We start from the raw sequence: 72,089 nt of genomic DNA on the forward strand, positions 1-72,089 counted from the left end.
GGCAACAATAATTAGTAGTAGTAACCAATAGTAGTAATAGTAATAACTAATAACAATATTCAATAGTAGTAACAATAATCAATAACTAGTGACTGTAATTGGCTTTGATAACAATAATCAATAATAGTAAAAATAATTGATAGTAGTAACAATTATTAATAATTAGTAAAATTAATCAATAGTAGTAATAGTTACCAATAACCAGTAATAATAACCAATAGTAGTAACAGTAACCAATAATAATAACAATTATCAATAACTAATAACAATAATCAATAGTAGTAATAGTAATTGATAGTAGTAACAGTTACCAATAATCAGTAACAATAATCAATAGTAGTAACAATAACCAAAAGTAGTAATAGTAGCCAATAACCAGTAGCAATAACCAATAGTAGTAACAATAACCAATAATCAGTAATAATACCCCCTTCAAAATTACGAAACTTTACTACTCAATTTTTTCCAATCCAACTATTGGATTGAGCTCCAAATTTTTGAGCACCAAGTTAATAACCTTAACTTCTACCACACAAAAAATCAATTATAGATTCATTATAAAATTCTAGATATTATGTGTTTAATAGCAAGTTTGGTAACATATCACCTTTACAAACATCTATACACTAATTCCACCATATCTCACTAATTCAAAATTCAAATACCACAAAACTTATGTATAAAGTTTAATAACATAAAAATATATATTTTTAGAAAGTTTAAACCAAATTCTTGTCAAATTACACAAGAAATAGCTCAAAATACAACCACTAGCAATTCGAGTCACTTTCTACTCCTTAGATTCTAAGTGCTGACTTCAACTTCCAATATCTCTTTTTTTTTGACTTAAAATTCATCAAGCAATACATAATAAGTATAGCAAAGAAAGTGTTCTCTTTGATTCTAGTCACCAATCCTCTGTTGCTTTTGTATACATGCATTATATCTAAAAGAGTGATAGTAAGTACCAATCAATACCTCAACTTTGAGTGCCTATATCTCCTTCATATAAATTCTAAATGATCCAAGAATTTCACCAAAACCATAACCAAAACCTTGAACTTACTGTCCCTAGCCTTCAATGTTCGACTGCCTCCAAATTTGACTATAGATGATCATTTTAGCAATTAAAGGTCTGATTTTGATCCTAACTCACAAATGGTTGATCCTTGGGTATCAATCTAATCTATTCTAAGGATTTTTTTTAGTTTAATCTTATCCTCAACTTAATCTTAGTATCAACTATACTAATTATTTATCTCTTTTAACTTGATTTTATCAATTTATAACCTTTCTAAGGTAATAAAAAGATTTTTACATCCTAGAAGGTAAAAATACTAATTAAATTTTATCTACTTGCTATTAAGATAAAAAAAATATGCTAAGAGGCTTTTATAAAAGTTTTATTAAAATATGTTGAACTCTTGTTGAACTAATATAATAGAGTATTAATAAAAAATCACTTTTACTCATTTTTTCACCATATATTCATTTCACAGCATGACAACATGAATTACAATTACAAATATAGAATCATAGAAACTTAAACTTAGAAGATCCATAATATAATCCATAAAAATAAAAGATCATAGTATTTTTAGTTAAAGCAATAGTTTGAAAAGTATATAGAATTGATGATAAAATTTTTTTGAATTTGAACAAAAGGCATATGATTATATGAAGCCTTTTATAGCCTTCTACATTTGTGGCTACTAAAAATCTCTAGATATAAGATTCAAAGTCTTATTGGGTTTAAAATGTCCTGCTGCTAAAAAGTCATGACATGATTGACAAACACATAAACGTATTTCTACTTTTGGAACATATAAATGAACTTTGAAATAGAATAGGTTGTTTTTAAATTCAAACTTGAAAGTATCATCAAACTTAAAAGAAGTATTCATAATATCATGAATAAGAAGATCATAGGACATACTTGATTGAATTTGTTTGACAAGTGTTGAATCAATAATCAATGTTGATTTTATTGCTCAAAAATAAAATTGTCCTAGCTTCAAACAATCATTTTTTATTAATCAAAATTTATAATTTTTTTTTTTTTGTACAAAATAAGAATATTTAAAAATTATATTTAATAAATTTTATTATTTATTAAGTCATTATGTGATCTTAAAATCAAATCTTAATAAAAACATGTTTCAACAAGCTTAGCAATGATTCAAAATATACACCAACATGAAATACTTGAAGTTCTTGTGATCTATATATACAATGACTAGATTAGAAGTACCTTCAAGAAAATGATGCTATTCTTGAAAAGAATCTATAATTACAAGAAGTTTTTTTTATTGTAGATTTTATAATTGACCTTTGCTATTAAAATTTTTTTAGAATGAAAAGCTATTAGAATAAATTTATCATGTGCTTTCATTTATAATAATATTGCATAGAAGGTAAAATCTAATTTACGAGTTTCTATAAAAAAATGCCTTAGAAAAGTTGACATGATATAATCTTGGTGCAAAAATAAATTCCTTCTTCAATGCATCAAATAATACTTTGATTTCTTTATTCCACTCAAGTTTGACTTTATAAGTCAAATGTATAAGTAGAGTTGTAACTTGTAAAAAAATTCTTTATGAAGATCTAATAGTAATTGACTAAGTCTAAAAAGTATTGTAAATTTCTTATTATTCTTAAAATCTTTCAATCTATGATAGTTTGGATCTTCTTTGGATCTATTATTAGTCCTTCATTAAAAATGATGTAACTTAGAAAGTTAATTTGAATAATAGAAATACATACTTTTTCATCTTAGTATATAATCCTTTATCACTAAGTTTTTGTAATACACAATGACTATGAAGTTCATATTCTTTTGTATTTTTAAAGTAGATTAGAATATCATCTAAATAACAAAAAACAAATTTATCAAAAAAACTCATGAAAAATATCATTCATTACATATTAAAAAGTGGTTGTTAAAATAAATGGAGGATAAGTTAGAAGGTAAAATATATTATCTTAGATAAGTTGCTACTGGTAAAAGGGCAACAAAAGAATGAAGGAAAGTTAGCAAGGTGGTCGCTAGGATTATATGTGGTAGCTAGGATTATAAGTAGCGGCTAAGATTATAGGTAATAGCTAGGATTTAAAGTGGCTACTAGGTTAAGACGAATCTAGGATTTAGTTGAATGAAAGTAAGATGAACAATAGCCAAAATGGATGTAACCTCTACCTATAAGTAAAGGGTGTTGGAAGTGAGAGACATCTCATTCTAGACTTCTTTGGTGTCTAACCTTGCTGTTTTCTACTTACTTGTGTCTTGCTTATTATGTTTTTTTAATAGGTTATGGGCCCACATACACTTTGTTGTGTTATTCAAGTAAGTTGAAGTTATTTGTTGGTTGTTGTTCTTGTGTGGAATAGATCTTATGGTGTTTGCTGATGTTAGAGATTGTATGATATAATCTTGTGTTTTGACTTGTGGAGGTTTTGATTTGGGCCTTATAGATCTCTAATTTCAGTTTGAAGGTTCTTAACTTCTAGGATTAAGTGATTAAGACCTTATACAAAGACCTTAATAGTATCTTTGGTGTTGTAGTTAGAAAATGAGTTTTATGAGTCGAAGAACTAGATGGTGAGGTTGATTGGAGTTCACATACTTGTTAGAAGCTTCAAAAGTTGATTTGAGAGTGTTTGGAGTGAAGAAACATTCATTTGTTCATAAGAGGGCATTTTGAGATTTTGCTAATACACAATTGTTTTGGTGATTTTAAGCACATAGAGACTCCTTTTCTTGATAATTTTTGATAGACCTCTTCTAAGACATGGCTTGAAGTGAAGGTGAAGGTTTGAGAGTGATTGAGAAGTTTAGAAGTAACAATTTCTATCATTGGAAGGTCAAAATGGAACTTTTGTTTGCATCTTTGGACCTTTGAGACATTGTAGATGAAAGTGAAGAGCCTCCAAGTATGCATGTTGATGCTAAAGAGAAGAAAGACTTCACAAGATGTGAAAAGAAGACTTTTGGCATGATTGCCATTAATTTGGATGAAGCCAATTTTTTTCACATCATCTCTTGCAAAGGACCAGCAGAAGCATGGAAGACTCTTTGCAACATATATGAGAACAAGAACTTGTCCAATATCATCCTCACAAGGAGGAAATTCTATACTTGCAAGATGGAAGAAGGTGAAGACCTCATGATTCATGTCAATAAAGTAAAGGCCCTTGCTAATCAACTTACAATTGTTGAAAAGCCTTTAGAAGAGAGTGATATTGTCATGACCTTGCTTATGAGCCTTTCCAAGTCCGACAACTACCTCATTATGACATTGAAATCCATTAAGCTAAAAGAACTCACAATGGATTATGTGACAGTAAGACTTGCCCGTGAAGTAACCAAGAGAAAAAAAAGAGTCCCAAAGTGAGGATTCGGCTCTCTTTTTAAGACAAGGCAAGAGAAGTCATCCTAATCAACATGGCAATGTGAGAACTTGCTTTATTTGTGAAAAATCAGGTCACTTTGCTCGAAATTGCTACAAAGCTAAGAAAGGAGATAGAGAAAGTGCAAACAATGCTTGTGATGAATATGGAGGTGATGATTATGCATTTATGGCAAGTGAAGGCACTTCCATGGCTGCCATGTCTAAGTTGATCATTGATTCTGGTGCCACCAAGCACATGACTCCATACAAGTATTCATTTGATACTTATGAAGAGATTTCAATAGCAAATATCCTCATGGGAGACAATGGCATAGTACAAGCTATTGGAATGGGCTCCATTGTTATAGAGATTGTTGTGAAAGGCCAAACCAAGAGGATCAGATTGAAGGACGTCTTACATATGCCAAGGTTGAAGAAAAACCTCCTCTCAATGAGTAAACTTGTTTTACATAGTTGTAAAGTATAATTTGATAAGAATGGGTGTTTTGTAAAGATATTGAAAAGAGATCATATTGCAAAGGGCTTTAGAAATGGCAACCTCTACTTCATCAAGTGTAAAAAGGTGAATGAAATTATAGTGGCGGCATTTGCTGAATTTCCTCAAGATCAAGACAAGTTTGGCATTTGGCATCGACGCCTTGGTCATTTGAATACTAAGAGCATGAAGGAGTTCTAATCTATAGTAAGTGGCTTAGATCGTAGTCATGTAAGCCACAATGCTATGACACTTGCTTGTGAAGATTGTATTCAAGGCAAACAACAAAAGGCCTCATTTCCAAGTGGAGTTGCAACACGTGCAACCAAGTTATTGGAGATTGTCCATTCTGATGTTTGTGGACCTATGAGGATGCCATCAATAGGAGGTGTAAGGTATTTTGTTACATTCATTGATGATATTTCAACGAAGGTTTGGATTTTCATCCTCAAAACAAAGAGTGAGTGTTTCACATGGTTTAAGGAGTTTATGGCACTTGTAAAGAAGCAATGTGAATGCAAAATTAAGATATTATGTACGGACAATGGAAGTGAGTATATGTCAAAGCAATTCAATAATTTCTTAAAGATGCATGGTATTGCAAGATAAACATCCACTCCTTACATTCCACAACAAAATGGAGTTGCTAAAAGAGCAAATCAGACCATTGTGGAGATGGCAAGGAGTATGTTTCATGCACAACACCTTGGACATGAGTTTTGGGCGGAAGCAGTGGTGTATGCAGTGTATACAAGAAATAGGTGTCGTACAAGTGCAATTATATCAATGATGTTGGAAGAAGCTTGGAGTGGGAGAAAACCTTGTATTTCTTACATGAGGACCTTTGGATGCATACCATATGCAAAGATATCAGATTCTATGAGATCAAAATTTAATATAAAAGGTACAAAATGTGTACTTGTTGGATATTATGAAGGTACAAAGGTTTATAAGCTCATGTAATTGGAGACTAAAAAGATCATCAAAAGTCGTGATGTTGAGTTTTTGGAGCATAAGAGTACTTGTGAGCACTTGGAGATGTATCTAAGTAGGAGTAAGGGTGTGTTTGTAGATACATCTTCAAATTCAACAAAGAAAGAAGAAGACAAAGACAATGATGGTTGTAAAAGTGGAAATGAAGATGAAGAGGCAAAGAAGGTGGACAAGAAGGCCTCTACAATTGCTAAGACCAACAATGAAGAGCATGAAGATGTTGATAATGATGGTCATGAGAATTATGAACCTTTGAGTGAAAAAAGACTATCTTCAAAAGAAAAGAAGGTTAGAGGTGTCCATGGAGTACAACAAGTTGAGTCTTCTTCAAATGAAAGGAGATATCCTTTGAGACATAGAAAAAAACATGGTGAATAGTGGAAGGACCACATTTTTTCTCAAGTAAGTAAAGAACATGCCAATGTTGCACTTTTTGATGATTTGTTGAGTTTATGTCATGCAATGAAATCCAGAGATGCTATGAAGAAGGAGAATGCTATAGAAGAAGAGTATAAATCACTCATGGAAAATAGAACATGGAAATTGACTCAAATTCTACCAAATTGAGCTTCAATTGGTTGTAAGTGGGTGTTTAAAATAAAGAGGGATGCAATGGCCAATGTTAAAAGGTATAAGACAAGATTAATTGCCAAAGACTACTCACAAGTTGTTAGTATTGATTTCAATGAGACATTTGTTCCCGTGGCAAAATTCACCACCATTAGAACCATTGTGGCAATTGGTGCAGCAATAGACTTAGAGATACACTAAATGGATGTGAAGATAGCTTTCTTGAATGAAGAATTGGAAGAAGACATCTATGTGGATCAACCTTAAGGATTTGTTGAAGAAGGCAAACAACACCTTGTGTGTAAGTTGAAGAAATCCTTATATGGGCTCAAGCAATCATCAAGGTTATGGTACCAACGTATCAACATCTTCTTTGTGAACAAGGGATTTGTGAAGAATGAGGCTGATCATTCCATATATGTGATGCAATCAAAAAGCCTTCTTGTTGATTGTTATGCTTTATGTTGATGATTTGATCATTTTGACCAATACTTTGAAAAAGATGGATTGATTGAAGGCAAAGCTATCAAAAGAATTTGAAATGAGTGATTTGGAAGAGCTCCACTATTGCTTAGAAGTGGAGTTTGTAAGAGACCGAGCTAAGAAGATCATTATATTGAGCCAAAAGAAGTACATTGAAGAAGTGTTGAAACGGTTCAACATGGAGGAGTGCAAGTCCATTGGAACACCATTGGAGGCAAATTTGAAGTTGATGAAGCTTATGGATGAGGAATTTGCTGAAATTGAAGAAGAAATGAAAGATGTTCCATATAAGACAGTAGTAGGCTCACTTATGTATGCAATGGTTGATACAAGGGTGGATCTTGCATATGCCGTGAGTGTTGTGAGTCAACACAAGTCAAAGGCCGGACCGATTCATTGAACAACCATTAAGAAGATCTTGAGGTATTTAAAAGGTACTTTGAACTTCAAATTGTGCCTTGGAGGTGATAGTATTACATTGTATGGATATTGTGATGCGGATTGGATTGGAGATGCAAATGATAGAAGATCAATAATGGGATATGTATTCTTTGTTGGAGTGGGAGCAATTTCATGGAATTACAAGAGACAACCAATAATTACAAGGTCTACAACGGAGGTGGAATACATGGCAGCAAGTCATGGTGGAATGGAAGCAATATGGCTAAGACAAGTTTTAGAAGACATTGGACATGTGTAATTCGAAGTAACTTGAATGAAATGTGACAATCAAGGATGCCTTATTTTTTCTAAGAATCCAAAGCATCATTTAAGGACAAAACATATTGTCATTCAACATTACTTCATATAGGAGAAAATTGAGATGGGTATAATTGACATGAAGTATTGTGCAACAAAAGACATGCTTTCTAATTTATTCACAAAAACATTGGTAAAAGATAGATATTACAAATTGACAAAAAGATTAGGTTTATTAGCCTTTGATCAATAGCAAAGTGGGAATGTTAAAGTAAATGGAAGATAAGTTAGAAGATAAAAGATATTATCTTAGATAAGTTGCTCATGGTCAAAGGGCAGCAAAAGAATGAAAGAAAGTTACCAAGGTGGTGGCTAAGGTTATAAGTGGCAGCTAGGATTATAGATGGTGGCTAGGATTATAGGTGGCGGCTAGGATTTAAAGTGGTAGCTAGGTTAAGAAGAATCTAGGGTTTAATTGAATGAAAGTAAGATGAATGCTAGCCAAAATGAATGTAACCTCTACCTATAAGTAAAGGGTGTTGGAAGTGAGAGGCATCTCATTCCACACTTTTTTTGTCTCTAACCTTGCTGTTTTCTAGTTATTTGTGTCTTGCTTATTGTTTTTCTTTAATAGTAGTTGATATGTTTGTGAGTCCAAAAGGCATGATATTATATTCAAAATTTCTATACCTAATTCAAGAAGTAATCTTTCATTCATCTTTTTTTTTATACAAACTAAGTTGTATTTTTCTTGTAGATTTATGTATATATAGATATTTTCTTGATTGAATTGATCAAAAATTTTTAAAATCAAAGCTATGAAATATCTATTTTTGATGGTGATCTTATTAAGTCTTCAATAGTCTATGTTCATTTACAAAGATCTGTCTTTTTTCTTTACAAATAAGATAGGAGCTTCTACTAGAGATTTTAAATGGCATATGAAGTTTTTAGCCAAATTATTTTCAATATGTCCTTTTAGTGAAACCAATTTATTTTGTAATATGCTATAAATTGATTTGAATGGTAGTTTAGCTCTTTTTTGTAAATCAATTGAATAATCATAAAATCAAAGCTTCAAATGAATATGTATATTTTTCTTTTTAAAAATATCTTAAAAATCTTAATATTAGCTAGAAATACCACTTGACATCTTTCCACCATTAGAAATGGATGTGGCATATATAACAAAAGATAGCCCTTCTTTTGTTGCATACATCAAAGCTCTTGCATCCACTAATAACAATTTAGATGTATTAGACTTATATATTTTTATTTTATTAATGGAATTTTAGATTAAACTACAAGAAAAATTAAGGTTACAAGAAATCCAATATGTTTGAGGATTATACTTTTTTAACCATAATAATTCTAAAATAATTAAATTAGATGGAGATCTTATCATATTAAATATTATTATGCTATTATAATCTTTAATTGCTACATATAAAGGAACAATCTCAAAGGTAATATCTTTAAAAGACAACAAATGACCATCTTTGATTTCTACATATATAGATTTAATTTTCTTCACTAATAGTATTTCTTGTTTTCTGACAAAATCTTTGTTTATAAAAGAAGTTGAGGCTCTTGAATCTAATGAAGAAAGACTTTATGATTTTTATATCCTAATCATACATCTATTATGAAACAAGGTAAAGGATCTTAAGAAAGAATAAGACCTTTATTAGATATTGCATATGATTCCAATGACATGGTTCCTATTATAGTTGGAAAAATTTGTTTTTTGACATATTGTCTTCTTTGGCAACTGTGCTCTTTATTTTATAAATGCATTGATTTTATGGACAATGTTGAGCAATTTATTGAGCTTCTTCACAATATAAGTAAAAACCTTCTTGATGAGGTCATGTCTTTTTTTGCCTAGTAAGAGGTTTAAAATGTATTGTATGAATTTGCATTAATTTTGACCTTAATGAATAAGTTTCTAAAAGCTTAAGAATCGTCGCCATTACTTAACTTATTCCTCTCTAGCCAAATATTTTTTCTTAATACATTTTAAATAATTTATTGTTGCATGTAATGGCATAAGTAATAAATTTTTTTAAAGAATCTATTTTTGATATGGTTAATAAAAAAAATCTTTAATATTATCCTTCAATTCATATCAAAATAGATTGATAAGGACTTTGTTATCTTAATCTACATTGCAAGTAAGGTTTTGCAATTTAGGAGCATATATGGTGGTTGATTGTAATCCTTATAGTAAAGATAAGAGCTTAGTATCTACTACTCTTTTTCAATCACTTTTTCCAAATAGGGCCAAAAATACTTCTAAGAATGAATTAAAATCATAGAATAGTTGTGAATCCTTTTCCATCAAAGGTGCAAACTAAGAGAGAGCACTTCTAAAAAAAAGTACGTCTATGAATCCAACCTGAGTAAATCCATTAGAGTATTAGAAATGATACAACCTTAAATAGAGTTCTATTTGTTGTCAAAATCTTCAAAATTTTAATCTTCTTCTATAAAATTTCTTGAGCATATTAATCCTTACCTCTTTTGTACTTGTAGAAGTGAGATTTTTTTAAATATGGTTATAAGGTTAATCTACTTGCTTCCTTCAACTGCACTATTTCTTAGCATAGACTTTGGATTTTTTCCATAAGTATAGGAATAGTACTTTTGTGGTTGGCATTGGTGATGTATGAAATTTCTATCCTAAGAATATTGACAAATTCATGAAGATGTGCAATAATTGTAGCTTATTCTCACTTCTACAAAAAATAGCATTTATATTTTTTTTTCTATTTTAAATAACTTAATAGAGCCATTAGTCAAATTAAAAGAGGTTAATCTATAATCTTTAAATTCATATGAAAATTTTCACAAAGAAGGATGATTTGCTCTTTTTAAGAAAAAATTAGTATTAAAAAACTTAATTATTTGTTTAAAAATAGAAAACCTATAATCTTTAATATATAATAATAGAAGTGAGATAATTCACTCAATTCTAAAATAAAAAAAAATAATAATAAGTTAGCAATTTCTTCAAATTTTCAAAGACATGAATCTTGAAGAATTGAAAGATTAAGACACTCTTATTATTGAAGAAAAGAAGTCTAAAAGCTACAAACACTTAGCCTTAGCAAGGATTGTGGTCTAAGAGAAGTGTGGAGAAAGATGATTCTTACTTCCAACACTCTTTAGTTATAGGTGGTGGTTTGCTCACCAACGAGGCAACTTCCATCCTTTTGATAATACATCTATTTCTACCTCATCCAACTAAATCCTTGATGCCACCACAATAACTTACTTTAACTCTTTGCTGCCTTTTAACTATTAGCAACATGCTATGCTTAAACTCTATGTGGTTGTAACTAAGCAAGTACTTGCTGATCTTCAACACTTGTGTCATTAAAGAAAACTTGAAAGTCACTCAAAGATGATATAATATTAAACTAGAATAGTTATTAGTAAAGATAAGAAGACTAGAAAGTCTTAAAATAAGACTAAGAACTAAAAAGACATTGATAAGAATGAAAAAATCTTCACTCTTGCCTCCATATATACTCTCTAACTAGAAACTACATGGTGATGTTTTATAGGACCTCCAACATATATTGGCTTTAGAAGACATATGTCTTAATTTTTAAAATAAGTTTTTTATATATATCCTACATAGTTAGCTTGTTCTCTAAGCTACCAACACATGTGACTTTGTGATTAATTTATTAACCAAATTTTTAATCTATCAATCAATTACAAACATGTATAAAGTCAAAATCATGTCTATGAAGCTTTTAGGAAGCTTTTGTAGAAGATATTAAGAAGTTAATCTAGTTTTACCTTCTTCTATCTACTCATATAGGTAATTATTAGAATAAATATATATTTTTGTGACACAATGTCAAAAAAATTATTTTGTTAGTATAGTATCACAAAAATATGTTTCGATTTGAAATTTTGCAATAAAGAATAGAAAATAAAAAAATAATAGAAACAATAAGGACTTTTTAGGATTGCATGCATAAATACATAATATCTTTAAAAATTCATCTAAGATTTAATTAGAATTAAGTGATAAAATTGGGATTATTTAAAGACATATAGAATTTTGTAAAGGTATAGTTTATAGATCCTTGCTACAATATAAAGTTTTAAATGTATTCTATGATGATTTAATAGTCTGAACTTAAGATAATCGAATTATTTTTATATAAGATTTTAATATATGTTGCCTAAAACCATTATAATATCATCTAACATTTTTTGCATTATAATATCATCTAACATTTTTTTTTTTTTTTTTTTTTTAAACTTTTGATACAAATAATTTATTTATATTCTATCTTTAAATAATAATTTTTAAAAATATAAAAAAATAATATTTTTTTGGCTAAAAAAAAGTTATGGATTTTTTACATGGTTTTTTATTTGTTCATTTTGTTTAATTGTTGGATTTTATTGAATGCCAAAAAACCTCATATCATAAATCACAAATTTGAATTTAATATTTTTTTTATAGAGACATATAAAATTTTAGCAACGTTTCTAAATTTTATATAGTAATATTTCTTAATATTATAAGTTTATTTTTTATTATTATAAAAATTTAATTAAAAAAAAAAAAAAAAAAAAAAAAAAAAAAAAAACAATACATCAAATGCATTCTTATCAAATAGATTCAATAATAGGTAGTATTATTTATTAATTAGATAGCTTATGCATCAATATTTTAATTGGTATTCATATTATGTGTATCTATATATATATATATATATATATACATATATGCAAATTATTCTTAATAAAATTTGTTGATTGTATTGCTAGAATTATTTTGTTAGAAAAATTTTATAACAAGAATAAATTTTTAAATGTTGTAGAATAATATTTTAGATTTGTTTTGAAAAAGATATAAAACTTTATATTTTTAATAATACTCCTATTTTTAGAAAGATACAAAAGAAATAAATAAAAATTTCTTATTTCAAAAAACTATTCATATGTCTTATAATCTTTGCTAAATGTATCGATTTTTTTAATTTTATTATTATCCCTAAAGTGGTTTGTAGGCCTTCAAAGCCAAAAATAACAAGTTATACTAAAATTTAATATTTACTTGTAGGATATTTTAGTAAATATTGTTAAAAATAGTTAAATTTGCTATCAAACATAATATTTTTTTTCTATCAAGTTTGCTAAGTAGTAAGTATTTGCTGCAAAGTTATAAATTCAAATACATCAAGTTTTTAGATTTAGTCATAAAATTAATTTTTTTAAAAAGAATTTTTGAAAATTTTAAAAATTAAATTAAATAAATATAAATATAAAAAACTATTGTTAAGATCGAAAAAAGCTTGTAAATTAGAAGAAAGAAAAAAAAAAAAAAAAAAAAAAAAAAAAAAAAACCAAGATTTAAGAAAAAATAATATATTACTAAATATAGTATTACTAAATATAATATTATTCTTATTCTAATATATATATATATATATATATATATATATTACTTACAAGGTTAGAAGCTTGTGGTCCAATTTTATAATAGCTTTCTAACTAGACTATTAGTAAAAGCTTTAAAATATGTCTTGATAATCAAACAATTGAAAGAAGGTTTTTAATAAGACTTGACTTTTAATTTTTTTTTAAATAATTTTAGGAATTTATTATAAAAATTACATACGAATTTTTAAAAAAATACATAACACTCACTATTACCATACAAAATTAATACTAAACAGTCCTGCTTATTATTGTAATAGCATATGCATCATTATTAAGGTGCATCATTATTTATGTTGCTATTATATTTTATTATCTATAATACAATAAGTATATACTATAGTTTCTATATATAATTTTAGATTATTAATGAATTTATAACTAAATGACCACAAATATTTTGTGAATTGGATCATGAAAATATTGTTTTCAATTCTCTATATCCAGAATTTACATGAGGTATATTTTTAGTTTAATTTATTTTTACAATCAGTAGTTCAGATTTGGTTGTACCATATACACAGCACATTTTATCCTTAATTGTTGTTATACTACATTGATTGTTGTTTTTGTGAAAAAATGATAATTAGATTGTGGTCATTAGATTGATAATGATTCCGGATGATGAATTCATTATCAAAGTAATGCTGTTCATATTGAATTTTTCGAATCTATTATATACAGTGATCTTGACTTAGAATTTTCAAAATTAGATTGTTAAATTTTTTCTACGTTTGTATCTAACAAATTTCATTTTTTAAACAATTATGATGTTTAATTCATTCCTCTTATGCATACGTCTGTTATAATATATGGAAGTTAGGTATATAACTAATTCTTGTTTTCATGCCTTTTTTTTACCAATCCATTTTTAACAACAGAATCAAAATATAATATAAATATACTTTCGACATTTTAATAAATTATTTTTATTTTTATTTTTCCCGACGGCAGTTGTCACTTTTACAAATTTAGTGTGCAAGTCGCGAACCACGGACTAAATGGGATTTACCTGCAAAACAGAGCGCACAATATTCGTTGTATCATGTGCACAGACAATTGTTTCAAAGTTCAAGTGCTGAATGCTACCTTTACTATCAAGCACCCACAGACTTCCTTAAAGAGTACACAATGGCATAATCAGCAAGAAGAGAGGAGATAGAATGCGAACTTTAAAAGAGTAAAGCACACCCTCTTACCAATTACGATCCTGTAAATCAGAAATAAAACTTGAAGCAAAGGACGAAAACTTCGTCGCAGTTTCTCCCGCCATGTTTTTCAACGCTGAAATATCCTGTGAGGCCTGGACAACCATGACATGATTAAGTCTTCTGCTGACTGCGTTACAAAAGGGTCAACAATGAGCTCCAGTCTGCCCCTCAATAAGCAAGAGTTCAGATCAATGCCTCAAATAGTTGCCTGAAATTGAGGTCGAAACAGTCAGTGCTAGATCCTCCAAAAAGGATCATCGCAACCGTCATGGACTGTTGAACCGTTAACTTTTTGGACCATTAAAATCTGTAACATTCTCATTAACTACAGATTGCAGAACTTTTGAGTGAGCACTGGTAAAAGAACAAAAATACTTCCGAACACTCAACCAGTTCTGACATCCAGTTCACAAACATAAAATTATTCATTACCTGATATGTGAGCTTAGACATGAGCTCACTTGCAGTCGCATCAATAGAACTATCAGGTGAACCAACTTCTTCACGGTCAAAATAGGCAGCACTAGATATAGCGGACGAGTTCTGCAAATAGAAACGACCACCAAATTATCATATCACGCTCCCCTTCTGCTCGAACATGTAACACCCACACCAATCAGAAGACTTCAATTCAGTCTTGCGTCAACTACGACCACTGCTGACAAAGGCATGCTAACAATGAACAGTGAATGAAAACTTATAGCGAATTTCTGTAGACAACCAGAATTTGCCGTGTCACTGTTTTTATTATGATCGTCAAAGTATTGTGCAGAAGAAATAGATTTAGCATTGGCAAATTTCTTCTGTACTTCATGGCGGTCATCAAGCTGCAATCAAGAGCCTACGTTTATGAAATAGAGAATTAAAGAGAGAGATCTTCGTGAGCATGCCGACGCGCGACGAAACTATTTGTGGATATTTTATTTTCTGAAAAAGGAGAAATATGATTTGTATTTGTAATTTTCATGGAAGTAATAATGAAAAAAAGGGGATCTTATGTGTGAAATTCAGTTGATTGATCACATCAAAATTCAGCACAACTAATTCATAACTGCACTTGCTTACAGAATCAGATTGAGTAATTTACCCATGCCTTAGTACGTCCACTGTCGAAAGAGGATTTCATTGAAGATCCTCCACACTCTGAGAAGAAATCAGCATTTGTTGAGGGGGCAGCTACATGGCTAGAGTTCGAGTTTTTGTGATCAGAGTTATTGCATGCTTGATTATCATCCATGTACAAAAATCGCGATGACAGTGGGGCTGGCTTCAAAGTTTCTGCAGGCAAAGGTGCTGGTGCTGTTGTTTGTACCTCAGCCGGCTTTTGATCATAAATATCTTCATTGGGCTGCACACGTATAAAGAAAAGTACAAGAGCTCATTTGTAGTCGCAAAACACGGCAAATGAACTATGTTCATGCTTCAAGCTTCAGAACTACATGTACCTTAGTAATAAGTTTCTTCACTCCAAGACTTCCAGATTTGACTGCACCAATTCTCTTAGCTCCAATTGATGAAGATAGCTTCCTTGTTGGAATGCTACTTAGTCGTGTATTAATAACTGGGGTAGGTGAGGAAGAAATGGAAGGAGCAGACTTAGGTCCAGACGAAGGAGCAAGTGTCGGGCTCGAAATCTCTTTTGGGTGTCGTATGCTAAAGTGATTCTCCAATTTGGTGAACGAAGCCTCATCTGGCGACTTCTGAGGAATGCTGCAAGTCGCAGAATCAACACTCTTGGCCACTTCTTTGGCCAGGAGCTGGCGGTAGAGGTCTGCTACCCTGGAGGTGTACTTTGCTTCGACACGTCCTCCTTCTATCCAACCGTGCTGTTTGAAGAACGCGTGTGCCCGGCCATTGCCACTCAAGCTCATCAACTTCAATTGGTCTTGGTTCCAGCTGTCCAAAGTAGTGGATCTGGTTCATTCCCATCACCATCCAGATAAAAAGGTAAGCTGCCGCAAGCGTCTAAAACATACAATGTTTAAAACACAGTCAAGATCCTCTCATGATAACACCAGATATTCACCTGACAAAGCTGATGTGCACACCGAGACTACGATGTGTTGCTGAGCAGTCCAGGCATATAAGTATTCCAAAAGTTACAGACGCCCAGGTTGGATTCTTGGAATTGCAATCAAAACACATCTGCATCCAACCAGTTTCTTGTAAAGCAGGAGGGACATCTAATCACATTCCACAACCAAACCCTGCCTCAAATACCTGCATCGGTAAGCCACAAACGAAATGCCTTCATCTTCATATTCAAATTCGAAAACTTTCGAACGCTAAAACACTATTAAAAATATAAATGCCACATAGCATACTCAAGGAGATTATGAAGGAAGGATATCAATACATACGCACTGAATTTAGTGCTAGCTATAGAAATTCCTGAATGCTGATCGCTACAATATTCACGTCATTTAAGATCGGTATCAGCTGATTCATATGGGGCCATTGGGTTTAGATTTACAATCAGTCAACCATCGTAAATCCTCGGTCGTGTACTGTGCGATGAAAACCTTCTACCTTGCTATGTGCGGAGAGGCACATTGATGCCAGTAGGAAAAAATTGTACAGTGCCGAAAAAGTGGAATGAAAAATGTTGATTAAATCGTGATAATTTGTCATAACAATCAAATACTAAGCCTTTAGAGCTAAATCGGAGAATGAAAGAACTAAAGAAAGCATAAATTTTAATTTTAAATCATACCACACTCGAGTGAATTGAAAGATGAAAATATCAACACAAGTTGGAGTGCCAAAGTTACGCGTGTGAGCAACATAAATGCTGCAAACCAAGACCATCTAGCGTGCGCCTCGGGTTGGATGTGAATTGCGCAAAAATTAACTACTGTAAAATGACAAACGACATAAGTTCAAAACACAGCAAAAGTCAAGTGTAAGCTAAGAACCAGCGTCTTACCTTGTTTTCCGACCTGGTCTTGATTTTCCGAAACAACACATCGCGATCCAACACGTCCTCGGACCCCATGTCGACGCGCAATCCGCCGCAAATCAGCTCCCCGTCGATCAGTCCCCGCCAGAAAAGCTCAATGCCCTACCTCACACAATACTCCCCGGCTCCTCCTAAAACGAAGGCAAAACTTGTACCTCAGTATCCGTCATGTGGCACGGATATGTCAAGAGTCGATTTAGTCATTGCACTGTACACCTCAAAGGTTCCAAGACTTCCAGTTAAAGAAATCAAAATCAAAATACAGCTCGCCCGCTACCAACAGGCTTCCAAGCACCCGAGATCCAATCAAGATCCACAATTATCTGGTTTTGTTCACAAGAAACTCCACGAAAGCTGAATACAATATGGAAAATGCAAACCTCATAGCGGCTTCCGGAACTCAATAGAACGAATGCAAGCAGAGATCCAACCTGCACATTGATGATTAAAACATGGACATCGACATTGAAGGCTTCGCAGGCTGTGTGTGTGTGTGTTGCCGACGCACGCACGCAGGAAGAAAGTGTGAAGCAGAGAGGGCGAGGGGGAGTGAGAAAGGGAGAGAGAGCCATGAATGAGTGAGTGAGTGAGTGGAGGCCCCAAAGGCTGGCTGGCTGGCTGGTAGCGGGGGTGGGCTCCCCCTCCCTCATTCACGTGTGAATGCCTTGCCCCCGCCGCCCTCCCTGCCCTGTCTCATGGAACTGAGTGCGTCGGTCCCTCCCTCCGTCCCTCATTATTGAGAGAGCAGGCTTTATGATTCCCTATTCTAATGCCAATTGCATGGCTCGGTATCTCCCCTCACCTCCCCTCCCCTCCATTACCGGGTCCTCCTCTTCATGAGTGCCCCCCCCCCCCCTCCCATAAAAGCAATCCCACAATATTGCAACTGGAAAAGGGTAAGATAAGCAAATTAGTCGCTAAGAGGTTACCAAACAACATATATATATATATATATATATAGATAATAAAAAATAAAATCAAGGGTAGCCAAATGTGGTATTAGAGCTATTAAATGTTCTATTATGAGAAACTTTTATGAGGGTGTTGGTTGTAAAAATCAACAAGTAGTTCAATAAAGCAATATGAAGCATCACAAAAATGACAGTAAAGCCTGAGATACATTGAGATAGGACCTTACAACAAAAAAGAAGTAATACAGACCATTGATAAAAATATGCATAAAAAATAGTTTCAAAACAACTACTCAAGAAAATAAATCACTTGTCAAATGCTTAAATTGAAGAAAAAGAGGCAACATTCTACATGAAAAATATAGAAAATACCTCCATTTTTTTAATAAAAATAATGATTAGTTATTAGAAATAAGAAAAGAAGTTAATTTTTTCTATATTCTTCACTAAATATTTAAAAAATAAAAATAATTCAAATATTTAAACTATATATATATATATATATATATAAGAATGTTAAAGCAACCCAGGCTTTCACTAAATCAATCATCCCCATCCCCCCATTCCCAACCCCTCGTCCCCTGTCCGGACCTCCCCGTCCCCGTTCCCGGCGCCCATCCCCAAGGCCCCCCCCCGGCGCAGCCTCGGATTTCATGTTCAATTTTTTAGGCGGAAATTGTCCTGTGAGGTGATTGTGTGAGAGGTCCAACTAATCCAGCTGCGAAAGGCTGCCAATCTCATCGGCTATTTCTCCCGTGAAAGGATTTCCTTGCAGATCAAGGAACGATAACCCGGAAAGGTTGCCAATCGTTGTGGGAGTGTCGCCGCTGAATTGATTGTAGCTCAAGTTGAGTTTCTGCATTTGATGTCACACGTAGCTTTCCGACAAGGGATCATGAATGGTTCCCGAGAAGCAATTCAGCTACAAACTGAGCCCTACAACAAAAATAAGGTTTGACAGGGCGACAAGTATCACTCCACCCAACTGAGTCAAACTCAAATTAAGGATGGACAACCCTGTCAAATTCCTGAGCGTCTCTGGAATTGCGCTTGTGAGGTGGTTGTTCATCATGTTCAGCAATCATCTTCCTAACTGAAGGAGAAACACTCCCGCAGAGCTGGTTGTTTGAGAGAAGAATCTGAATCAGCGACTTCGAACCCCACAACTCCTCGAGGATGGTGCCAGACAGGTTGTCCCCCCCCCCCCCCCCCCCCCAGTGACAGAATCATAAGCTTCGGTGAGTCCGGAAGTGGCCCACTGAGCTCGTTGAAGGTAACATCAAGAATCTTGAGCTCGGTATAGCTTACTAGAGACGCCGGAATGGAGCCATTGATCTCGACGTTGGGATCAATGAGAGAGAGACCAAGGAGATTAGAGAGAGATTGGAATCTTCATTTTGGCGGGAATCACAACCTCCGCATGATAATGGTTACAAACATCCGCAGAGACTCCAATTACAAAGTAAAAACCCAATAAGACACTCAAATCGCTAATAGTAGTCGTGGATCTATTAGCCCATAGAATGCCTCCCCCTAAAAGATTGAAATTGCATCTATATCTCTCACAATCTACATACGTTGAACCCAACTTTCGACTGTCAAATAATGCGAGAACAACAGACAAATTCTCACCTAATGAAGAATCATGGGTTTGTTGGCAAAATCCACCAGGGATTTACGCACACTCAAAGTGAGTGGCCTCAGTCTGGTACCAAAACCACTAACCAACATCGTTGTGGTGACGGAGGGTAATCAGCTTATATAAGTCTCCTAAAAATGCCACAAGGTTATAGTCTTATTGTCTTTCCTAAATCCAAGTTGTTACACACCATATGGGTATTACAAATATACCAATAGAAGTAAAGATAAGAAAAATTATGTAGATGTAAGTAGAATTAAGTAAATTTAATAATGTCTTACAAAGAAGTTTTTTCAGAAATTTCATAGATTTAGAATTGATTTTTCAAGTATTTGTAGGTAATTGATAGGTTAAAAAATTTGCTAATAAGTTGGCTATATATTGCACATATTGACCACTTACCTTACAAGTTGGCCATATATTGCATATATTGGATATTTATTGTATAAGTTGGCCGTGTAGCATATATATTGGAAACTTGCCTTAAAAATTAGATACATATCTTATAAGTTAGATACATGTCAAATAACCTATAAAATGTTGCCATGAAGTTTCTAAGTTAGATAGTATATATAAAGGTAAGAATGACACCTCTTTCACTCTTGTCAATGCATTTCTTATATTCTTATCTCAGCTCAAAAATATCTAATATCTTTTTATTTAATAATAGCTATTATAATTTTTTATCTTATATCTATCTTTGATTTGTTTATTTTTTTTAGTATTAAAAGAACATGTTATTTTGTTATGGTTTTGTTATAATTTAGGTCTTTAATAGTTTGATAAGAGTACTAATTAATTATTTTTGTTTTTTTTTTTAAAAGTGAATAGATTATTTTATTTATTATTATTTTGATTAAAAGTTTTTTTTAAGGAGATGGAAAGAAAAATTATAGATATTGTACTTGATAGAAGTAAAAATAGATTTATAACTATTGCATATCTTGATGATGTCGTGTTGTAACAAGACTATATGGTGAAAGATGATAATATGGATCTTATTATAGAAGAGCCAAATTAAAAGAAAAAGTAAAAAAATATGGATAAAAGATAGGAAGGTAGTAAAACTTTTAGTAGTAATGCTGGCCTTTTAGAAAAAATAGCTTCTACTTACTTTGTAGGACCAAAAATAAGGCAAAATAAGGTAGATGAGAAAAATAAATGATATAAACATCTTTAGAAGGAAGTTAAGAGTAAATTCTAGTAAAAATTACTTAAAAAAACTAGATATTGGTACCCAAGGAGGGCAGGTTATCAACTTGGGTCAAAATCAGACCCGAGGCACAAAACCGAGTACCTACGGCAAATCGAAGACTCTTTGGTAAATTGGAGAGTGGGATTTGATAGAAGATTGAATAGGGTTTCTATAAGCATTGGTTTTGGGTGATTTGGATCTGTATTCGCTTTGTAAGAGCTTTACAAAGTCAAGATTTGTTTTAGATGACTTGGGTTTTATGAAATACAATAGGGTTTACATTTTGAGTGATTTCAAGAGTTTTGTAATAGATCTACAAGTGAAATTTTGTGAGTTCATGGTTGTAGTTGTATTTAATATATGTTGTGAATTTAAGCTCGATCTAACGGTTGAATTGAGAATTATTGAGGTTTTAGTGGATCAAGGTCTCAATAAGTAGAATTTTAGGTCTAGTAAGGGTTTTTAAGATTTCTTGCAATCTACTAGTTGGATTGGAATGAAATTTGTGTGAGAGGATATAAGACTTGCTTTTCTATGTATTTGAGAATTTTGAAATCAATCAAACGATGAAAAGGAGAGATATTGGCTTTGGGAGATTGACATCAAGGTTGGAGAAGGAGGCCTGCCAATACCTGAGCACATTTTTGAGGTTATCGTCTATTTAGTAATTCCGATCCTTTTCAAATTTTTTGTGCTTGTTTTTAACTTATTTTTTAAGAAGTGTGCAAAGTTTGAATTAAGATCAACAGTTTATTCATTAGTTATTGAGGTTTAAATCTATTATAGGAATTATTAGGGTTTGATTAGGGATTGGTTTAGGGTTTAGAGTTTGATTAGGATTTGATTTAGGATTTAGGATTTGATTTAGAATTTGGTTAGGATTTGATTTAGGATTAGAATTTGGTTAAGGTTTGATTTAGGATTTAGGGTTTGGTTTAGGGTTTGGTTTAGGGTTTGGTTGGGATTTGGTTTAGATTTCAGGATTTGGTTTAGGTTTAGGATTTGATTTAGGATTAGGATTTGATTAGGATTTTGTTTAGGATTTGAGGTTTGGTTTCAAGTTTGGTTAGGATTTCATTTAGGGTTTGGTTAGGGTTTGGTTTATGGTTTGGTTAGGATTTGATTTAAGATTTGGTTGGGATTTGGTTTAAGGTTTGTTTAGGATTTAGAGTTTGATTTAGGATTTAGGATTTTATTAGGGTTTAAGATTTAATTAGTTTTGTCTTAAAGTTTGAATGAAGTCCAATAGGATTTTAACTAGAATTAAATTAAGATTGAATTGAGATATATTTGAGAGATATTTGTGATCATTCTAATATTTCTTTAAGATTTCTTATTATTTCTTTGAAATTTCTTTGAGGTTTTTTTGAATTTGATTAAAGCTTGCTTAGCATTATTATGGTCTAATTAGAGCTTAGTTAGTATTCTATTATAGTTAGGATTTTGTTGTTGCAATTTCCATTCTATCTTCCATAGACAGGTGCTCGGAGCATTTTCAAGCAAGACTTCATGTATTACGACAACGCGCTTGTCAACATTGATAGATATAGATTTGATTTTAGACATGTTTGAACTTGATTGATAGATCAGAAACTTAACCGACAAATTGAATACATATTGTACAAATTGATGATTTGTGGTACAAGTTAGTTATGTGGTGCACATGAATGAAACTTGATGTGCAAATTAAATATATGTCTCATAAGTTAGACACATGTCAGAGATCCTATAGAACATTTTCATATAGCTCTTAATTAAATAAAATATATTGAAACAAGAGTGAAGCATTTTTTATTCTTATCAATGCATTTCTTGTTCCTAGACTAATTTCAAAAGTCTTTAGTCTTCTTTTTTTAGAATAGCTATTTTTATCTTAATAGTATATTATTTTTAAGTAATTGTCTATTCTTTTTAAGTGACATAAGAATATATTGATTCTTTGATTCTTTAAAATTCATGTCCTTGATAGTTTGATAAGATTGTTAATTTATTTTTCTTGTTTTATTTTAAAAATAAATAAATTATTCTATTTTTTTATGTTTTAAAGATTAAAAACTATCTATCTTTAAATTAATATTTTTTTTCTTCTAACATAAATTATTTTTTTAAAGAAAGTTGACTATCTTTGTTTATAAATTTTTTTATTTAATATTAAAGATTGTAGATTATCTTTTTTTAATTTGACTTATAAATTTATTAAAAGCATTTATTAGAATGATGGAAGAAAAATTTATAGATGCTATACTTTGTAAAACTGAGAATAGATTTGTAACTATTGCGGATCTTCATAAGCTAGTCAATACTTTTAATCTTGCTTATTTTCAACATCAATCATCAAAGTATTATTTTTATATCTAAAAAAAATAAATAATAAAATTTAAAGTTTATACAAAAAATTGTAGAATTGAGAGTCACAAGTAGATCAAGCTCACAATTGAATTTGAAAAGTCTTACTACTACAAATATGAAAGAGATAAGAATAAATATACCAAATATATTTAAAAAAATAAGATCAAACTTTTGAAGATTACCACAACAAGTAAAGTTCTATCCAAGATTGCATCCTTCTTAATACCTTGAAGGATTTACTCAAGTTGAATTCATTGGTGCACTTCCATTTGGAGGTACTTTTTTTTGATTTGCATTCTTGATAGAAAAAGATTTACAACTATTCTATGATTTAAATTCATTCTTAGAAGTGTTTTTGGCCACATTTAGAAAAAATGATTACAAAAGAATAGTAGAGACTAAAATCTTATCTTTACAATAAAAATCACATTTTGTTATTATATATGATGTTAAATTCCAAAAACTTGCTTACAATGTAGATTAAAATAACAAAGTTCTTATTAATCAATTTTGATATGGATTGAAAGATAATGTGAATGACTTATTATTAAATATATTAAAAATAGATTCATTAAAATAATTTATTGGTTAAGCCATTACATGTAACAATTAATTTTTTAAAAGAAGCCAAGAACTAATATTTGGTTGAGAAGATAGAAGTCAAGTCATGGAAACAATTCCTAAGTTTTCATAAACTTATTAATTAAAGCCAAAACCTAAGTAAATTGATTTGATAGGTTATAAACCTCTTATTAAGCATAAATAGACTTGAAGTTGTCAAAAAAGATTGTGTTTATATTATAGAAAATCTAAGCATAATACTTAATATTATCTTAAGAAGTAATGCAATTACAAAATGATGAGAGTAATTGCCAAAGACATAAATGTATCAAAAAACAAGTTTGTTGAGCTAAAATAGGAATTTTTTTTCAAGAAATTTTTATTTGCTCTAAAAAAGTGTAAAGCTTCTTACTATAGAGGTCTTTATTATTTATGTATGTCTTAGTTAGATTCAATCCTCACTTTTTAACCTACTTTGTTTTGGACTTGTATAACTCAATGTTAAATCAATGAGGTGATTGGAAATTTTTTACAATAAATTACATATTTTATTTTTTCTTTATATTCCAAATTTTAAAGTGATTAATGACTTAAATTGTTTTTAGCAAACAAATCACTTAAGCTAAGTTTTTGATTATAGCTTTTGTTTTACAATCTTATCTTTAATTATTCTTTTATGCATATCTCTTTTAAAAATATTATAATTCTTTAAAACTTAGTAAATAGATTTTTGATTTAATAGTATAGCTAAATTCTAAGATTTATAAATATAGCTTTTATAAACATCAAGTTATGATCCCTCAAAGTTGATGCCTTTGACTTGCAAACTTGCTGGACTTCTTCTGTTTTAGTATTTATTTTTCTTGAATTAATTGATTTTTATCTTCAAAATTTGTAAATAGATGAATAAAATTGTTTTAAATAAATTTTCAAAATCTTACTTTAATCAAAGACTCTAATCAATTAATATAGACTTTCTTTTAAAATCCAAAATTTTTACTTTTTATTAACCAAAATCAAAGATATAAGAATCATCAAAAATATTATATTTTATTTTTTTCTCTCTTAAGTTACTTTGATCTCTTAAAATATCTTAAGATATTTCTAAGATAAAAATTTCTTAAATATAGTCCTTTCTATCCTTATTTTTATTCTTATTAAAAAAATCATCAAAAAGACTTTAAAATAAAATCCACTACTTCTAGTCTATCTTATCTTTATTTAAAAAGTCACTAAAAGAACTTGATGGATAAAAAACAATCAAGTCAATCCTTATCTTTATTAGAAAAGTCATCAAATTTTCCTTGACTCTAAGATGAACATCTATCATATGCCATCTATCTTATTTTTATCTTTATCTTCTAATCTTCTTGATTATCAATCATATGACTAATCATCTATTAATAAATAAATAAGTATATGAATTAAAATAATTAAATGAATTAAAATAATTATATGAATTAAAAAAATAAAATAATAATAAAAATCAAATTATATACTTAAAACAAGTACAACATACATGAATGCCTAATATTTAACTATTAAATGGCTAACATCATAATACTATGCAACTAAAATCTTATAAAAAATTTAATAAAGATTATATTTTTTCATTAGATTTCACACTTTGTTTAGCAAAAGATATTATTTTAGGACCAAAAAATTATAAAGTCTTTATCTTTTTAGATTCAAGAGCCTCAGCTTGTTTTATAGACAAAGACTTTGTTAAAAAATAAGAATTTTTTTTAATCAAAAAAACTAAACATGTGTTGTTGTTATCTTTTGGAGATTTTTTTATAAAATTATACTTTTAAATATAGTAATTAATTATTATAAGAGCTTAGTAATATTTAATATTATTAAATCTCCTTTTCATTAATTTATTTTAGATTTATCATAGCTAGAGAAGTATAATCTTTTAATAGATTGAATTTCTTATAATCTTATTTTTTTCCATAGCCTAATTCAATTCTTTATAGAAAATTTTAAATCTATTACATCCAAATTCTTATTAGTAAGTAAAAGAATATTTATATATATTGCAAACAAAAGATCACATTTTATTATTTTTTCCAAAATTATTTCTAATAGTAAAAAGACTTCAAATAAAATTTTAAATCAATGTTAAGATTATCAAGATGCTTTTGAAAAAAATACGAATTCTCTTCTAAAGCATCAACCTTATAATTGCTCAATTGATCTTCAAGAATAAGCTCAATTTCTATTTGTACCAATATATAGCTTATTATTGAATGAATTGGCTATACTCAAGGAATGTATCGACAAGAATCTTATTGATACATTTACATGGCACTCTAAATTTCTAATATAAATTTCTATCTTATTTATGAAGAAAAAAGAAAAATCACTATAGATGTGTGTGAATTATCAAGGATTCAATAAAATCACCATCAAATTTAGACATATCTTCTTTTGATTTTAGAACTTGTCAATCATTTGAATCAAGTAAAGATCTATATCAAAATAGATCTATAAAGTTTATACAATCTAATATATATATATATATAAAAATATGAATGAAAGACCATATTTAAAATTAAATAGGAACATTTTGAATATAATGTTATATTTTTTGAACTTATAAATGCACCAATTGCTTTTCAAAATCTTATAAATAATATATATTAAGAATTTTTAGATAAATTTATCTTTTTTATTTAAAAAATATCTTAATCTACTCTAAGAATACAAAAGAGCATGAACTTTATATGTATTATGTATTACAAAACTTAAAAAAATATGATTATACATCAAATGAAAAAGTGTGTATTTTATACAGCTTAAGTTAACTTCTTAAGATATATTATTTTATATCATGCTATGTACTATGCCTCTATTATTGATCTTGTATTTGTTGGTTGTCTCTTATAATTCTACAAAATAGCTCCGTTTCTAATATAGAACATATATCTTGTTATTGAACTTCTATCATTTGCATCTCAAGTCCAATTTGCATCACAATAACCATGCAAATTAATGTTATCACCTCCAAGGCATAATTTGAAATGTAAAGTGCCTTTTAAGTACTTCATGATCTTTTTGATGGTTGTTTAATGGATTGATTTAGTCTTAGACATGTGTTGGCTTACAATACTCACTGCATATGTAAGATCCACCCTGTACCAACCATTGTATATATAAGTGAATCCACTACTAGTTTGTATGGAATATCTTGCATTTCAACTTCAACTTCAACAAATTCTTCATTTGTGAGCTTCATCAACTTCAAATTTGCCTCCAAAGGTGTTCCAATAGGCTTACACTCTTCTATGTTGAATTGTTTCAACACTTCTTCAATGAACTTATTTTGGATCATTATAATAGTTTATTTAGTAAAATTTATTATAAATTCTACTCTTAAATAATAATGAAGCTCTCTCAAATAATTTATTTTATATTCTTTTTTAAATTTTTTCTTCAAATAATCCATCATCTTTATAGTATTAGTTAAGATGATGAAATTATCAACATAAAAGATGACAATCAATATGAACTCATTTGATTGCATTACATATAAGGAATGATCAGATTCACTTCTTAAAAATCTTTCATTCTCAAAAAATGTATGAATGTGTTGGTACAATGCCCTTAAAAATTGCTTGGATTTATAGAAGGCTCTTTTCAACTTATAACAAGATGTTGTTTGCCTTCTTCTACAAATCCTTGAGGTTTTTCTATGTAAATGTCTTCTTTTAGATTTCCATTTAAGAAAACTATCTTCACATCTATTTGATACATCTTCAAGTCCATTGCTGCCATAATTGCAACAATAGTTATAATAGTGGAGTATTTAGCCAAGAGAGCAAATATCTCATTGAAATCTATACTAGTAACTTTTAAGTAGTCTTTGGTAATCAATCTAGACTTTTATCTCACAACATTGCTCATTGCATCCTTTTTGGTTTTTAATACTAACTTATAACCAATTAAAGATTGATTTCATAGAAGTTTAGTTAATTTACATGTTCTATTCTCCATAAGTGATTTGTACTCTTCTTCCATGGCATTCTTCCACTTTATAGTATCTATGGACTTCTTTACATTAAAGACACTCAATGAATCAACAAAGAGTGTAACATTGACATGTGCTTCACTTATTTGAAGAAAAATGTGATTCTTCCACCATACACCCAATTGTTTTCTGTCTCTCAAAGGATATCTCCTTTGATTTGATAAAGCTTCATTTTATTTTATTCCAAGATTTCTTGTAAGCTTCTTTTTTCTTAAAACTTGCTTCTTCACATTCAAAGATTGATACTCTTTATTGTCATCATCATCTTCAACATGCTCATTATCTTCATTGTTGATTTTACCAATAGTAGGCACACAATGGTCTACCTTCTTTGGCTCTTCATCTTGACTTCAATTTCTACCATCATCAATGTTATCAATTTCTTCTTCTTCTTTTGTTGAAATTGAAGATGTGTCCAAAAACATATTATTACTTCCACTTGGATATATCTCAAAGTGCTTATAAATACTCTATGCTCAAAAAACTCTACATCATGACTCTTGATAATCTTTTTGGTTTCTAAAATTATAAGCCTATATGCCTTAGTATCTTTACAATATCCAAAAAATATAAATTTTGTATCTTTTATATTAAGTTTGGACCTCATAAAATCTAATACCTTTACATATGAAATGAATCTAAAAATCTTCATGTGTGAAACACAAGGTTTCTTGCCACTTCAAGCTTCTTGTAGAGCATTGATGTGAGTGCACTTATTAGGCACCTATTCCTTATATATATTATATTTACCATAGCTTTTGTTCAATATTCATGCCAAAGATTTTGTGCATGAAGCATACTCCTTGCCATCTCCATAATAGCACAATTTTCTCTTTCAGCAACTTCATTTTGTTGTAGAGTATAGAAAGTAGAGAATTATCTTGCAATACCTTCAATCTTCAAGAATTCATCAAAATATTTTGATATGTATTCACTTCTATTATCCATATGCAATATTTTGAGCTTGCACTAATATTATTTCTCTACAAGTGTCTTAAACTCCTTAAATCTTAAAAAGCATTCAATCTTTGCTTTAATGATGTAAATCCACACATTTCTTAAAAAATCATTAATAAATATGACAAAGTACCTTGCTTCTTTAATTCATGGTGTCTTCATTGGTCCACAAACATCAAAATGTACAATTTCCAAAAATTTGATAGCACATATTGCAACTCTTCTTGGAAATGAAGCCTTTTATTTTTTTGCCTTATATATATCTTTCACAAGTAAGTGTTAAGGCTTTGTGGCTAAATTAATAAATATTCAAGCCACTTACTATAGATTGAAGCTCCTTCATACTTTTGATATTCAAATGATCAAGTCGTTGATGCCAAATTCCAAACTTGTCTTGATCTTGTAAAAAATCAGCAAATGTTGCCACTTCTACTCCATTCACTTTCTTAGAATTGATGAAGCAGAGGTTACCATCTCTATTACCATCTCTAAGGCCTTTGGTAATATGTTGGCCACTCAATGTCTTCATAAAACATCCATTCTTATCAAATTGAACCTTACAACCATGTGATACAAGTTTTTTCACTAAAAAGATGTTCTTCTACATCTTTGGCACATAGAAGACTTCTTTCAATCTAATTCTTTTGATTTGGTCCTTCACAATAATTTCCACAATAATGGATCCAATTCCAATTGCTTATACCATACCATTGAAACCTAACCAAACTTTAGTTGCTGAAATTTCTTCATAAATATAAAATAAATATTTATATGGTGTCATATACTTAGTAGCATGGGAATCTATAATCTAATAATATATAGCAGCCATGGAGGCTCCTTTACTTACTATAAAAGCATAGTCATTTCCATCAAAATTATCACAAGCATTATTTGCATTCTACCTATTTCTTTTCTTAGCTTTGTAGCAATTTCTACCTAAGTGACTTGGTTTTCAATAAATATAATAATTTTTCATATTGCTTTTAAAATTATCACATTGGTAAGAATAGCTAAATTTTCTTTGTCTTAAAAATAGAGCCAAATCATCACTTTAAAGTTTATTTTTTTATTTTATTTAATTTTTATTTTATTTTTAATCTTGGTTACTTCATAAGCAAGCCTTGATGTGACATAATTCATGGTAATCTCTTTCATGTTGATAGACTCCAATGCCACAATGAAGTCATTGTAGGACTTAGAAAGATTCATGAGCAATATCAACACAATGTACTTATCATCAACTAGTTTGTCAACAAGTGCTAGTTGGTTTGCTAGTGCTTTTATCTTATTGACATGAACCATGACATCGTTTGTCTCTTCGATCTTTACTATTAAGAACTTCTTCCTTGTTTAAAAAATATTGATAAGGTTTCTACTCTCATAAATGTTGCAAAGTATCTTCTATGCTTCTGTTAGTCCATTACAAGCAATTATATGTGAAAAATTGGCATCATCCAAATTTGATGCAATCATGCCAAAAGCCTTCGTTTTACAACATTTGTACTCCTTCTTCACCTTGATATCAATATCATTATTTAGAGACTCTTGACTTTCATCTTCAATTTTCCAAAAGTCCAATAAAGCCAACAAAAGCTTTATTTTTTTCTTCCAATGGTAGAAGTTGTTACCTCTAAACTTTTCAATCACTTTTAAAGTCTCATCATTACTTAAGGTCATATCTAAAAAAGGGGTGTATTAAAAAAAATCAAAAAATGAGAAGAAAGAGCTCTCAAAATCAACAAGAAGGTATTGCTCCCTTAGAAACCTCAAATGTCATCTTTAAAAAATAAACAAGTGATTTCACTCTTTAATCACACTCAACTTTATTTACAAGACTTCTCACAAGTCTTATACTCTATCTTAACTTCTTATATAAGCTTTTCCACTCTTCAATCACTCCTCTTCTTTTTAGAAATATTTTTAACCACATAAAATACTTCTTATCACTATGAGAGGATATCAAAGAAAGTTTATCACATAAAACCACAATGATAGATCATAAATGATATAAATCAGCAATAAAACATAATATCAATATTATAAAACATCATTCTAAGATATCTAACAACCTCCAAGATTATCAATGCACTTAACAATAAGTAAGAACAAATCTACATCAACAACTAGATACAACAATGGAGTTAGATGATATCAAACTCTAACATCAGCAACAATAAAAAGATCTACTCCTCATAAGAAGTAAGACATCAAAGAACTTCAAAATTCACAACTAAAAATGAGTGGGCTCATAACCTATTGAAGAACAAGTACTATAAAGTCACAACACTTAGCATCAACAAGGTTGTTCATAAAGAGAGTATAGAATAAGATATCAATACTAACACTTAATACTTATAGGTGGTGGTTGCTGCCTTAAAAGAGAACTTCTACTCTTTAACTTTTATATACATGATCTTAGAATCTTTTGGCATCTAACTTCTCTCAAAAATATTTTATGATCCTTTAACATTTTACTAACTACAAGAGTATTCTATATCAAAGACTAAATATTCTAACCTTGTCTTTGGATATTTCCTAGTTTTGTCATGGATATATGGATGTAAGCCAATAATTACATGTATAAATAGGTAGAAGTAAATAAAAATAAGTAAAAGTAAGTTAATTCTATAGTATTTGATATGGAAGCTTCTTAGAAGCTTTATAGATACTGCTTTGACTTTATAGGTGTCTTTAATTGACTTTTTGGATTAGAAACGTGGTCAACAAGTTAGCCATGTGCCACACATGTTGTTAGCTTGAAGACCAAGCTAACTATGTGGTCCACACGTAGAAAAACTTATCTTGTAAGTCAAGTCATGTGTCCTACAAAATCAATACATATTGAAGGTCCTATAGAACGTCGCCATGTAGCCCCTAGTTAGATAGTATATATAGAGACAAGAGTGAAGCCTTCTTCACTCTTGTCAACTCTTCTCTTGCTTTCAGTCTAGTTTCAAGGGTCTCTAGTTTTCTTGACTTTTGACAATAGCCATTCCAATTTCTTTTTTAATATATACATCAAGTTATTTCTATTTTTTCATCTTTCTATGAAAGAAGTCTCACTTGTTTATTTATCTTTATTATGTTTTTGTCCTTGGAAAGTTCATATTTTATCTTCTTGACTTTGATTCTTGGTCCTTGATCTCATCTTATATCCATAGGATGCCCTTTTTAACCACCAAGAGTCAATTCTTTGACCATTAGTAATTTATTTAAGATAATATCTTTGTAAGATAATTTATTTTACTTTCACTTTTATTTATTTATTTTAATAAGCTGACCATGATCTTTATTGTAAAGATTAAGGCTTGATCTTTGCTACTCTTTCTTTATCAATTTCTCCAAATGTGACCATAAATACTTTTGGGAATGAATTTAAATCATAAAAGAATCATGAATCATTTTCTATCAAGGGTGCAAATCAAAAGAAAGCAATTCTATATAGAAGTGCATTTATAAATCTAACTTGAATAAATCCATTGGAATATTAGAAAAGATGCAACCTTAGAATGAGCTTGACTTATTACTAAAATCCTTGAAATTTTGATCTTATTCCATCAAATATCTTAAGTATACTAATCTTTGTCTCCATCATACTTCTAGAAGCAAAACTTTTTGGATTTGGTTATAAAGACAATTTACTTGCTTCTTTCATCTACACAACTTCTTGTCATAGACTCTAAACTTCTTTCTTAGAAATAGGATTAGTATTTCCATGATTGATACTAGTGATATGTGAAATTTTCACCCTAAAATTGTTGACAAGTTTGTGAATATCTACAATAGTTACAAATCTATTTATACTTCTATCAAGTATAGCATTTATGATTTTTTCTTCTATATAAAATAACTTATCAAATCCATAAGTCAAATTAGAGAAAGATAATTTGTAACTTCAAATATTAAATAAAGTTTTTACAAAGCAAGGTGATTTAATTTTTTTTAAAAAAAATCAATGTCATAAAATTAAATAATTTATTTAAAGATAGATAATCCACAATCTTCAAGATACAACAATAAAAGTGGGATAATTCACTTCTAAAACAGGACAAAAATAATAAGTTAGTACTTTTTTTAAACCGTCAAGGATATGAATCTCAAAAAAATAAGTCTTCAATATACTCTTATGTCATTTAAAAGAATTAGAAAATCACTCAAAGTTAATATAATAATAAACTAGAATGGCTATTGCTAAAGAAAAAAGATTAGAGAGTCTTGAAATAAGACTAAAGATTAGAAAGGCATTATCAAGAATGAAGAAGGATTCACTCTTGCCTCCATATATACTATCTAACTAAAAGTAATGTGACAATATTCTATAGAACCTCCAAAATGTGTTGATTTTGTAAAACATATATCTTAACTTGCAAAGTAAATTTTTTATGTATATACCACATAATTAGCTTGTTCTACAAGTTACTAACATGTGATTAACCAAGTTTCTAATCTACCAATTAACTACAAACATATGTAAAGTCAAAGCAGCATCTATAAAGCTTCTAGAAAGTTTTTTTTAAAAAATATTATAAAATAGATTTACTTATTGATTTTATACACATTTATAATTTATTGATAGGATAGAAACTTTGTTAATAAATTAGCCACATGTTATACATATTGATAGCTTGAAAAACAAGCTAATTATGTGTCATACATTTAAAAAACTTATCTTATAAGTTAAGACATATGTCTTGTAAAGTCAACATATATTGGAGGTCCTATAAAACTTTGCCACATATTTCTTAATTAGATAGTATATATGGAGGTAAGAATGAAGCCATCTTTATTCTTATTAATGCCTTTCTTATCTTTAGTTTAGTTTTAAGAATCTATATTCCTCTTATCTTTGGCAATAGCCATTCTAGTTTGATATTATACCATCTTTGAATGATTTTGTAGTCTTTTCAAGTGACACAAATATATCTTGATTGTTTAGTTCTTTGAAAATCATGTCCTTGACAACAATACATTGAGATTGTTACAACCTTCAAGATAATATAATAGAAATAAAAAACAACAAAAAAGACATATTCTTTTTTAAATAGATATTAAGTTTTAATGTATTTGATATTATAACATCAAAAGAGGTTCTAAATTTTTGGTGATATTATTAAAGATAGAAACCATTTTTGATGATATTCCAAATATTTTATTTGAAGAAAGTTACAAAAGCCTCAATAATAATCAAATATAAGAATAGTCTTTACACCCTGATATGAGACACTAATAATGGTTGAGAGAATCCATCGCCTACCTTCAAAGAAAACAAAAATTAAAATATGTGGCAAATATAATTTGTTGCATCTTTAATTGCTTCAATATGTGATTATTGCTCCATGTAGAACTTATCCCTAGAATAGGAGATACTGTCACAAATTTATATAATTATATAGATAAAAAATATGAAAGAGAAGATAAATGAAGATATATTTGATAACATCTAATGAAAAAACTTCATAAAAGCTTTATAGACATGAACTTGACTTTAACTGTATTTATAATTAATTGATAGAATAAAAATTTGGCCAACAAATTAGACATTTATTAGAGGTCCTATATAATATTGCCATATGCTTTTTAATTAGATAATATATTTAGAAGCAAGAATTAAGCCTTTTTTACTCTTGTCAATTTTTTTCTTGTTTTTAATCTTGTTTCAAGAAACTCTAGTCTTCTTATTTTTTTTGCAATAGTCATTATAGTTCTAATATATTACTTTCTTTGAGTTTTTTTTTTTTTTTTTTTTTTTTTTTTTTTTGAATAATATAAGAATGTATTAAGGTTTTTATTATTTAAAATTTACATCCTAGATAACATATCCTATAATTGGATGCATTCATATAACCATATAAGATATTGCTACTTAGTTCTTTAATAGATAGTATATATAGAGATAAGAATGATGTCTTCTTTAGTCTTATTAACTGATTTTTTACTTTTATTCTTACCTAAAGACTTTTTAATCTTTTTGCATTTGGCAAAAGCTATTGTAGTATTAATATTGTATCTATCTTTTACTTATCTATCTTTTACTTATCTACTTTAATTCTTTTGATTATATAAAAATATGTTTTCATTTTTAGAATTTTATTGTAGTTCATGTTATTAATATTAAATTTATTTATAAATATAAGTAATATTAGGAATGCATAATCAGAATAATATGAAGATGATAAAAATTCTTTCTATTATATCACTTTAAGAATCTTATTTATTACAAAAAAGAATAAAATATATTTTATGTATTTAAATTTTTTAAACTACTTAATAGTGTAAATTTAAATTTAAATATTTATTATAAAAAAATACTTTAATTCTATCAATTTTTTTTTCAATTCTAAGAATTCAAATCAAATTTATTGAAATGTTATTATGTTTTATTCTTATATAACTTTTAAAATAAAATAAATCTGATATTAAATAATTAAAATAATATCTAATATAATTTTGATTTATAAATAAAGAATATAATATAATTTTTATAGTTTAGATATAAAAAATTAAAAGATATTTTTTATGAATATAAATTTTATAAGTTCAATAATTATTAATCAATATCAAATAGAATTTAACATCTAATTTATTTATTCTATTATAAAATAAATCTAAATAAAAATATATAATAAAATAATCTAATTAATCTAATTATAATTTGATATATAAAAGTGTTATTATCATACTTACATAGTAATTGAATTTTTTATTGAATATAACACATTATTTTAAGAAAAATAAATAAAATAATTTAATGTTAAGTAATATAATTTCTTAATACATAATATTATAATCTTTTTTATTACAAATTTAATATATTAACTACCATAAAATTTAATTAAATACATATTTTATTCAGTTAAAATCAGTACTTGCAATCTTTTTTTAAAAAATGTTCATGATTCAAAGAAGAAAAATGTCATGGATATACTATATAGAAGATTAAATAAGAAGTTCAATAAAAGAGTTTGAATAAGAAAGCAAGCATGAATTTAATTAAATATAATGAATACAAGATCAATACTAAGAGAGGTGAGCTAGAGTTCTAAGAGATGTATTGTCAAGACTGAGAATCTCCTCAGCCTTAACTCTTATATATACTAGGTATTAATAAGCTTCTCAAGAAGTTTTCATGTTACTTAGAAACAAAGAAATCCTAAGATCCTTCTTAGACAACTTCTTCAATCTTCTTAGGACTTCTTAGAATTTGTTGAAATATTTTGAAAACCTTTTAGAAACTTATAGTATATTCTTAAAATCATCTTAAAATCTTATTTTAAAATATTTTAAGAACCTTTTAGAATCTTTTATTAAAATATTTTGAAAATATTTTAAAACTAAATCTTAACACAATATTCTTAATATCTTCTTATTAAATGTTCATAAAATTACTTCTTCTTTTTATTATTCTATGATGAACATTAATTTCATATTTTCATCTGCTTGTATAAGATCTATTTTTTTGAACGTGGTTAGCATTAAGGCCTTCAAATCATCCATAAAAGTGACTCCAACTCTATTAGATTATACTACACCAACTTACAATAGAATGTTCAAAGCTTAAAATTAACTTGGAGGTTTTTTTCATTGAGTTGACTATAGTATGGACATTTTCTCTCTTAAGAAGGTCCAACTCTACTTGAAAATAATCTTGCAAAGGTTGCAATAGTTGGAACAATTAATTTCATACTTATGATAAAAAAAGCTTCAACTTTGGCTCTACTTAAGATTCATGATTTATAGACTATTTAAATACTCTCGAATTCAATATATTGGATCATAAACTAGATATATTAAACTTTAAGATTGTTGTAAGTAATACTTGTTTTTTTATTTTTTATAATACAATAAAATAGTAGAAATCATCCTAAAATAGATATAGGTTTCTGAAGATAGTATCAATGAAACTTTTTTTTTATCTTTTACAGCACATTAATTAGATTTTTTTGTTAATTCCCATGTATGCTTGTTGATATTGTATCCATGCCAATGAATAAAGTATTCCAACTTCCCTTTCTTTTGCCAAGAATCAAGGATTATTTCTAGAACATATTATATAAGATTATCTATTTCAATGCAAGGTGGTAATAGTTGTATTCTTCCTAAAATAGTAGATCCTATATAAGCTTCTAAGAAAAAAACATAAAAGACTGGATATACCTTCATGGATGTGGGTACTTCAAACTAATAAGCCATTAGATTAATTTACTTTTGAATTTAAAATGGCCCTAGTCTTTTGTAGTTCAACTTATCACAAGGCCAATCGATTTCAATATTTTGTCAAAAAATCCATAATTTATCTTTAACTTAAAAAATAAGGATTTTTTTTTAAAACTTGTTTGAAGATGCTTTGTAAGAATCTTAAGGTATTTTTAAATGGAGCTTCAAATTTATTTGGGATTATAAAAATTATTTTGTATACTAGATTTTTAGATACTAGGTTTTTATTCTTTAATGTAGCTAATACATCAAGCTTTAGATGGTAACTATAATTGGCATAATATGGTATTTATTGAGTTAAAATATAAAGAATATTATTATAAACAAACTTTACTAAAGATAAATATGAGGTCTAATTATCTTATTGATAGTTGATGGTATATCATAAATACTACTCTAAAATTTGATTAACTTGTTTCATTTGACTATTGGTTTGAAAATAGATGGCAAAAAAAAGTTTGATATCTATTTTTAATAACTTGAAAAATAATTTTTTAAAATTTGATATAAATTGAGGTCCTTGATTAAAAATGATATCATTAAATAAGCAATGATATCAATATATATATATTGTCAAAAAGACCTTTGCCATTTTTTTCTAAAGATTATTTTTTTGCATAGAATAAAATATGCCATCTTTGTAAGTTGATCCACAATAATGTAGATAATATCAAATATAATTGGTGGTGATAGATTAGTGATGAAGTCCATTGATACTAAAGACCATAGTTTCTTTGGAATTGGTAATAGTTATAGAAGTCTATAAGAACAATGTCAAAAATTCTTGAATCTTGAATAGATATCATACAAGAAGACCAAGTCCTTTATAACCTTCTACATTTGAGGCTATGAAAAATCTTAAGAGATAAGCTCTAATATTTTATTAAATCCAAAATATCCTATATTTAAAAAATCATGAAGAAATTGAAGAATACGAAGTTACATCAATCTTTATAGAATATATAAATAATCTTTAAAATAAAAAAGATATTCTATAAATTTGAACTTTTTGTTGTTAAGGCATTTTTTGATATTACAAACTAATGATTCTTTAGTTGATGTTGTACGAATTCCTTTAAAAAAACTTAAATCAATAGGTATAACCATAGAAGTAATAAAAAGATGAAATTGTTTTGGCTTCAAGAGAGTTGTTTATTACTAATTAAATACTAATTCTTTAGTCTATGGAATAAAATATGATCTCCTTGATAAAACATTTGATAGTCTTTATTAATTTCTTAGTCAATATATAATCAAAAAATCAAAATGAAATAATGATATATTATAATTAATTTCTAAAATTGAATATTTTTTGAAATAGAATATAATTGAATGGAGCTTTCTATCATTTTTCATTTGTAATAGTACAGCTTCTAATGCAACGTCAAAAGCATCAATTTCCAAATAGAAAGCTTTTATAAAAATTAGATACTTTAAGTTTAAAGCTGTAGTAAAAGCTACATTCAAATCTTAAAAAATCTTTTGTACTTGAGGTCCCTATTCTAATTTATCTTTCGATGTTAAGTGAATGAAAGGAGTAGCAACTTGGAAATAATTCTTCATAAATATTTGATAGAAATTAGCTAATTTAAAAAAATATTATACATCTCATAATATCTTTGGAATTATTCACTCCGCTATAGCTTGAAATTTCTTTAGATCCATCAATAAGCTTTCATTGGATATAAAATTCCAAGAAATTCTACTTTTGATTACTAAAATATAAAATTTTCTAATTTGGCATATAATCTTGCATCTTGTAACTTTTATAAGACTAATCTCATATATTCTTTATATTCTTCAACATATCATCAACATAGCAAACAACAAATGTCTTCAAGAATTCTCAAAAAATATCATTTATCAAATATTAGAATATAATTGGAATATTTTTTAATTCAAAAGACATGAAACTATATTAAAATTGTTTGTACCTTATTTAAAATATTATATTTTATTCATTTCCTTCTTTAATCTACATCAAACTAATTGTTCAATAGAAATCTATTTTGGTATAAATCTTAGATTGATTAAGTTGCTTCAAAAGCCTTGATATTAATAATAATGGATAATAATTTTTTATTATTATCTTATTGAGGCTACAATAATCAATACACATTTGCAAAGATCCATCTTTTTTCTTCACAAAAAATATAAGTGCATATATTAGAAATTTGGAATGCTGAATAAAATTCTTTGTAAGATTTTTGTTGATATAATCTTTCAATGCCAAAAGATCATTTTGTAATAGATTATAGATTAGAAAAAATAGTAGTTGAATCTTTCCTTGAAGATTGACAAACCAATCATATAATTGATGCTTCAACAATATATCAACATTCTTTTTTTTAAAGACATCTTGAATCTCTTTATATTGCTGTAAGATAGCTAATAGCAAGCTTACTTCTTTATAAGCTAGGATTACATAAATAACAAATGGCATTTTTTTTCTTAACCTTTTTCATAAAAGCCTTTGCTTTAAGGAATAAAGATTTTATAATTTATGAATTTTTAATAGATTTTATAATTTATGACTTTTTAATAGATTTTATCTAAAAGATTTCTATAAAAAATTAAACCTTATGAAACTTCCAATCTATAGATGGATTATATCTTTTCAATCAAAAAAGTCCTAAAATGATAAGATTAGATAAGATTTAATAATATCAAATAATATTTTGCTACTATGGCCCTCAAACATTATTTTTAGCACTATTGTTTTATGAATAACATGACATGAAAATAAAGATTGACCATCTATTAGTCCTACATATACATGTTTTGACTTTTATATTAGAAATATTTTATGAAGTTAAATAAATTCTTCATCTAAAAATCAAGCAGATGGTCTTGAATCTAATAAGGCATTTGCTGAAGTTTTTGTGGGCCAAAAAATAAAAGTATAGAATAACAAAGAGTAGGTTAGATAGAAAAAGAGGGACCTTGATGAATTTGAAGTGTTGAAATGTCTATCAGTAAAGTCCCTATTGTTGAAGTAAGTTTCTTAACATAAAGTACTATATTACGTAAGTTACTAGTAATTAAAAGAAGGTAAAAGAGTATAAAGAAGTTACTATGGTGGCTTGTAGGATTCGTAGGTGGCAGCTAGGTTAAGAAAGAACCTAGGATTTAATTGGATGAAGTAGAAATGGATGTAATATTAATAGAAGTTGCCTCGTTAGTTGGCAACTACCACCTATAAGTAAAAAGTTTTGGAAGTAAGAATTATCTTATTCCATACTCCCTTTTGTGTGCAACCTTGCTGATGCTAAGTGTTGTGACTTCAAAGTGCTTGTTCTTCAATAGGTTATGGGTCCACTCATCTTTAGTTGTGAGTTTTGAAGTTCTTTGAAGTCATTGTTGGTGTCAAGAATAGATCTTATGGTTGTTGCTGATGTTAGGGTTTGATATCTTTTCAATCTCTTTTTGCATCTAGTTGTTGATGTAGTTATGTTCTTACTTGTTGTTAAGTGCATTCATAATCTTGGAGGTTATTAGATACCTTAGATTGATATTTAAGGACACTTATGTTGTGTTTTCTTGCTGAGTTTCATCATTGGTGCTCTAACTTTGTGCTTTTATGTATTAATCTTCTTAAAAAATCCACTTATTGTGATAAGAGATGCTTTGTGAGGTTAGAAGTGTTTTGTGAAAGAAGATAAGTGATTAAAGATAGAGAAGCATATTCAAGAGGTTATCATACTTGTGAAAAGTTTTATAAGTAAAGTTGAGAGTGATTGAAGAGTATAAACAATAGTTTACTTATTAAAAAGGTATTCTGATTTTCTAAGGCAACAACATCTTCTTGTTGATTTTGAGAGTTCATTCTTCTCTTTTCTTGATTTTCTTTTATACACCCCTTTCTTATACATGGCTCCAAGTGATGGTGAGGATTTGAGAGTAATTGAGAAGTTTAGGGGTAGCAATTTCTACCATTGGAAGAAGAAAATGGAATTCTTGTTGGCTTCATTAGACCTTTGGAACATTGTTGATGAAAGTGAAGACCCTCCAACTGACAATGTTAATGTGAAAGTAAAGAAGAAATACAAATGATATGAAAGGAAGGCTTTTAGTATGATTGCAACAAATCTTGATAATGCCAACTTTTCACATGTAATTACTTGCACTAGACGAGCGGAAGCATGAAAGACTCTTTGCAACATCTATGAGAGTAGAAACCTTACCAACATTCTATGGACAAGAAGGAAGTTCTTAATAGTAAAGATAGAAGAAAGAGATTACCTCATGGCTCATGTCAACAAGATAAAAGTACTTGCAAACCAACTAGCAGTTATTGACTTACTAGTTGATGATAGAGAAATTATGTTGACATTACTCATGAGCCTTTTTGAGTCCTACAACTACCTCATTGTGGCATTGGAGTCCATCAACATGAAGGAGCTTACTATGAACTAGATTACGTTAAGGTTTGCCTATGAAGTAACCAAGAGAAAAAAAAAAGAGTATTAAAGTGAGGATTCGGCTCTATTCTCAAGACAAGGCAAAGATAGTTTTTTTTATCAATGTGATAGTTCAAAGAGCAATATGAGAAATTACTATATTTATGGAGAACCAGGTCACTTTGTTAGGAATTGCTACAAAGTTAAGAAAAAATATAGAGAGAATACAAACAATGCTTGTGTTAACTTCGATGAAGATGACTATGCTTTCATGGCAAGTGAAAGAGCCTCTATAGCTACAATATCTAAGTGGATTATAGATTTAGGTGCTACTAAGCACATGACACCATACAAGTGTTCATTTGATACTTATGAAGAAATTCTAGTAACTAAAGTTTAGTTGGGAAACAATGGCATCGTACAAGCTATTGGAATTGGCTCAATCATTGAGGAGATCATTGTGAAGGACCAAATCAAGAGGATCAGACAAAAAAAAATCTTATATGTGCCAAAGATGAAAAAGAACCTCCTTTTGGTGAACAAACTTGTATCACATGGTTGTAAGGTTCAATTTGACATGAATGGATGCTTTGTGAAGACAATGGGTGGACAACATGTTTCCAAAGGCCTTAGAGATGAAAATCTCTACTTCATCAATTATAAGAAGGTGAATGGAGTTGAAGTGGCGACATCTGTTGTTTTTCCACAAGACCAAGATAAGTTTGGAATCTGGCATCAAAAACTTAGTTATTTGAATGCCAAATTCATGAAAGAGCTTCAATCCATAGTAAGTGGCTTGGACCTTGGTCATTTCAGCCATAATGCCATAACACTTTGTAGAATAGATATTAATTCATTTTTAAAAGATATTGGTAAAATATATTAATAGTCCATATAATAGAAAATTCAAGAGGACGGATGAGTGATTTAATTATTAAAAGTGGTTAATTACAAAATTACGGTTAGAATCTGGAGAATCAGAGGAAAGTCTATAGGAGTTGTAGAAGTTAATTAAGGTGCCATCACTGTGATAGTTATGAGCCGGGGTAAGCTTGGTGCTACCTCTTTTCTTTTGTTTGTTATTTTCTTTGAATAAGAGGATTGAGAGTTTCTGAATATTGTGAAATGAATTATGGAATGGAAATGTGATTGGTATTATTTGAGAAGAAAAAAGATTAAATGCTGAAATCTGATTGTAGTTCAGCAAAGAGAATGAGTTTGTGTTTGTGTGAAACACCATAATGTGAATGGCAGTTCTGTGTGAAGAATTCCAGTGATTGGAATGCAAGTAATTGTGTGTTGAAAGCTGTGAGGGCATAGTATTACAGTCGAAGATTATGAAGGTGAATATATTGGTGGAAATAGCAATTATTGATATAATTGAATTGCTGTAAGGAAGAGACCGATAAGGTAAAGGAGGAGATTATAGTTTCCTTGTATGTTCAGATATTAGAAATAGAGACGATACATTCAGGAGGTAATTGATTATGTGACCCTAATGTGAACGCTTAAGCAACTAGTCATTCCTTGTGTTCGAATCCCCTTATACGGGTTTATTCCCATTAGATTAATTTGGAATAAGTAAAACAAGCAATCATATTTTGGCGCCGCTGCCGAAGAGTGATAATACCTTTGAGTGTTATGAATTAATTACCAAACGTGTGAAAAAATTGGCAATGGAAGATGATTTCAGTAGTATTTGAAGCAAGATTACGATTAATAAGAACAAGAGCATTGCATCGAAGAAAATAAATCAATTGAGAGAAAGACAAGGAAGAGCGCAAGGAAGGAACTTGCTTAGAGAGGAGCAAGAACGTTGTCGTGTTGTAACACGAGTATACCGTGAAAATATTAAGAAAGGGGACTTTTATTAATGTTCAGTTACCTCGAATATTGGGAGCAACGATCGATTCCAGTGCCAATATTCAGGGGTCAGTTCAGACATCCCGTCACAATCGGTCAGGGCATACTTACCAATAATGAAATGCTCCGTTCGAGTCCAATAGTAGGAATCAACAGAATTGAAAGAATTAAATTGATAATTGAGTGAGTCTGACATGAAGGACCAATTTGACCCAATTATGGGAACATCCAGGTCTTAGTACGGGCCTCTTAGCTCATATGAGACCTGAATTGGTCAGGTGACTCAATGTAGTCCTGATTACGGGGGTTTCAATTCTGTTTTAGGCTATCTTGTTCTCTGTGCCGTTTCAGGGAACGTTGTTTCAAGAAAAAGAACCTTTTAAAATGCAAAAAATGGAAAAGAAAGCTCTGACGACGGAGCTAATTTCAGATCCAAGACAGAAGATTGAAGAAATTTAGAAGCTAGGCTTTGAAAGAGGGGAGAATAAGGGGTTTTAAGGGTCAGAGAGCTAGCTTCATGCTTCGGGGGAAAAAAAAAAAAAACAGAGAATTGGGGTTTTTTTTTTTCATAGGGTTTTAGGAAGACTGAGGCAATCATTGCTGAAGTAAGTGTTGTACTAGTGAATCGGGGTTTTAATGAAGTGGGTGTGATTATTCTTGACTGTTTTGTGAAATCGAAGTTATATCTGTGATTAAAGAATTGAAAGGATGTCTATAGGATTGAGTATGCAGAGTGAATGAAATTTATTGGATTAATCTAACAAGACAGTTAGTGGATACAAGGTCGAGAGTATAAAGCGATATCGGAGATTAGCAGATTGGGTTGTTCAGGGTTCTCTGTAACATCTAGAGACCTACCGGCTACGGCAAAAAGGATTTTGATGAGCAGTCAAAGGACATCCGTATAGATTTATAGTATATTCATGCAATCATTTATATTCCAATAGTCAAAAACCGATAGACTGCTTGAATATTAACAAATCTCCACACTACCTTCTATAGCCAAATGCCCAGCGCGTTCTCGAGCAGGAAAGTACGTAATACGACATAAAGTGGTGAACCCGACGTAAAAGCTTGAGGTGGAAGGTATTGGATTTTGTTTGATTTTATTTTTATTTTTATGGAAAACGAAAATAAAAATTTTGAAGGATCTTTGGGAGGAGTTTCTGGTGGGGGTTCTTCTAAAGGACAAGGTATGCATATGGATCTGTCTATTACTAGTATGTTTCATGCCTTCTCATTATCAATGCCGCAACAACAAAGCAATGATCGAAAGGAAGCTTTGGCAACCAAAGCATTGCAAGCAGTGGTCAATAAAATTGATCAATTTGATGGAAGGAATATTTCAAGGTATTTAAGATGTTATGTTTGTGAAATGGAATTAAATTGGGTTTCTGAGAAGAAAATGGTTGAATTATTTGAACTTGTCACGATACCGGAGATAAGAGACCATATTACATCGATTACGGATCGTTATGGGAATTTATGGGAGGTTTTTTCACATGCATTGAAAGACGAATATTTCTTGAAAGATGCTGATCGCGTTACTAAGAAGTTGTTTCTGGAATGGATTGAACGGCCTAATAAGAATTTGCAAGCAATAGAGGTACTAAGGAAATTTGAGAGGCAGTACTCTCAATTATCGAAGGTAGAAAAATTGACATTGGATCCGAACAAAGTTGATCTATTTCTTCAAGCTGCTAATCGAGAATTGCAAGGAAAATTAGAACTCCTTCTTGAAGACAAAGAAGAAGATGAAGGATTGACAACAAAGTGGAAGAACGTTGAAGATGCGGTGGGGTTGCTTACAAAAAGAGAAAGAAGGAAGGATAGGAGCAATATTCCGAAAACAATACAAGCACCCAAAGCTCCAGTACGTACAACACCACCAACAATGCCTACAGTTCAACCTTCGACATCCTTATCAAAGAAATCAGATATGGGGATGGAAGAAATTATACGAGGAATGCGAGATCTTCAAATCAAATTGGCAAGACTTGAAAAGAATACTTCTACAAATAATTTAAAGAATGTTTCAAAACAAGAATATGTACAAAGATGCATTTGGTGTGATGATGCTTTACATACTAAAAAAGATTGCAATGAATTTAATAATATGATACGGCAAGGAATTATTTGCTGGAAAGATGGGAAGGTAGCATTAAAAGATAGGGAGGATCTTCTTCAAACCAATTTTAGCAAGGGAAGAATGAGAGCATTAGTTCAAGATTACTTAAAAGAGCATGAAACAACAGCATGAGAAAATGCAAGTTATGGTGCTAGAGTAGATGATGAAATTGGTGGAAGTACGGAAACTAGTGAGTTTTGGGCTTCTGCAGTTTCTACAATGCAAGAAGGGAAATTACCTCGAGAAGCATTATTGAGGACTGTAGCTACAATACGAGGTGCAATAGGTTGGGAGGATCCTATTGAGTCTCTTTCAGTTCATGCATATATTGCTAAGAGCCAACATGAAGCTTTGATGGAAGAAAAGAGACGAGGGAATTTTGATGATACGAGAGAAGGAAATTCTTCTAAGAGGCAAACTCGAGGAGACAAGGCTCGGGAGGCAGCTTCACAAGAATTGCCTGTAAAGAATACCTCAGCATCATTGGAAGTAAAAACAAGGGAGACAAAAAATAAGGCCAAATCAATTGCTTATAAGCTACTTTCTGACATTGAAGCGACAACAAATTTGAAAGGGGTGTTGGAAGAACGTATATTAAACGCTAAGGTAGAATTCACATTGAAAGAAGTTTTGGGAATTGCAAAGAAGGAGTTTCATGATGTTATCATTGACAGCATTAAGCGAAAGAGGCAATTAATGGTCGAAACTGGAATGAGTCATGCTATTGATGCAAGAATATATAAAGATGAAGAAGAGGTTGATATTGGTTACAAGCAATCAACAAATGAAAAGAATGGGTATAATCAACGAGTACGTTTCGAAGATTATAGTGATAAGGAAATGGAAACTTTGAGCCATTATACTCGAAAGCATTGGGCAAGAGCAACTATTGAGGTATTGGTGAAAGTAGGAGATATAGAAGAACCAATTGTTGGTTTAGTCAACCATGATTCTGAAATAAATCTCATGTCTAAAGATCTTTACAAGAAGCAAAAATGGCCAATTGATATGGAACATGGATGGGCAATACGAGCAGCTAATAACACATGGGGCGAATTATATGGAGCTTTTCCAAATTACAAAATTCGGATTGGAGATGTTGCGACGGAGTAACATTTCTTTGTTCAAGATACAACGTCTTATCCGTTGATTTTAGTACAACCTTATATTATGGCAACACGGATGAAAATAAAAGTACTTGACGATGGTTCTGCTTATGCAAAGGTACGTAGCGAAGATGGGAGGAAAGCTGTACAATTTCTAACAGTACCTTCTAACCATGAACGGAATCGAGATAAGTTGAGGGAGAAACCATTACCAAAGATTGTTGAAGGATTTAAGGATTTTGGGGAGGTACCACTATAAAGCGAGATTATGGAGGTACAAAAGAGGAGGTACTCTCGCGAGATGAAGGTGCCTTTGATGCAAGTTTTATTGGTATTTTAGAGAATGGAAATATTATGTATAAGAAAGTTGATGATTTTAAAAGAAAAGAAAGAAAAAGATTATATGATATTGAAGGAGAATTACACAAGTTAGGTACATTACAAGATGATGAGAGGATTTTAGGTGTTTATGAAGAAAATGGACTGGAAGATTCATTGGAATTGATTACATCTATTGGGTTAGGGGATAATGATAAGATTGTTGAGATTCATTTAAGAGAAGTTTATACCATACTTGAATCTTTTCAAGCACCAGAAGTCATTGTAGAGACGAGATATAAAACGGCAGATAAGAAGGTAAAGTCTGTTGCCGGACCATTACTAGAAGATTGTAAAGAACAAATGGGAGAAGCATCAAAAGAAGCAAGTTTAAGAGATCCAATGAGTATTGGACATCAGTTTACTGAAGAGACTTTTGAAGAATTGAAGATTGATTCAAATGGTTCTTTATTGCCGGAGGAAATTACTTGCTTCAAAAAGATGTTGGCTAAACAAGGTAGATCATTTGCCTTCGAATCTTATGAAATTGGGAGTGTGGATCCGAATATTACAACACCTATGGTTATCTTCACTGTACCGCATGTACCTTGGAATCTAAGACCAAGTCCAGTACCGAGGGCACATTTAGTTAAATTGGTGGAACTATTAAAAGAAAAGATGAAGATGAAAATATTGGAACCCTCATTTGTGCCGTATTCTAGTCGATGGTTTACGGTACCTAAGAAGAATATGTCACTACGGTTTATTCAAGATATGCAACTGATGAATGCAGTAACTATCAGGAATGCAGGAATTGGGCCTATTGTTGATGAATTTGTTGAGGCGTTTGCTGGAAGGGCGATCTATTCAATGGGTGACTTGTATTCAGGTTATGATCAATTTCAACTTGCCGAAGGAAGTAGAGATATGACAACGATGAGGATACCACTTGGATTGGTTAGAATGTGCACTCTTCCTCAAGGAGCAACGAATTCAGATGCGCATATGATGAATGGGATGAATAAGGTATTGAGAGATTTTATTCCGAAAAAGACTATGCCTTTTTTGCATGATATTCTTATAAAAGAGTGCAGAGAAGGAGACAAGGATGAAACTTTAGATAAGAGGGGATGTCGCAAATATGTTGTTGATCATATACAAGATTGTAAAAAGATTTTAACTCAGTTTGGAGAAGTTCATCTTACATTATCGGGTATGAAGTCCGTATCTGGAATACAAGAGGTTGTGATTGTTGGACATTTATGTGGATCTTACTGAAGAAAATCAGATCTGACTAAAGTTGATGTAATTGGAAGGATGAAAGAGGATTGTAATTCTTTAACAGAGGTTCGCAAGTTTTTAGGTGCATGTATATTTTATCAAATCTGGATCCCTCATTATGCTCACCTAGTGGATCCATTATATGAACTGTTAAGCAAAGGCTACTGATTTAAATGGAAAGAAAGGCATATTCAGACAATACAAAGATTGAAGAAATTATTGATGTCACCTCCAATATTGAGGAAGATTGATTATAAGTGCAATAGACCAGTGATTCTTACTGTGGACGCTAGTCCAATTGCCATTGGATGGGCTGTGGGTCAAGATGATTCAAGTAGGAATAGATTTGCAGTTTGATTTGGAGCTAAAGTTTTAAGTATTCGTTAGCGTGCATATTTGCAAGTCAAAAGAGAACTTTGGGGAGTTGTTTCGGCTATGAAAGCTGAAAAGGACTATTTGATTGGGGCAGTAGTAGTAATTGAAACAAATTGCTTGCCATTGCTCGAAATGATTACTAATTGTTCAATGTCAGATATTGGAATGTTAACATAGATTGCTTATATTAAGTCACTAAATCCAAAATTTAAGCATGTTACTGGGAAGGACAATTTAGTAGTAGACATGCTATCTCGAGCAAGATACGAGAAAGAGGACGAAATGGTTGAAGACATTGATGATGTCGGATTGAAATTCTATTCAATATCAAATCTCAACATAGAAGACAAGCTATTTCTTGAAGAATCTTATGAAGGAGAATTATTGGATATTGGTCATTACTTGAATACCTTGACTAAGCAGGGAAATTGGTCTACAGAAAAATTCAAACAAATAAGAAAAAAAGCATATGGATTTTTGCTTCAAGATGGATTCTTATAGAAGAGACTAAAGAAAGGAATTGAAATGCTACAACGAGTGATAGGCAAAAAGGAAGAAAAACTAAAATTATTAAAGGAGTTTCATAATAGTTTATAGGTAGGACATAGAGGAATCTGGGCTACTTTTGCTAAACTCAAGGAACGATATTGGTAGAAAAATATGTATTGAGATGTGCTCTCATTTGTAGAGTCATGTGAAATCTGTCAATCGTATTCTAATATCTAATATCGAGATGGTCTTTATCGTACGTATCCTCTAGCTATTCATTTTAAATGGATTGTTGATTTGGTTATTATGTTGGTTGGATTATGGCAGATGAGATATTTGGTCTTAGCTCGTGAAGATTTATCAAATGAAGTAGAAAGAAGAGCATTGAGGACAAAATCTACAGAGGGGATTTGTAGGTTTTTGCTTGAAGATGTCATTTGCCGCTATGGATGTATAGAAAAAATCACTCCAGATCGTGGAGAATTAAATGCACAAGAAGCTCGTAAGTTCTTTGAAAGATGTAGAGTTAAACTATCACTGATTACTGCTTATAATCCAGAAGGGAATGCAAAAAGCGAACGTGGTCACCCACTGATTGTGAAAGCATTAGTTAAAGCTTGTAATGAGAAAGTTAGAAAGTGGCCACGGCTTTTGTCATTTACATTATGGACTGATCGAACAACACATAGTTTAGTGATAGGATATATGCTAGTAGAACTTATGACAGGTCGAAAACCAATTATGCCGATTGAAAAAAACGTACTTACTTGGAGTATGCTACCATAGAAAGATGGATAGACAAGAGAAGAACTTCTGGCTATTAGGATTCGACAATTGGAGCAAAGATCGAAAGATGTGCAAATAGCATTGGAAAGGTTAAAAAGAGCAAGGTTACAAAACAAGGCGCGATTCGATAAGCAACATCGATTGAGACCTAAAGCAATTGAAGAAGGTGATTGGATACTTGTTTATGATAATAGTCTGAACAACCAATATAGCACTTTACGGAAGTTTTCAAAACGTTGGTTTGGACCATATGTAGTAACAACTGTTCATGATAATGCGACATACTCATTACGAGAGTTAGATGGTACAAAATTGAAAATACCAATTGCAGGGAAGCGAGTAAAAATATTTAAACGAAGACACGTGGAGATGAATATGGAAGACCTTAATGAAGGTATAGAGATTCCGCTGCAAGAAGATGAAAGTGATTTAAATAATGAAGGTGATGAAGACAAACTGGACAAAGATATAGAGAATATATTATAAATCAAACAGCAATTGGATAAATTGGTGCATACGGGAGGATGCACAGGTTCAGAGGGGGTAGATGTCGTGTTGTAACATGAGTATACCGTGAAAATATTAAGAAAGGGGACTTTTATTAATGTTCAGTTACCTCGAATATTGGGAGCAACGACCGATTCCAGTGCCAATATTCAGGGGCCAGTTCAGACACCCCGTCACAGTCGGTCAAGGCATACTTATCAGTAATGAAATGCTTCGTTCGAGTCCAATAGTGGGAATCAACAGAATTGAAAGGACTAAATCGATGACTGAGTGAGTCTGACGCGAAGGACCAATTTGACCCAATTACGGGAACATCCAGGTCTTACTATGGGCCTCTTAGCCAATATTAGACCTGAATTGGTTAGGCGACTCAATGTGGTCTCGATTATCGGGGTTTTGATTCCGTTTCAGATTGTCCTGTTCTCTGTGCCGTTTCAGGGAACGTTGTTTCCAGAAAAAGAACCTTTTAAAATGCAAAAAATGGAGAAGAAAGCTCTGACGACGGAGCTAATTCCAGATCCAAGACAGAAGATTGAAGAAATTTAGAAGCTAGGCTTTGAAAGAGGGGAGAATAAGGGGTTTTAAGGGTCAGAGAGCTAGCTTCATGCTTCGGGGGGGAAAAAAAAAAAACAGAGAATTGGGGTTTTTTTTTTTCATAGGGTTTTAGGAAGACTGAGGCAATCATTGCTGAAATAAGTGTTGTACTAGTGAATCGGGGTTTTAATGAAGTGGGTGTGATTATTCTTGACTGTTTTGTGAAATCGAAGTTATGTCTGTGATTAAAGAATTAAAAGGGTGTCTATAGGATTGAGTATGCAGAGTGAATGAAATTTATTGGATTAATCTAACAAGACAGTGAGTGGATACAAGGTCGTGAGTATAAAGCGGTATCGGAGATTAGCAGATTGGGTTGTTCAAGATTCTCTGTAACGTCTAGAGATCTACCGGGTGGGGCAAAAAGGATTTCGATGAGCAGTCGAAAGACATCCGTATAGATTTATGATATATTCATGCAATCGTTTATATTCCAATAGTCAAAAATTGATAGACTGCTTGAATATTAGCGAATCTCCATACTACCTTCTATAACCAAATGCCCGGCGCATTCTCGAGCAGGAAAGCACGTAATATGACAATGTAATCTTAAAAAGAAGCATTGACAGAATTAGATTAAACCATGGTTGCAAGCTTATCGGTGCATCTGAACATATCAAGAACCGGACAGACTGTTAATTCTGCAATCGTATGTACCGTTAGAAAAACTACCAAAAATATTCGAGGAAAATTTTGTTAACATTCCACTGGAAATCTTGACGCTGTTAACCAAAAGAGAAGAAGGCGTAGAAGAATTTGGTACTCTATTGGATATTTTTTTAGTAAGGGGTACCACTAAAACGAGCAATAATAGCCCTTCAGATTGGCACAAATTGGTCGCCAACTATATTATATTTCAAAATCTGACATTTGTACTTATAATTCAACCAATAAAATTATTTGCGATAAATAATAGTAAATCGAGGAGTACTGAGAGCTCAAAAATTAGAATAAAGAAAAGCAGAGATTATTTTAAAATGGAGTTTAGCGGAACAAGAAATTCAATGGTATCAGGAGGACCAGCCATTTCGATTGTAGTACAAATGGGTGCAATAGGCGATCGTACGACTAGTTTCGTGCTACTACCTATTTTTTGGGGATTTCTAGGTGCGGATCCCGATCAACATTTTTGTCAATTTTTTATAGCATATGTAGCTAATAATGGTAGAACTGAAGATATTTGGTTGCGATGGCTGCTAGCAACCTTAAAAGACATGACGTTTGAATAGTACAACCGCCAACTTGTGGGTCAATTTTCGAATTGAGAAGCATTGAAGAATGCATTTTTATCTCATTTTCGGCCAATTGGTTTTGAGGACCGCCTTCGAAAGAGGTTAATGAATAGCAAAATGATCCTAGGGGAGGCGATGGAATCGTACTATGGCCGAGGGGCTGATATACTCAGTAAGTAGTCGAATCACCAAATGTTGAAGGTATTTATCTTATCCATATTAATCAATGGTTTGCATCCTCTAGAGCTAAAAATGTTTGTTAAGGAAGCTCAAACCGTTATGGTGGGTGCATCTCTTAATAGAGCTAAGGTTTGGGAGGAATGCCATTATGATCAGTTTTTAACTGCGAGAGCCACATGATTCCAGTTGAAGGTAGATATCAAAATCTTACTTGGAATGAATCAATGGGTAGTTATCCACGGATGTTAGAAACAATGGCCAATTCCAATACCAATATTCAGAGGCCAATTAATGTCACCCCATTGTAAGCTATACCACCAAACGTGAAAACAGCATATGCTCCATATTTTTCGTATCAATAATAAGCGTTAATTATGAAAAAAATATCAATAATGCCAGTCCTAAAAGATTCCAATGAAACCTTGTTATTAAATTTGACGAAGAAAATGGAGGAAATGGCCATCAATATAGCCAAAGATAAAGAGAAGAGGCAAAAGCCTACCAATACTAGGATCAATGTATAGTGCAGTAATTGTAAGGGCCATAATCATTCTGTAACAGAATGCCCCTCACCCTCACAAATAATGGGTCAATGTACATTTTGCGGAGGAAAGCACCTAATAGCAAATTGTTGGAAATGACAAAGACAACAACAATAATTTAATAATCAGACCATGATCCCACCAATCCGGTGGGACGTCAATCAAGTGTAAAGGAAAAATGCGATTAGATAGAATAGAAATCGATTTAATCGATAAAATCAAGCATTCAATAACTTTCAAAGTTTCAATTTTAATGAAGGGTCTGCATTGAACTCCTAGAACTACGGTAAGGTGCAGCAGAGGTATTAGCAATATGCTCCACCGACATCATCAAACCAAGTTTCCTCAGTACCAATGGGACAACCAAGATCATTTTCTAACCCTACATAGAACAAGCTTAGTAGGTATATATCAGTGGAGACACCCAATATGCCTGATAGAGGTGTAAGAAGACCACTTTGTTGTTTCTGTTATAGACAGATTGGTCATTATGCTAATGAATGATCCAATCCCAGAGCCAATGACAATATGCACTAGTTTGTGGAAATTACAAGTAGTCAGGGCATACATATCAGCAATATAATGCTCCGTTCAATTTTAATAATCGGGATCAGCAGATCCAAAGCCAAGGAAAAATTGAGGAGATAAATCGAGGTCCTCAAGATTCTCCGATAAATTGAGTGGAATGTGTCCAAGCCATTCTCACCCGGAGTTAGCAAAAGGAAAAAGGACCAATTCAATATTTGGATAATCCCGATGCAAAAGACCAATTTGATCCAATTATGGGACCATCCAATCTAGGTCCTGTTATAGGCTTTGTACCCAGTATGAGACCTGATTCGATGGCACAATCCAATGACATCCCAATTACGAAGGCTTTGGTTCCGTTCCAAGCAGTTTTGATCTCTACGCAGTTTCGAGAAACGTCCTATCCGTTGAAAGATCCTCTCGGAGGCAAAAATTGCAAAGAAGCCCCAGCTGTTGTTCCAATTCCGAGTCCAGGGTAGAAGAATATCTTACCTCACAGAATTAAATTCAAACCAATGAAAAAAAAGAAGATATTAGGAATTATCTAAATATAGAATCTTATGCTATTTTCAAGGATCTCGATGCTATTCGGCCTTCTATTTCTATGAAGCAACTTCTAGCGGTCGCACCAGAGTACCGTTCTACATTGAATTCATCGTTAACACGGTATAGGCATCGTAATAAAGAAGTTTGTGAAGTCAGTTTGAACCTTGATCCAAGTGCACCAACCATCAATGTTTTGATTGATGGTGTTATGATCTTGGGTGTTTAGGTAGATGGTGGTTCCAACGTCAATTTAATGAATGCTGATACAATAGATGCTTTAGATTTGGAATACTTAGTATCCACGACATTGGTATTACAGATGGCAGATCATAGCCAGATTAAACCAATGGATATCTTACGAAGTGTTCAAACTCTGATTATCAATATTGCATATGAAATCGACTATATCATCTTTCAATTACAACGTTCAATTTTATCATATTCAATTTTATTGGGATGACTCTAGCTTTATCAAGCAAAGACCAAGAATCATTGGGATCGGGGTACTTTGACAATTGATAAGTGTAGAGACAAAATGGTGTTACAAATGTATCCAGTATACTATCACGGAGAATCTCAATTACCAGCATCTGAATTAACGTCGGACGATGACCTTAGCTCCGATGATGACGTAGTAGCACCAATTACGGAGGCGCCCGTGGAGGCAGCACTACACCTTGGAGTGGTGTACCAATGTGGAGGTCTGGGGGAGTACTTAATATACCCGACACACTCGAAAAACTCGGATTATGTTAGTACTGATTGGATGACCAAGTATGATATGTACCATGTAAGTACCTTGGACACAAGATTCAGTACTTTGTACATGTTGAACTTATCGATTAACTTTAAACCAGTGCGGGGGTTGAAACAGAATATCGCCGTTGTACCTTTATGTCAAACTATCAACTTGACGACCATAGCAGAACCTCGGACAATTAAGATCTACGAAGGTATTAAGGAACAAGAGTTGACCTGCTGGACCGAATTTTTTTTACATCATAAATCCATTTTTGCTTAGACTTATGATGCTTTAAAAGGTATTCCCACTGAAGTCTATGAGCATCATATCATTTTAGAGGAGAACGCTAAACCGGTACGGCAGAGGTAACATCGCCTTAATCCTAAATATTCTCTCATGGTGAAGGAGGAATTGGACAAGCTTCTTGCGGTTGGTTTTATTTACCCAAAACCAAATAGTGAGTGGGTTTCTTCAATCATGGTCGTGCCAAAAAAGAATGGAAAAATCCGAATTTGTTAGGATTTCTGGAAACTTAATGCGGCTACCAAGAAAGATTACTTCCTATTGCCCTTCACGGATAATATATTAGACGCTATAGTAGGTCATGAATGTTATTCGTTCCTAGATGGATTTTTTGGGTATAATCAAGTTCAAATTACAACAGAAGACCAGCTGAAGACGACCTTTACTACGGATTGGGGCACATTCGCTTATCGCATGATGCCTTTTGGGTTATGTAACGTCCCAGCCATGTTTCAAAGAGTGATGACTCAGGCCTTCCAAGACTATCTCTGGCTATTTATGGAGATCTTTTTAGATGACTTCTGTGCATTCAATACAAAACAAGATCATCTTAATTATCTCCGCAAATGCTTGGCTCAGTGCGTTAAGTTTGGAATATCGTTGAACTCGGATAAGTGTCGATTCGATGTTTTGTCAGGAAATTTATTGGGACATATCGTCTTTAGCCGTGGTGTCGCTACAGATCTGAACAAAGTAACACATATAATGGACCTTCCTAGACTAGAGACGGTCTCCAGTGTTCGAGGGTTCGTCGATTATGTCAGTTATTATCGACAATTTATTTGTTTGTTTGCAGTTATTTGTCAACTTTTAACGAACTTACTGAAGAAACCTCCGTTAGATGGAACTAGTCCCATCTGGACCTTGGAGTGTACCGTGGCCTTTGAAGCATTGAAATCAAAATTGGTCTCTACACTAATATTGGTAGTCCCTCGTTGGACTGAGCCCTTTCATGTGTATATTGATGCATCCAATGTGGCTATTGCATCGCTGCTAAGTCAGAAGGATGACCACAGTCTGGATCATCCTATCTATTATGCTAGTCGATAATTGGTGGCTACCAAACGTAATTACACTACTACTGAACGAGAAGCGTTGGGTATGATATACTCGATTCAGAAATTTTGCTACTATTTGCTTGGATATCCATTTGTATTTTATGTGGATCATGATGCCCTCAAATATATGATTAATAAGCCTCAATTAAGTGGATGCATTGCTCAATGAATGTTATTACTTCAAGAATTTAATTTTACTATCAATGTACGACTAGGAAAGAAACATGCCAATATGGATCACTTGTCCCGATTGTCCAATATCTTCGGTAATGAGCCTATTAATGATGCACTTCCTAATGCACACTTATTTGCCGTCGAAGTGTTTACAACCAACTATAGTGAATTGATTCAATATCTGACATTTCAGACATTCCCACCTACATATAGTGAGAAACTCAAGAAACGACTGATTTTAAAAAGTACATCATATATGATGATGGGAGATGCCTTGTATAAGCAAGGTCGAGATAGAATTCTACGCAGTTGCATCTTTCCTAGTGAAGTACAATTGATACTAGAGGGATGTCATTTGGATAGTTGTGGTGGGCATTTTGCAAGAGACAGTACTGCTCACATGGCTTTAATAGTGGGATATTGGTGACCTACAATGTTTTCTGATGCACACCAATTTGTTCGTCGTTGTGATTCTTATCAACGAATTGGTCGACCCACAAGTACTTCAGCAATGCCGTTAGTACCAATCTTGGCACAGGCACCAGTTGAGAAATAGAGAATTGATTTTATTGGACCCATTATACCAGCATCGAGACATAGACAAAAGCAATATATTTTAGTCGCCACGGACTATGTAACCAAATGGGCGGAGGCTATTGCTACCTGTAATGATAATGCGAATACGGTGGCCACTTTTTTATACGAGAATATTATTATTCGATTTGGGTGTCCAAAGGAATTGGTTAGCAATTGTGGCACCTATTTCATAAATGCTACCATAGTAACCTTGACGAACACATACAAAACCAAGCATAGGAAAATAACACCATATCATCCTTGGACCAATGGGCAGACGGAAAAGACCAATGGTATTCTATGTAAGATTTTAACCAAAATAATTTCGAGCGTGAAAATAGATTGGGATACTAAATTATTTGTGGCATTGTCGGCGTATCGTACTGCATATAAAATGACTACCAATTCCACAGCATTCCAATTGGTGTACGGGCAAGAAGCAATATTATCAATTGAATTGGAAGTTCAGAGTTTACGCATTACATTGGATGAACAACTTAGAGATAAGGAATCACTTCAATATCGGTTGCCACAGTTGGACAAATTGGATGAAATATGGTCTACAACTCTCTTCAAAATAGAAGCAACTCAAAAACGACAAAAGAATTACTATGATAGTAAACTGCGTCCGAAGAGTTTTATGCCCAATGATTTGGTATTGTTGTTTGATAGCAGGTTTAATCATTTTTTGAGCAAATTTCAAGTTCGTCGGTATAGGCCATATTATGTGATTGAAGGGTTTTTCAATGGATTTGTTCAATTTCAGTGTTACAATTTCGGGTGTTTCGTAGTATTGACAGTTAGAGCTTGAAAGAGTGTGCATCATGGTGATTGAGAGTGCAAAGAGAGCTACAGATAGAGAGGAAAGTGGCCAAAATGTGAAAGCTAAACGCAATTTAGGACCACCATCCATACTAATCATTACCAATATGGAGCCTATGAAGTTGGAGATTTGTTGGACGCCAAGGAAAATATGAGATTTTCAAAACGCGCAAATGTTTCAATTTTTACGAAGGTCAGATAGTTTGCTTTCAAATAATATGGCATTAGTGGAAGAATACATCACAAACTATGATCCACAAGATGATCGAGCGTAGTACAAGGTTACATTATTGGTATTGATGAGAAGATCCTCGAAAAAGTATTATTTCTTCCAGTTGGAAAGATTGCGGTGGGTGTTGAGGAGTCCAGTGACTTCTGACCAGGAAGTTATTTCAAAGGTGGCATGTCATCGTTTGAGAAGAACCAAGGTTGGCACACGGCTGAGGCAATTACACCAAAGCTCATGGAATGGTTGTGCTTCGCGCTGAGGCGTCTAGGGTTGTATCGACACAATACATATATGTCAAGACGGTTAATGTTTGCAGCGGTAGAGACGTTGTCGGGGTAGAGAGAGTTTGCCTCAAGAAAGCGCTGGGCTTCTAGCTGTCACTAAATACTCAATCAAGTTTGAAATATAAGGGTAACAATTTTATATATATAAACTCCTCTCCTTTGGAGCAATTACATTAATATACAAGCCTTAAAATCCAAAGAACACCAAAATACTTGATAAGGTGTTATAAAAAACTTATATATCCTTATGAGAAATTTTTTCCGAAGTTCAACAGCTCATAACTTACGATCTAACCGTCTAAACAACTCCAAATTTTACATGGAGTACTGATATATCTTTAGCAACTACCACACCAAAATTCAACTGTAAATTCATCTTGAATCTTGTGATATCTTGAAAACCCTAATTGTAGCTTCAAACCCTAGATTTTTTACACCCGTGTACAACTTCCTTCATATCTCACAAAGTAAATATTCAAATACTATGAAACTTTGATCCAAAGCTTTTCAACCCAATTACACACACTTGTGGAAATTTTGAGCCAAAAATTCGTCCAGAAACTCAAGATATGGCTTCACCCATAACTAGCAACAAAATGATGTACTTACTGCCTTCAAATTACAAGTGCTGTCTTCAACGCCTCATAACTCCTTCACCCAATCTTAGAATTCACTATACAGTAAATAGAATGTGTAGCCGAGAAAATGCTTCCTCCAAATCTAGTCGCCGATCTTCCGTTGCTCTCCGTATTCGTATGTGATGCCCAAAAGTAAAGACAGTAGGTACGAAATTGACACCTTATCTTTGAACATTCATATCTTTTCCATAAAAACTCGAAATCACACAAAATCTTCACCCAAATTATACCCAAAACCCTAAACCTTCTGACCCTAGTCTCAAAAGCTCGAATGGCCTCGAAAGAGGAACCCTAATTCCTAATATGGCCTCGGGCAGCCTCCTCAAAGCCCATTGGGCATGGTATTCGACCAATAGGGATGAAGTTCTTCACCCCTTGCCTTCATCCAACCATGCCTTACTTTCATCCTTCCCAATAAGCCTCCTTCTAGTTATATTTTCATCTTTTAACTCCTCCCTTCCCTTAATCTTTATACTAACTATCTAAATCCTATATAATATAAACTCTATGATCAAACTAGATTAACTTCCAAATAATTTTTCTTATTTCAATTCATTTTAAATTAACATACTAACTATTCTAACTCACATTAAGACTTATAAACATATTACATGTTTTCAATAATTTTTACATACTGTAAGTAATTACAATACGACAACGTTTGAAGGGATGGTGTTCAATTGGGCAGCTTATGTAGCAACCCGTATTCATCTGAAAATGGGTGCTAAGCACAAAATAGGAAAGTTTACAGCATTGCTATGTTCCAGTTATGTATATGCTATGATCGCGTACACATTGCAGCAAACATTGCCAGTAGAGGGAAGTTCTAAAGCAATGTCAGTGCCTCCGCGGCGAGAATGGAATTTATTGGCACAGAATGTCAATACAATGGAGGTAATACATGAAATTGGAGAATCCAATCGTCTAGTGGCACCAAAAACGAATCCAATTCGTTCCGTGGTGGAAGAAGAGAATGAAGTCCCAACATTGTTAGATATCAATCAGTTAGCGTTTCCACAGGGCCGACTACCAGAAGACGTACATCTTAAAAATGCTCTATTGAAGTGTATTTCGTAAATACATTGCTTGGTACGAGCATTGGATGCAGAGGGAAGTGGTAAACAAGAATTAGAGGCAAATAAAAAGGTGATATCGAAGTAGACCTGAAGAATTGAAGAGCAAGAACGGATCATCCAAGCGAATGCGAAATCCAAGCTGCTATTGGAGCAAAACATTTGGGACAAAGAAAGAGAACGCATAGTAGAGACCCACAGGTAAGAACTATTTCGAGCTCACAGTCATTCAATTTTAGAACTGACAAAAGCGAAGGGTCAGTTGGTAATAGAATGTGAAAAGGTCGAGTTATTGGCGCAAGAGAAATTGGTATTGAGTGACTAATACAGATGTGAAACGGAGCAATTAAGGGCTAAAATTGAAGCCTTGAACGTCGAGGTGACAAGATTGGCAGAGGATTTAGTTAATATTGGTCAAGCACAAGTATCGACGTTGCTAATTCCCAAAGTTCGAGAAGAGAGGAATCACTTTCATTGCCAATTGGAATTGAAAGATGTCCAAATCCTGAAATTGGAAGCTCAGGTCCGTGAACTGGGCGAGTACAATGAAGAACTTTCAGTTCAGTTGAGGCAAGAGCCGATGGAAGGATGGGAGGAGGACAAAGATTTGCAGTTGGAACCGGAATCGATAGAACCAATAACAGATACTGTGGCAATTGATTAATTAGATAGGCCAGAGGGATCGAAATTTTTCTAAAGTTTTGTAAGATAATTTTTAGATAGGTATCAATTGAGTGTTTGCGAGGACGTTGTACAGATAGGAGTGGGGCTATGTAGAATAGATATTAATTCATTTTTGAAAGATATTAGTAAAATATATTAATAGTCCATATAATTAGAAATTCAAGAGGATGGATGAGTGATTTAATTATTAAAAGTGGTTAATTATAAAATTACGATGTCATACTATAAATACTTATAGTATGTAAAAATTAGTTAAAAAATATTATATGTTAATAAATCTAAATGTGTGTTAAAGTGATTAATAGATTAAATTAAAAAGATTTGGTAAAAAAAAAAAAAAAAAAAAAAAAAACTTTATTTTGTTTTCCTTACTTAGTTTGATTATAGTATATAAAAGTTATAGAACCTTAATGTTAAGTATGAAGCCTTGAGAGGAGATAGGGGCCTAAAGATGAATATTTAAACTAATAGGAGGTTAATTGGGAGGGATGAAACCAAGGCAGGGTTGGATTAAGGTAGAAATAAGGATCTTCATCCCCATTGGTCGAAATCCATGCCCAATGGGCTTTTAGGAGGCTGCCCGCGACCTTGATAAGGATTTCGGCGACTTCAAAGAAGCCATTAGGAAATCAGAGGCAAGGATTGTGAAGTTTAGGATTTTGGCTACAATTTTTGTGCAAATTTTATAGGATTTGGAGTTAGAGTGAATAAGTTATAGCCGTTTGAAGTTAAGATGTCAATTTGAGACCTACTGTTACTCTTTTGAGTTTAAGAGGAGTCTTACGGAAGCTTTTGGAGATCGTAAGGTGCGGCTGGAAGGGATACTTCAAGACATACATCTTTTGCGAAGGAGATTTTGCATTTGGAGTTTATGTGAAGGAGTTATAGGGAGTTAAAGACAGCGCATTCAAATCAAAGGCAGTAAGTGAGCGTTTTTGTTCAAAGTAGTGTTAGGAGCCATAACATGAGTTTTCGAACGAAATTTTGGCTCAAACTTTGGGAGAATGTAAAAATTTGTGTTAAGAAGCTATCTATATAAGTTTCGTGGCATTTGAACTTATGGTTTGTGAGATATGAAGAAAATTGTGCGTGGGTATATAAAGATTAGGATTTGAAGCGACTGTTAGGGTTTTGAAGATATCTCAAGAACCGCAACGAATTTGTGGTTAAAATTTGTTGTACAAATTAATAACAACATATCAGTACTTAATGTAAATTTTGATCTTGTTTGGACGGTTAGATCAAGATTTATGAGGTGTTGAGGTTCGAAAGAATTTCCACACAAGGATATATAAGGTTTTAGAGTACTTCTACCATATTTTGGGTATTGTTGGTTATTTAAGACTTAAGTATTTGGTGTAATTGTCCCAAAAGGAGAACTTATATATATAAAATTAGGATTTATTTTTTTTTAAGCTTGATTGAGCAATTAGTGACAGCCAGAAGCCCAGCGCTTTCTTGAGGCAATACCTCTCTACCCCGACAACGATTAGAATGTGGAGAATCAGGAGAAAGTCTTGAAAAGTTGTAGAAGTTAATTAAGGTGCCATCGCCGTGATAGTTGTGAGCCAGGGTAAGCTTGGTGCTACCTCTTTTCTTTTGTTTGTTATTTTCTTTGAATAAGAGGATTGAGAGTTTTTGAATATTGTGAAGTGAATTATGGAATGGAAATGTGATTGATATTATTTGAGAAGAAAAAAGATTAAATGCTGAAATCTGATTGTAGTTCAGCAGAGAGAATGAGTCTATGTTTGTGTAAAATACCATAATATGAATGGTAGTTCTGTGTGAAGAATTCCAGTGATTGGAATGCAAGTAATTGTGTGTTGAAAGCTGTGAGGGCACAGTATTACAGTCGGAGATTATGAAGGTGAATATATTGGTGGAAATAGCAATTATTGATATAATTGAATTGCTGTAAGGAAGAGACCGATAAGGTGAAGGAGGAGATTATAGTTTCCTTGTATGTTCACATATTAGAAATAGAGACGATACATTCAGGAGGTAATTGATTATGTGACCCTAACGTGAATGCTTAAGCAACTAGTCATTCTTCATGTTCGAATCCCCTCATATCGGTTTATTTCCATTAGATTAATTTGGAATAAGTAAAACGAGCAATCATACACATGCTTGTGAAGGTTATATACAAGGCAAACAACAAAAGTGTTCATTTCTAAATAGAGTTGTAACACGTTGTCATATGATGTGATTTGCTATTTAAGAATATACTAGGTATCTAGCTGTAGAGAGTGTAGCTTAAACCTTTATATGATTCTTGTCTTAGCTTCCAAAACTCCTTTATTTTTGTATAAAACTCCAAATATAACAAAATCCCTTCAAAACATATTTTTTCCGCAAAAGGTTTTCTTACCCCATAATTTAGAAAATCATAACTATTGATCTAACTGTTTAGTTTATCTCAAATTTACAGAATAGGTAGAATTGATCCTTAAATTTTATCACAAAAAAAACCAACTATAAGTTCCCTCCCGATCTTCTAGCATCTAAGAAATCCTAGCAGGCACTCTAAACCCTAATTTACAAGCACCCGAAAAACTATTTCCCTTATATCTTAAAAATCCAAACTCCAAATGTCATAAAATTTATGCACAAAGTTTATTAACATGAAACTACACATTTCTTGAAATTTTGAGCCAAACCCTTGTCAAATCGCTCAAGATATAGCTCAAGAGACAACCACTAGTAAATCGGTTTACTTACTATCATTAGATTGCATGTACTGACTTCAAAATCCAATAACTCCTTCATGCCAACTTGAAATTCAATAAATAGTATATAAAAAGTATAGCTGCAAAAGTGTTCTCTCCAGTCGCTATTGCCGATCCTCAATTGCTATCTGTGTGCATGCGTTATGTCCAAATGAGTGATAGTAGGTCCAAAATTTACATCTTAACTTTGAGTGCCTATAACTTCTTCATAAAAACCCCCAATGATACAAAAATTGCACCAAAACCATAGCCAAAAACCTAAACCTTTTGACCTTAGCCTTTAAAATTCGAATGGCTTCGAGAAACTAATCCTAATCCCTAATATGGCCTCAGGCAACCTTCTTAAGAAGCCTATTGGTCATTATTTTTGACCAATAGGAATGGAGATTTTCATTATTCATCTCCATTCATCTATATTAGTGCCGTAATTACTCCCTTTTCTACCAAAACCCTTCTTCAATCCTTTTTCTTATAATATTTTCATAATTTATGCTCTAAACACCAAATAAAAGAACCAAAATAAGTTTTCAAATGTCACTAATGTTTAACAAAGGTGACTCTAAATATTTAGAAGTTACTATCAACCAAAACCAATCTTAAAAGTTACTATCAAAAGGAAATTAAAGTTATAAAAATTCTATAGTAGTCTTTTTAAACAACCTCTTCTCAGGATAATAACCAAATTATAATCTACAACCAACTAAAATCTATTAACATGGCTCTCACCATGTTACTTAATAAATTATATATTAAGTACATAATTATATTATTTTCATATAGTATTCGAACCACAATACGACAATGCGCAAACAAATTATTGGAAATTATGGATTATGATATTTGTGGAACAATGAAGATACCATCAATTGGAAGAGCAAAGTACTTTGTAATATTCATTAATGATTTTTCAAGAAAAATGTGGATTTATATCATTAAAGCTAAGAGTGAGTGCTTTTCAAGGTTAAAGGAGTTTAAAGCTCTTGTAGAAAAACAATGTGAGTATAAGATCAAAGTATTATGTATGAACAATGGAGGTGAATATATGTCAAAGCATTTTCATGAACTCTTGAAGATTCAAGGTGTTGCAAGACAAACCTCTACACTTTACACTCTGGAACAAAATGAACTTGTTGAAAGAGTAAATCGCACTATTGTAGAGATGACAAGGAGTATACTTCATGCACAACACCTTGGACATGAGTATTGGACTGAAGCCATGGTTACTTTAGTATATGTAAGGAATAGGTGCCTTAGAAATGCATTTACATCAATGACTCCACAAGAAGCTTGGAGTGGCAAGAAACCTTCTATTTCACTCATGAAGATCTTTAGATGCATTACTTATGCAAAGGTATCAAATTGCATGAGGTCCAAATTTGATGCAAAGAGTACAAAATGTGGATATTGTGAAGGTACAAAGGCATATAGGCTAATGTATTTAGGAACCAAGAAAATCATCAAAAGTCATGATGTTGAGTTTTTGGAGCATAAGAGTACTTTTGAGCACTTGGAGATGTGTCCAAGTAGGAATAATAGTGTATTTGTAGACACATCATCAATTTCAACAAAGAAAGAAGAAGAAGATGATGGTGACAATGAAGATGTCCAAAATGCAAATCAAGGTGAAGTGCCAAAGAAGGTAGTCCATAGTGTGTCTTTGATTGTTAGAACCAGCAATGAATACAATGAAGATATTGATGATAATGATGATGATGAGGAGTATCAACCTTTAAGTGAGAAAAGACAAGATTTAAGGAAGAAGAAGCTTAGAAGAGACTATGAAGTACAAGAAGATGATGCTTCTCCAAATGAAAGAAGATATCTTTTGAGAGGAAGAAAACCACGTGGTGGATGGTGGAAGGACCTTATATTTCCTTAGATTAGTGAAGAACATGCCAATGTTACTTTTCTTACTGATCCATTAAGTTTGTATAATGCAATGAAGTCCACGGGTGCTATTATGTGAGAGAATGCTATGGAAGATGAATACAAATCATTCATGAACAATGAAACATGGCAATTGACTCAACTTCCACCAAATTAATCTTCAATTGATTGTAAGTGGGTGTTTAGAACCAAAAGGGATGCAATGGGTAATATTATAAGATACAAGGCTAGATTGGTTGCTAAAAGATACTCACAAGTTGCTGGTATTGATTTTAATGAGACATTTGCTCCTGTGGCCAAATTCACCACTATTAGAATCATTGTGGCAATTGGGGCAGCAATAGACTTGGAGATGCATCAAATGGATGTGAAGACGGCATTCTTAAATGGAAGCTTATAAAAATACATCTACATGGATCAACCTCAAGGATTTGTTGAAGATGGCAATCAATATCTTGTTTGTAAGTTGAAGAAATCTTTGCATGGACTAAAGCAATCTCTAAGGGCATGGTACCCATGCATTGATACTTTCTTTGTGACTAAAGGATTTGTAAGGAGTGAGGGTGATCATTCATTATATGGCATGCAATCAAATGAATTCATATTGATTGTCATCTTATATGTTGATGATTTAATTATCTTAATCAATGCTATGAAGATGATGGATTGATTGAAAGCAAAGTTACAAAGAGAATATGAGATGAGTGATTTGGGAGAACTTAACCATTGTTTAGGAGTGGAGTTTATAAGAGATTGTCTTAAGAAGACTATTATAATGAACCAAAACAAGTATATTGAAGAGGTGTTGAAACGATTCAATATAAAGCACTGTAAGCCTATTGGAACACCTTTGGAAGCCAATTTGAAGTTAATAAAGTTCACGGATGAAGAATTTGCTAAATTTTAAGGTCAAATGCAAGGACTTCTATATAAGGTAGCAGTGGAATCACTAATGTATGCAATGGTTGGCACAAGGATGGATCTTGCATATGCGGTGAGTGGTGTGAGTCAACACATGTCAAAGGCTGGATCAATTCATTGGACAACCATCAAAAGGATCATGAGGTACTTAAAATATAATTTGCACTTCAAATTGTACCTTGGAGGTGATAACATTACTTTACATAGTATTGTGATGCGGATTGGGCTGGAGATGCAAAAGATAGAAGATCAATAATAAGGTATGTGTTCTTTGTTGGAATAGAAGCTATATCATGGAATTGCAAGAGACAACCAATAATTGCAAAGTCAACAATAGAGGTGGAGTACATGATAGCAAGCCATAGTGCAATGGAGGCAATATGACTAAGATAACTTTTAGAAGATATTGGAGATGTGCAAATGGAAGCAACTCCAATGGAGTGTAATAATGAAAGATGTCTTGTATTTATAAAGAATCTCAAGCATCATTTAAGGACAAAATACATTGACATTCAATATCACTTCATAAGAGAGAAGATTGAAATGAGAGTAATTGATATGAAGTATTGTGCAATGAAAGACATCCTTGCTGATTTGTTGACAAAGGCATTAGTAAAGGATAGATACCACATGTTGACAAAGGCATTATGATTGAAAGTCCTTTGACCAATAGCAAAGTGGGAGTGTTGAAATAAGTTACTTAATAAAAGGTATTACCTTAGGTAAGTTGTTAATGATCAAAAGGAGGCAAAAGAGTATAAAGAAGTTATTATGGTGGCTTGTAGGATTTACAGGTGGTGACTAGGATTTATAGGTAGCAGCTAGGATTTGTAGGTAGCAACTAGATTAAGAAAGAACCTAGGGTTTAGTTTAATGAAGTAGAAATGGATGTAACATTAATAGAAATTACCTCATTAGTTGGCAACTACCACCTATAAGTAAGAAGTGTTGGAAGTAAGAACTATCTTACTCCATACTCCCTTTTGTGTGCAACTTAGCTGATGCTAAGTGTTGTGACTCAAAGTGCTTATTCTTCAATACCTATTATGGTTGAGCCTCTTCATTTTTTCAAAAAATTGCACTCTTAATCTTGGTTGTAAATTATTTCTTCAACAAATTCCTAGATTTGTAGCGTCTTTCACCACAATACAAGCATAGGCCTTATTCAAATTAACTCTTCTTTTTCTTTGCAATAAGTTTGAATTGTATTGTATTGATTTGCATTCTATCAATTCCAAAGTATAGAAGCAATGTATTTGTTGAAGCAAGAGAGTACAAATTTTTAATACATTATTTTGTCAAAGTCCATAAGCATTGATTTTCATGATATTGAAATAATTAATTATTATACTTTATATCTTGATTGATGGCTTCATTGAGTATTTGAAGATCATGTAATGATAATAATAGGTCTTTTATATTATCTCTTAATCTCCAATAGAATTGGTTTATAATAGCTTATTCATTTCAATTGATGTTATAAGCTAATTATCTAAAATTATATATATAAATTGATGTAATATATAATTTTTGACATAATGAAGGAATCTATGTTGTCGTCCATTGGATCTTGTCATATTTTCCAAATTCTTCCATAGAATCTTTTAAAAAAGTCCCAAAGTTACTCAAGATTACAAGTCTTTTTCAAATAAAGGAGCAAATTAAGAAAAAATTTATCTTGTGAAGAAGGTTTCAATGAAACCAACTTACAATTCTTTTGTTGAATAGTACTCAAATTTTAAAAAAATCTATTAATCAAATTTGATTAATAAATCCTCCAAATTTGGAGCGTATACTATTAAAAAATTTTAAAAGACTAAATTGAGGCTCTTTATGTTATTAAATACATGAAGTTTTTATTGATATATAGCTCCTATTGCCTCCTTGGATATAGAGGCTTGACAAAATAGTTTCATTATAGGCTACATTGCTCTAGGTCTTGCATTACCTTAAAATCTTACAAAAAATTCTTCAATTTCAATAGTTCTACAAGATAAAGCATTCAACGTGTTTATAATAGCATCTAATTTGGACCTAATAGATTCAATTATACCAACACCTTTATATCTAGCCATATTAAAAGAAAAAAAAATAACAATACCATATTAGAAGAAGATAATCTGTAACTTCTAGAGGACGCAAATGCTTTCAAGAAAAAAAATAATCTATTCTCTATCAAGAAGAATTAAGCTCTAATATTAATAAGAAGATAATTTTGACAAATTATCACAAATATACTATATAAAAGACCAAATAAGAAGTTGAACAAAAGAATTTCAACAAAAAAGTTAGTATAAACTTGATTAAACTACATGAATACAAGATCAACACTAAGAAGGATGAACTAGACCTCTAAGAGATGTATTGTTAAGATTGAAGATCCCGTCAATCTTGACTTTAATATATATTAAGTATTTGAAAGCTTTTTGAAAAGTTCACATGTTTTTTGGAAACAAAGAAATTTTAGGATCTTTTTTAGATAACTTCTTTAATCTTCCTAGAACTTCTTATAATTTACCAAAATATTTTGAAAATCTTTTAGAACTTCTAATAGAATATTTTAAAAATCTTATAAAATCTAATAAAATCTAATATAATATTTTAAAAATATTTTTACAATCTTCTTATTAGATATTCATAATAAAAAATAAGATTTTAATATAACAATAAATAATTATTGTATCTTTATAAAATATTTATAATAATGTGCAGTTGTCATTGTAATAGATATCTATGGTATTCAAGTAAATAGAACCTAGTAATAATATGTTAATTAAGTAAGATGTTTTTTAAAAACAAATTAGAAAATCTTTATAGACATGAATTAAATCTATATATGCTTATAGATATGTCATTTGAAAGTAAAAAAAATATTTTATAATTCTTTTATATTTAAAAAAATAATTAGAGAAGTATCCTACAACTTAGAATTTTAGCTTAAAAGTATTTTGATTTCTATAAAACTTCCACATGGTAGTCTTATTTGCAATCATATGAAAGTGTCACGGGCATACACATGTAAGCCAATAATTACATATATAAATAGGTAGAAGTAAGTAAAAGTAGATAAAAATAAGTTAATTCTAAAGTATTTGCTATGGAAGCTTCTTAGAAGCTTTATAGATGCTACTTTGACTTTACATGTGTCTTTAATTGACTTTTTGGATTAGAAATGTGGTCAATAAGTTGGCCATGTGCCACACATGTTGTTAATTTGAAGACCAAGCTAACTATGTGGCCCACACGTAGAAAAACTTGCCTTATAAGTCAAGGCATGTATCCTATAAAGTCAACACATAGTGGAGGTTCTGTAAAACGTCACCACATAGCCCCTAGTTAGATAGTATATATAGAGACAAGAGTGAAGCCTTCTTCACTCTTATCAATTCTTTTCTTGCTTCTAGTCTAGTTTCAAGGGTTTCTAGTTTTCTTGGCTTTTGGCAATAGCCATTCCAGTTTCTATCTTAATATATATATCAAGTTATTTCTATTTTATCATCTTTCTTTGAAAGAAGTCTCATTTGTTTATTTTTCTTTCTCATGTTCTTATCCTTGACAGATTGACAAGAGTGCACTTACAATATCAGAGCTTTGTCTAATCTTAATTAAGAGTGGATTATCTTTTTTTCTTGATAAGACACAAGCATATTAGAAGTTGCGGATTATCCTCTTCTAAACTGATATTGTCTTTAATATTTTCTTTGTTCTCAAGTCCTTTCTTCTATTTGTCTTGAGTGATATTAGATATTTTTTCTTTTTTAAGTGTTATTATAGCAGAACTTACTAAAATGAAGAGTACAATAGCACAAATGCAAGAGCAATTGAGGCAATTAATGCTTGCGATGCATCAACTCAATTTACCATCACAAGGAGCAATAAGATTGGCAGAAAGTGAAAATATAGAAATGATTGAAGCTGCTTCAACATCTGCACCAAATCATGTCCCTTCTCCTATGGTAGAACGTCCTTTCAATATTAGAGAACCAAGAATTATCCTAATCGAGAAGTTTGATGGTACCAGATCCAAGTTTTGAGGATTTATCAATAAAGTATAATTTGTGATTGAACTTCAATCCCAAAGCTATCCAACTCCAAGATCGCAAGTTAGATTCATTGGTACGCTTCTTTTAAATTCAGCACTATCATGGTTTTCATCTTTTCTTGAACGACAAGATCCAATCTTAGATAATCTAGTGGCTTTTTTGGTGGAGTTTCGATCCATGTATGGAGAACATGATGCAATTCATGTTGCAACCAATAAGATCCATATTTTATAATAAGGTAATCGATCAATAATGTTGTATGCTTTACAATTCTGACAACTTATAATTGATATTAAGTAAGATGATGCTATACTTATTAGCCAATTTTTCTACGGATTACAATATGAGGTAAAAAAATTAATGCTCAACTTACTTGATCCTCAAACATTAAGTCAAGCAATTGACTTTGCTATGAAGTGCGACAATTACCTTTTTGAATTTCAATCTGAGAACCGTACAAGTGGACCTCAACGTTACTATAATTCAATGGCAACACCAACACCTCTTCAATACATATATTCAAAAATAAAGGATATGTAAATTGATGTAGTACGTTTCAAACCTCTTACTGAACAAGAAAAGACTCATCGTTGTCAAGAAGGATTGTGCTTATATTATGGAAAACCTAAGTACAATGCTCAACATTGTCCAAAGAAGTGACGCAACTATAAAATGAGTAGTACGACACTCAAAGAAGATAGAATGTCAGAAAATAAATTTGTCCAGCTACAATAGGGACCGTGTGGTTGGAACCTCATACAACGCCTAGTAAAGGTCCTATCCTCTCCTCAGAACCCTCTCCATGTTTTACGATAAATGTTATTCTAGGACCTAAACATCTCAAAGCATATAACTTATTAGATTTAACAGCCTCAGCATGTTTCTTAGATGAAAAATTTGCTAAAAGACATAGCATATTTTTAATAAAGAAAACTAAACCTATTCATGTAGAAGTCATAGATGGTCATCTATTGTCTTCAGGAGATGTTACTCATGAAACCCTTCATATAGAAATAGCAACTAATGATCATAGTAGCTTTATAATATTTAATATCATTATATTTCTTTCTAATCCAGTCATTTTAGGTTTATCATGGCTAAAAAAATATAATCCTAAAATAGATTGGACTTCTCGTAGTCTTGACTTTTCTGAAAGTATAACTAAGAGTGTAGTTAATGAAGTAGAAAATTATAAGTCTAGTATAATTAAACCTATATTTGTAGATGTAAGTACTTTCTTGCATGCTGCAAAAGAAGGATCACCTTGTGTCATTTATACCACACCTGTTTCTATTGGTAGAAAGACTTCAAGTGACATTTCAAGCCAATATCAAGATTTTTGAGATATATTTGATAAAAAGAATATGGATACTCTTCCAAAACATCATTCCTATGACTGCTCAATTGACCTTCAAAAAAAAGCACAACCGCCATTTGGACCAATCTACAATTTATCTCAAAATGAGTTAGCTGAACTCAAGGAGTAAATTAAAGAGAATTTGGCGAAGAACTTCATACGCTATTCCGAATCTCCAACAGGAGCTCCAATTTTATTTGTGAAGAAAAAAGATGGATCATTGCGGATGTGTGTTGATTATCGAGGACTCAACAAATTCACTATAAAAAAAAAGTACTCGCTACCTTTGATATTTGGACTTCTTGATCAGTTCAATCAAGCAAAGATCTATATAAAAATAGATCTACGGGGAGCATACAATTTGATACACATGAAAGAAGGAGATGAATGGAAGATTGCATTTCGAACAAGGTATGGACATTTTGAATAGAATGTCATACCTTTTGGACTTACAAATTTACTAGTAGCATTCCAACATGTAATGAATGATGTCTTTCGGGAGTTTTTAGATGATTTTATTGTCTGTTACCAAGATGACATCTTAATCTATTCTAAGAACCT

General features: G+C 31.5%; 1 protein-coding gene across 7 annotated transcripts; it reads right to left on the reverse strand.

Annotated features, from left to right (window-relative positions):
- Positions 1-14,003: 14,003 nt before the first annotated feature.
- Positions 14,004-17,966, reverse strand: LOC112280078 (putative ADP-ribosylation factor GTPase-activating protein AGD8). 7 transcript variants are annotated; one of them, XM_024515096.3, is made up of 8 exons: positions 17,703-17,966; positions 17,239-17,402; positions 16,339-16,457; positions 15,758-16,226; positions 15,400-15,660; positions 14,745-14,855; positions 14,301-14,404; positions 14,004-14,113 (listed from the first exon to the last, which is right to left on the reverse strand). In XM_024515096.3, the coding sequence occupies exons 2-8, from the start codon at positions 17,305-17,307 to the stop codon at positions 14,110-14,112; spliced, it is 1,137 nt and encodes a 378-aa protein (XP_024370864.1). In that variant the 5' UTR covers positions 17,308-17,402; positions 17,703-17,966; the 3' UTR covers positions 14,004-14,109. The 7 variants fall into 7 exon arrangements, with proteins under 7 accessions (XP_024370864.1, XP_090106641.1, XP_024370855.1 ...); XM_090250515.1 differs by having other exon boundaries at positions 15,406-15,660; positions 17,703-17,915; XM_024515087.3 differs by having other exon boundaries at positions 17,652-17,892.
- Positions 17,967-72,089: the final 54,123 nt, after the last annotated feature.

The sequence above is a fragment of the Physcomitrium patens genome, chromosome 1 (assembly GCF_059467195.1).
Source record: "Physcomitrium patens ecotype Gransden chromosome 1, ASM5946719v1, whole genome shotgun sequence".
Taxonomy (NCBI): Eukaryota; Viridiplantae; Streptophyta; class Bryopsida; order Funariales; family Funariaceae; genus Physcomitrium; species Physcomitrium patens.

Bases quoted from the DNA above. Each gene is read 5' to 3' on its own strand.
- LOC112280078 (XM_024515096.3), bottom strand. From the start codon at position 17,307: ATGGGGTCCGAGGACGTGTTGGATCGCGATGTGTTGTTTCGGAAAATC. The intron at 16,227-16,338 runs GTGAATATCTGG...GGAATGAACCAG, and splicing joins GTGCACATCAGCTTTGTCAG to ATCCACTACTTTGGACAGCT. The intron at 14,405-14,744 runs GTAATGAATAAT...ATGGTTGTCCAG, and splicing joins TGTCTAAGCTCACATATCAG to GCCTCACAGGATATTTCAGC.